We start from the raw sequence: 63436 nt of genomic DNA, 5'->3' as shown, positions 1-63436 counted from the left end.
GTCCCTTTTTAAGCATGTTTTGCATGGTCATCATACTTAGTACATTTTGTGTACTAACCCATATTCTTCATATTTTTACTATAAGTGTAGGTTCCGGCAAGTGATCCCTCCTAGCTAGTTTGAAGTGTTGGATTGCTTTCCTCCAAGACTTGGTATGTCCTCATGGATTCGAGGACAAGACTTTTAAGTTCTTTTGTTCATGTAATAGACTTCTTTTGATTGTAAAGGGCCGTGTCCCTACTTATGTTTTGCGACTGTGTCTAAGATGGCCATGTGAGACTTAGACTTCCGCTGTGTGTTTTTAAAGTTGTTTTAAGAAGTTTAAATGTGTGGATGTAAATAAGTTTTTTTTATTATTCCGCACTATTTTCATTATTGAATGCAATGAATGACTATGTGGCTTGTATAAGACCCCTTCGGGGTCGAGTACGCCTTGTTACGACTTGGGGGTGCTCCCGGGTCGTGACACAAATGTTGCTACAAATGACTCATATGTTGCTACATATGTTCCATCTATCGCAACATATGATACAAATGTTGCTACAGATGACTCATATGTTGCTACAGATGATCCCTCTGTAGCAACATGTGACACAAATGTTGTTATAGATGCCCATATGTGTCAACATATCACCCATCTATAGCGACATATGACACATATGTGGCAACATCTGACCCAAATATTCTAACGGATGACTCATTTTTATAATTTTAGGTTGTGCATCCATGGCTTGTCCCAACAGAAAAGGAATTTCAAATGTCATACCTAATTACTCTAGGGTTGGTTAAAACCTTATTTGATCTTGTTGTGGATAGAATTAAAATGGAATTGGTTGGAGCAAGAACCATCAAAAGAGACAGAGTTGTTAATGAATTAGTTGTTTTTGATGAGGGTGATGGTCGTGGTGCTGGACAAGAACAAGGGGCTACCTCTTGTAGAAAATGCTCTGGCTTTCTCTGTGATAAGTGCAAGAAACAAGATGAAGATTCTATCATGTATCTTCAAACATTGAATCAGGCTGTCAATGAATTTAAAAACAAGAGGGGGGTCAAGGTCATTCCATCAAAGAATGTTCGGCATCCATATACTCCACAGGCCAAGAGGAGCAAAAAATCATTTATCAAGGCAATACAAAATTTGAAGAAGAAGATCTTTGGAGAATTGCCAATGGCCGTAGGAGAGGAAGTGTTGGAGTTCAAGCATGTGAATGTTTATAAGTCTGTGACTATAGCTGAAAAGAACAAACTGGTGGACCTGACGAGAGCAAAGGAACTATGTGCATAATACGGCATGCATTATTTTAGTGGAGAAGATTTCAGGACCATGACAAGCATCGACATTTGGTGGGAAGACTGAGTAATTTTTCTCTAGTAGTACCTTCAATTTATAATATTCGTTTGTTTTATCTTTTCAATGATTACTCTTCTTTACTCTTTAATATTATTTTTTATTTCAGTATGTTGATGAAATCCTTAGCCTCATGCGGGAGAGGCATGTGAGATACCCTTAGTACTATGATTCCACAAATAGAATCCTGGATCTCAACTTCTATTTCAACTTCAAAGTAAAATATGATAAAATGAGCGAGGAGGCAACAACAGTTGATGGCAGAAGTATTACGCAGTTAATTAATGAGTTTGAATGGGATGAAGATATGATTAACTATGTCAGAGGCATTAGACCATATCCTAGAGGCGTGGATTGGATTGGTGCAAAAAGGCTTTTGGCAGTCATGAACTTGAACAAAACTCATTTTGTGACTCTTGAGATCCTCTTGCACGAAGATCGCATGAATATTTATGACTGCCTGCTGATAGGTATGGAACATGCCAAGTTTTTGACATTCATACAACATGTCTTCGAGTTGCTGCCAAAATTGTTGAAGCAAAGTGGAATAATGAAGCATTTGCCAGATAAGTTCCTCAATGAACCATGAGAATTTAAAGATCAATCGGAACCCATGTTAACAAATGATTCCAAAGCCACGTGCGTGTCATATTCGCTTGCATTTATTAAGCATTTGATTACCCGCACAACAATTCAACCTCCCCAAACCCTATTGTGTGACAATGCAATTCGTCGAATGCAATGGATTTGGGCTTCTGGGATAGAATCTAGGAGCTTGGATCATTGATAATGTGTTTTTAATTAAAGACAATGTATTATTTTATCACTTATGTTATTTTATCTTATATTGAGAGCAAGTACTTGATCAAATGTTGTTACATATGTCTTATATGTAGCAACATATGGGTCATCTGTAGCAACATATGGGTCATCTATAGCAACATATGTGTCATATGTAGCAATATATGGGTCATCTGTAGCAACATATGCCTCAAATGGTCAAACATTGCTACATAAGGGTGATATGTCGCAACATTTGAGGCATCTGTAGCAACAAATGAGTCATCTGCAACAACATTTGACTCATATGTTATGTTAAGAACAAGTAAAAATGTTGGAACATGAGTGCAAAACTACGTTTATTTATTTTGTTTCCACAACTATGATAATTTAAATGGTTGTACACAACTACATAAGAATTTTCCATCCTCCACAGTGTTCTTCTTGGTAATGCTTAAAATAGAAAAAAAAACCACAACAAACAACACGAAGATTAGCTTCCGGTTGTTACAACATTTGGTCTTGTTCTTCTCCTTCATCACACATTTGTTACTTCTTTTAATATGATTTTCATCATCAATTTCCAACTCCTTAATTTTGTTCGCCAATCTCAGAATAATGAACTTGGATCGAATATCAACATCTTCACGATCCCTCCATCTAAAGAAGTTGCATGCATTCTCCTAAAATACACACCACAAAGAAATTTAAATTTAAAAAAAAAACAAAATAAAGAGAACTCTCCAGACTAAGATGCAGAAATGTATATACACGATAGCGTGGACAAGACCAAAATCTTCGACATGGATTGTCCTTCGACCATGAAGTTTGCATTGAAAGTAAGTCTCTATGTTTGCAACAGATTTTCCCACCCAACATGGGATCATTTTCATCATTACAAATTTGATTCAATATTGCATTTGACATTATATCAAAAGTAACAAAAACAAACAAAACTCATTCATTAGATCTAGATCTAGAGTATTGATCTATATTTAAAGAACTCATTCTTACCCAACCACTATAATGGAAAATTAATGATTTTATTGATTTGACAATACATGACAATGCTGAGATTTGGTTTAACCAAAGGCCAATCAAATTAGTTGCGTGTTAAAAAACAAAGAACAGAAAAGACTGATGAAATAAAAAGGCATCATTATATCTCATGCACTCCATAGATCTGAGATCCATGCGAAGAGAGAGAAGAGAGAGAGAGAGAAAGCGCGAAGAGGAGAGAAATCGAAGCGGCGAGGAAGAAAATGAAAACCCTATTCTTGAAATGAAAATGAAAACCCTAATTTATATATATATCCCTTCTAGAAATGAAATAATGGGCCGATTGGGCCAGTTTAGAGGTTGGGCTTGCCTATGACTTTTATAAAGTACTTACGTTTTTAAGTTGTTGCAACATATGTCAATTATGTGTACATGCAAGTAGTATCACCATTAATAGAGAGGAATTCAAGCACATAAACTTGGGAAACATTAAACATAAACATGTCATTGATAGTTGATAGTTGAACTAGTGACAAGGTTAGACTAGACTACATATCCATATTTACAAGGCATTAACGCCAACAAAAAAAACAAAATTTACATCTGAAACGCTCTAGCCCATTGATAGTTGATATAGTGACATGCAAGTCTAGGCTAGGCTACATATCCATATTTACAAGGCATTAACGCCAACAAAAATAACAAAATTTACATTTCAAACGCTCTAGCCCTATACTACTACTTCAGCCAGCAAAAAAGGACTTGACTGAAGGATCTGGAGTCAACATTGAGCGATTAAACCTGGATGGGCATCACCATTCTTTCTTGAAGGGTGGTGGATCAGAGCTACCCATGCACTCTGTCAGAAGACCACCTACAGAAAAACAAACAACCATAGTTAGTTACCCCATACACATCGTTACAGTAGACAGGATGTTAAATATAAAGTAAGAAGACTTACCAAATGATGAAGCTACCCTCCATTAGACAAGATCCGACAAAAACAAACAACGAACATCACCCATGCACTAAGAACACATTTGAAGAAGACATCATATTAACTGAGAACAACATAATTACGTTGATCACCCACAACAAGAGCATGCAAAGACTTAAATTTGTCCAAAGGTGATAACATCTTCTCAGGGAAATTTGAGTGTGAGGAGAGGACAAAGAATAAAGGAAAGAAAATATAAAATGAGACCTTATTTTTGTGAATCAAGGGAACCCGAATGAACCCTTTTATAATGAGTGAGAGTGAGTGGAGTGTGTGTTAGTGGAGTATTATAGAATGATCTGTTACATTACATGTTGAATTAAGCCCAAAAAGACCATTTTATGATATACACATGTTGTCACATATTACATGTCTGTTGTGATTTATCAAATAGAACGTGCATATGTTGTCACATATGACACTTCAAGGATCGGTTAATCGATAAATTAAGCGATTTAGGAATGGGAAACTGTCAAATTGGACCAAATTTTAGTACTTTGAACCATAATTAAGCAATAAAAATATGCTATAACACTTGGAATAACGATTTACAAGGGTGTTATATAACTATTATATGGAGTTACTTGGTCATTGTATGATGAACTAGATGATAGTCTTTATAAAAATAATTGATAGAATTGAATGAAGGTTGTTGTATTAGACCATAATTCTATACTTAGACATGTTGTGAGACTATATATTAGTGTTACATGTTGAATTATGTGACAATTTAATTGAATTAACCCCAAAAAGACCCTTTTACGATATACACATGTTGTCACATATTAATGTCTGTTGCGATTTATCAAACAGAACGTGCATATGTTGCCACAGATGACACTTCAAGGATCAGTTAATCGATAAATTGGGCAATTTAGGGATGGGAAAATATCAAATTTTTTTAGATTAAATATTTTATAAAGAACAAATTCAAAAACAGAACGTGCATATGTTGCCACACATGAAAATTTAATTAATACAGAAATTTAACTACTTCATCTATTTCTAAATCACACCTACATAATTCACAACGAAAGTGGAGGCCTTGAACAGTGCAACAAATTGGTCTTTCTCCCAACAAATGAGGTTCTAGCACCCTTCCATATAAAGTATATCGCAACTTCTCTCGACATCTTCTGAGTTTTAGTGGAGTCATGTTGGCAATGAACATTAAGTCTTCTCTCATGGATTCACCGCCGTTGAAGATTGAAATTATAGCAAGCACACAGGATGCACCAATGTGGCCACCGTCTGCTGCTTGACTAAGAATTCCCAATCCATTTGAATCACTACGGTTGAAAAAATCATACTATAGAAAAAATAACACATTTAAAATGCAAAATACATTGATAAAAATGTGAATATATTCGAAAAACATTAAAAATTATCACACCTTTTCTGTATAAGGCTTTTAAATTTCCCAATGCTCTGCACATTTCCAGGAAAGAAGTGCATCTTCGAACAACTGAACACGGCCATATAAATACATGAATGCTGAGCAATATTACCTTTTGATATACAAAAGGTTCATTAGCGACTTGATTGAGGACCCTGTAACTGAGAAATCAAATCAAATCGTTAGGAAATCAAATTAAAGAGCGGAAATTGTTTAATACATACATACCTTAATTTAACCCTCATTAAATCTTTGAGGGAGTAGGAAGCAATTCTTTCAACGATATCAATTAGTAGTTCCCTCAGAAGGGATTCAATGTAGTTTTTTTTACTCATAGTCATTTTTGAAGATTTCTTATTCTTCCTTTCCATCTTGGAGAAAATTAAATGAAAGGACCTTCTATTGTTGTGTTCTTCTTATATAATATAATCCCAATGTAATGAATGTGAAAAGTTGCAACTTTTGAAGACGAAGAGGCACTTCTGACTTTTCAAATGCAAGTACTTAATTTTTTTGAAAAAAAGGGTAAAGTATGAAGAGTTGTAATTAATGAAGGAGGTTGTTGTATTAGCCCGTAATTCAATTGAATTAGCCCCAAAAAACACTTTAGGATATGCACATGTTGTCACATATGACATTCTGTTGCAGTTTAAACTGTTAAATACAACATTTTATACCACAAAACGTACATATGTTGCCACATATGACATTTCAAGGATGGTCAAAATGAGAACACTATGAAAAAAAACAAATATTTTTAGATTAAACATTTTATAAAGAACAAATTCAAAAAATAAGTACAAAACACAAAAAGGCAACCTTTTTCACCATGAATTTGGTTTGCAAGTTATGTACATATGTTGCCACAAATGTCAATTTAATTAATACCACACAGTGGTATAAGGCAGAAATTTAACTGCATAATCTAGTTCTAAATCACAACTACATAAATCACAACGAATATCATCTTCATTGTTGCTTCCCATGGGCCAGCCATTCATGCGACCGATTCGCTCAAATTGATGAACAGTGCAACAAATAGGTCTTCCTCCCAACAAATAAGGTTCTGGCACCCACATTCCACCTAAAATATTTCGCAAATTATGTCGACATCTTCTGACTTTTAGTGGCTTCATTTTTTTCATGTTGGCAATGAACATTAAACCTTTTCTCATGGATTCACCGCCATTGAAGATTGAAATTATGGCAAGCACATAGGATGCACCAATGTGGCCACCGTCTGCTACTTGATTAATCATTCCCAATGCAGTTGGATCATTACGGTTGAAAAAATCATACTACAGAAGAAATAACACATTTAAAAGGCAAACTACATTGATAAAAACGTGAATACATACGAAAAACATAAAAAATTACCACGCCTTTTCTGTATAAGGCTTCTAAATTTCCCGATGCTCTGCACATTTCCAGGAAAGAAATGGCTTCTTGTAATAACGACCATATACGATAAGGAAAGTTGACCAATGTTACCTTTTGATAAACAGAAGGTTCATTAGCGACTTGATTGAGGACCCTGGAACTGAGAAATTAAATCAAATGGTTAGGAAATCAAAATAAAGAGCGAAAATTATTTAATACATACATACCTAATTTAACCCTCATTAAATCTTTGAGGGAGTAGGAAGCAATCCTTTCAACGATATCAATTAGTAGTTCTCTCGGAAGGGATTCAACGTAGTTTTTTTTTACTCATAGACATTTTTGAAGATTTCTTATTCTTCCTTCCCATATTGAAGAAAATTAAATGAAAGGACATTCTATTGTTGTGTTCTTATATAATGCCAGGAAAATGTGTGAAAAGTTGCAACTTCTGAAGACGAACATAAGAGAAGAGAAGAGACACAACTTTTGACTTTGCAAATGAAAGTACTTTTTTTTTTTTAAAAAAAAGGGGTATTTAATATGAAGAGTTGTAATTAATTTTTTTCTTGAAAGTTGTTCCAATGACAATAATGATTGATTGATGGTTCACACACCTTACTCGTAATTATTATTAGAAATATGTTGGAACAGATGCATTTTCTGTGGTACTTGTAACACATAATTGACATATGTTGAAGCATATGCAATATTATATTGTAAGATCTAACACATAATTAATATATGTTGGAACAGATGCGTTATTCTGTAGTACATATAACACATAATATGTTGGAACATATGCAATATTCTGTGGTAAAATCTAACACATATTTGACATATGTTGGAACATATGCAATATTTTGTTGTAAGTAGCAACACATAATTAAATAAATCACACATTTTATATAAATAACATAGTATAAGTTGATTCAAATTAAGATAAGAAGATAGGGAACATCATCCTCAAATAAAAAAGAACATTCATTAAAATTCAACAACACTTATGGAGCATTTCGATTTGGGCATGTAGTTCTTTTGTGGCCAAAATCCCTACATACGGAACACTTATTTTTTCTTGTTGGAAATGATTCACCAACTCCACGCCGTCTCTTATATCTCCTTCTTCCAGGTTTGCTTTGATCAACATATGGAGGAGGTATTTCTCTCTCTATGACATCCGAAGGGGCAATCAAAGAATCTTCAAGTGGCACCGGGTGAATTTCCTCACAATATGCCATTATGTATTTTTCCACTGAATAATATGGAGAGGAGTACTCATAAATCTGATTTCCAAAATCGGCACCATATTGGGCTCGAAGCGCTGCCATGGCATGTGGACAAGGTATTTTGTCCAAGTAAAAAATTTTACAAGTACAAGTTCTTCTTTGTAGATCCACCGTAGCAACATCACCATGACTAGTGACACTGAACTTATAGTTAGCGATTTGATGATCCAACAACTTGTTGCCTGCGTTGACATACTTTGATATGTCCTTTTCAATTGAAGGAACAAATCTATTTGCAGAGTTCACCAGCTCCATACGCCTCTGGTGAAATAAAAGTGCAAATCTCCTATTTATTTCATCAAATAGAGCGACAATGGGAAATTCTCTTTCAACATCAAACATAGAATTAATCGACTCCGCGATGTTTGATGTCATAATGTTATATCTACACAACAAAAAATAATAAATCAATTTACATAAAATTACAATAAACTCAAATGAGATGGTATAGACAATAATGTACCTATTTCCCGGGCAAAATGCCCCGCTCCATGTGTGGAATCCAATATGTTCAAGAGTTTCAGCCGCCTTTGGTACCAAATCTCTTATTTGATTGAAATGGTCATTGAACTCACATCTATCGTACGCCTTTGCTGCTTTATAAAAATGGGTCACTACCTTTGAATTGTGAAAGTTATTTCAAATATTTTTTCCAAGGTGTCTTATGCAACAACCATAATAAGATACAGGGTAGATAGTCGAAACCATCTTTCGAATAGTTGGATGTCTATCAGAAATAGTGCACAACTCATCAGTATCATCTACAAAGCTTCTCATTTGAAAAAAATATTCATATGAGGCATCGCATTTCTTGTCCACAACACAGAAAGCCACTGAAAATATATGATTCTCAGCATCTTGTGCCACCGCCGATAGCAAAACTCCTTCATACTTGCTCCTCAAGAATGTCCCATTAACGGCTATTACTTTTCTCATTTCTTGAAAATCAGTTATCCAAGTGACATATGATACAAAGAAGCACTTGAACCTCCCATTTTCATCGAGCGACAATGTCGTCTTGCTTTCTGGATTTGCAACTTCAAGCATATAACGATACACATTAAGCACTGCATATCCGTGCTCATGTGTTCCCCTAACATTAGACTTAGCATGCTCCATACCCTTATAAATCTTCCAATAGCTTACCTTAATCTAATTTTGTGGGGAGTTGATTTGACATGTCTCTTGTGGATGGGCCTTTACCATTGGGAAGCCTATTTTCAAAGTACTTACCTATGACTTTTGTCGTGGCATGGGGATTATGGCTTGTAAGATGCTCTGAACCACACGTATGGTAATTTTCATAGATTCTAATGACAAACCTGTCGCTACTTGTAAATTTCACAGCCCTCAGCCACCAATTGCACTCCGGACATGAACATTTAAAAGAAAACACATTACGAGAATTAATCACCTTTTTCAGTCTAAAATATTTTTTCAAGCAAGCAATTTTCAATGAATTTGCCATTTCTTCCTTCTTCTTGAATGTCATTCCCTTAAAAAAATCGATTTCATCATCTCGAACATTATTCACACGTGATGATTGAGAAGAACATGGAATGTTGCTGCCAACAATAGGTGTAGGAGGATTGTGGCTCTCAAAGTCCAGCACGTCATCTTTTCCAATTTCAGCATCGTGATTATTCATGTCCACATCATCAAATTCATCATTTAACATATCTTGTTGGTCTTCTTCTAGATTATGATCCTCTTCGATAGGATTTTCATCCACGTAGACTCTTAATATGGGCGATCTCTCTGCTTCTCCCAAATAAACAACCAAACTATGATGATCAGTTATTTTAAAAGGTAAGACCTTCTCATTATGAAAAAAATGGGGAATGTAACTCATGACAAAATCTTTCAGTTGACAATTGTATGCACATTTTTCCATGACTAAATTCACAAAATCATCATACAAAATATTTCTTTCGACAGTCATCCCTACCGACCCTCCCCGTTTCTTACCATCCTTCCAATGCCAAATGTATCGATTTTTCTTCTCGACCCATTCACCACGACAATCAATCCCTACAAATAATTCCTCCATTTATTGTACCTGAAGAAATTAATTAAAAAAACAATTAGTACTAATAAAGAAATGTGTAAGTCATATGTTGCAACATATGACTATTATGTGGCGACATGTAAGTCATATGTTGCTACATATAACTGATATGTTGTGACAAATAAATCACATGTGGCAACATGTGTAAGTTATATGTAGCAACATATATGGCTATCCTGTTGCGAAATGTAAGTGTTGACACCCAATTTTGACCGATCTTTAACCCTTTTTGAAAATGCTATTCGATTAAATATGTATTTTAAAATATATTTCGAGTTTAAAATTTTAGTCGATTTTGTCTAAAATTATACATTTTAAGTATGCATGCTTTATTAAATTATCGTAAATACTATTAAAATATTTCTAAAATTATTAGTAAAAACTCAAAATAATTATTTTATTAAAGTTTAAGTGATTTTTATTATATAAAATGTTATACTATGTGTAGTACTTTAATTGGATAGCATTTATTTAATTTTCCTCAAAATTGTTTAAATTGTAGCCTATTCTTTTCAAATTTCTTTCAATTTTAGCCACCTCAATTCCAATCTTATTTCAATTATATCCATCCTTTTATTTCAATTTTAGTCATTCCAAACACAACCAATTTAAAATTTGATCTAAGACCCTATCTTTAATCCTAACCGTCGATTTCTTTTATTGTAATCTCAGCCTCTCATCTCGCAATCGATCAACGGTTAAGATCAATCTACCTAACCTTCCTATTTTTAATCTAAGAAGACCAACCCTAACATAATTTTTTTCTCTCCTCTCTCCTCTCTCCCTCTCTAGCCGCCGCCTCCATCTTTTCCTCCTCTTTCGTCTCTCCATTTTTCCGGCGAAACAGCCACCAGCAAGGCCGGCAGCCGTTGGCCTCCATCGCTTCTCCCTCCAGCCTTTTCCTTTCTCTCTTTCCCCTCTCCTCATATCTTCTTCTCTGTCTACCTTTTCCCTCATCTGACCAGCAGCCGACGAGGACCACCAGCGAGCCTCCATCGCTGGCAGCAGCTCCAGACGGCGAGCAACAATAACATCGAGCTCCGGCGAGAGCTCCTCCAGTAGCTGTGACCGAGAACAGCAAGCCACCAGTAAACAGCGAAAGCCAGCTCCGACCCCGGTAAATGCTACTCCGACCAGCAAACAAGCGAGCTCCGACAAAGTTTCTGAAAGTTTCAAGCGAGTCAAAAGACGGATCTTTAACAGATCCGTCCGGTTACATTTTCTTTAGAATTATTACCTCATATTTTTGGCAACTTTGTTCTCCTTTTCATTTACAAGTTGACTATGCATGCTCTGTGTATGTGAAAACCATTTCGGTCTCAAATTAACTATTCTCTGTTATTTCCTGATCTTATTCATTGTTGTGCAAATTTTCTTATTTTGTGTGTTGCTAAAATATTATTCATTTTGTTTCAGAGTGTCAATATATCTGTATGTGGCCTGCTTCTCTATAGTTGTTAATATATGTTGGATTGCTAATATTATTGGGATTGTTGGTTCTTGATTTAAGATGATGATTTGGAATGATAGTTGATGCCCGCAATTGATTGTTTTCCTAGCTAAAATTCGGTTTGTTTGACTTGGTGTCTAGGTGGGCCTAATCAGAAGCCTTTATTTATTTCAGTCTAAACCCTTCCTAATAGTAGTTCAATGCCTCTTGGACCTTATGTGGGGACGCTAGACACCTTTTAGAGGAAAAGCATGCGGTGGTGGGGTAGGGGTAGTTTAGGCCCCACGGAGATGATGACATCGACTCGGTCTTAATGACAAACCTTGGTTTTGTCTGTCCCTACGAGTAACCGACCGAAATAAAGAAAAATCGACTGCTGATCCACAAAGTCCTTCAGAGTCTCCCTTTCCTTTTCCCTTTATATGTTAATAATAATTATATTTATTTGGGGTAGTTCAATAAAAAATAAAATTTGTTTATCCTATGTGATTGTGTAATTTCTGTCTCCTTGCTCCTCTCTTTATTAGTTGTTTAAATGTTTATTTATTGTTGTTTTATCATATAGTCCCGTATGCTTAATTAATTAATTAAAATAACTAAAGTGCCTTTAATTGTTTAATATTACGTTATCACATAGTTTTGCATGCTTAATTAATTAAATAAATTAATGAGTCGATCTTAATTGTTTAATATTAGTTATCACCTAATAATCATGCTTAATAAATAACCAAATAATGAAGTGACCTTAATTGCTACTTGTAACCCCCACATAAATTGCATGAGACACAGCCGGGACCCATATTTGTGGACCTCGAGGGATGCCTAACACCTTCCCCTTGAGGTAACTTGAACCCTTACCCTGATCTCTGGTTCGTTGACCTTAGTTAGATTTAGCTAGGTTAGATAGGTTCCCTAACGCGCCTTAATTCGTTAGGTGGCGACTCTTCAATTTCAATCAAAATCTCAAAAGAGTTGTTAGGTCGTGCACCAAAAACTCGTTTTGAGGAAAAAGGGGACGCGACAGAATTGTGACTCTGCTGGGGATATTAGGTTCTAACCATTACGTGTTTCATTTGATTTATGTGGGGTTTACTTATTTCATTACTTGTTTAGTTGATTATCATGTTTACTTATCATTTGTCTCCTTATTTATTGCATATTTTCCATGTTCCACCCCTTTTCGTTTTTCCATTATTGTTTATTTTCATGTTTCACCATTTCCCCTTTTCCCTTATTTGAGTATTTTCATGTTTAATTACATACCCTTTTCCTTATTTGCTTGATTATTCACAATGTTTGTATATTCATTTCCTTTTATTTATGCATGTATTTATTTACTTGCTTATTTACCGCTTTTCGTAAACTGTTTATGTGTTACTGTTTTCCATCTAAGTGTTAAATATTACTACTTTGATAATTGGCATTCCGCTCATACTTCCCCCAATTGAGACTTTTTTTTTTTGTTACTGTGATGTTGTGCCTTTGCACCTCTCACAACTACTCCATTTCTCTTCAAGTACCCTTTATAGAGAGTCGGCATATGCGTGATAGAACGGATAGTTTTACTACCGGAAAACCACGAGCCTTCTCGCATAGAATCCCTTTCAAGTCCGTGTCAAGTCAACTCTTAGAAAATTTGCTTAAGTCATACATGCTGCATAAGCCCTAGGTGGTTTGACCCTTGGTGTCAATCCGCATGATTAGTAGTCACCTTATCGTCTAAAGGCCCCCAACACCCTTTAGACAAATTGCATATTTATGTGTCAATGTGAGCACAATAATTAAATTAAGCCAGACTTTGCCAAAATGGAGTTTAGAAGTCGTTTGTTGTTTTGTTTGCAGAGTCATGGATGCATTCAACTCCCCAAACCCGCAAATGGTCATGGAGGTAAACTACAAGCTAAGGAACTGGTGGATTGATATTTAGAGAAACCGTGAAAGAGAGATTCATCAGTTGTTGGGCAGTCTTACCTACCTCATATTTGTCATACCAAACCCTCACCTGATTAGGGCCTTGCTGGAATTTTGGGACCCTGTGAGGATGGTCTTCAAATTTGTGGATTTTGACTTGGCACCAACGATTGAGGAGATAAGTGGTTTCATCGACATGCCATACCACGAGTGTGAAATGATAGTACCATACAAGCCATCATCAAGGGAGTTCTTACAAAGTCTCGGAATGAAGTCAAATCCAACCTTACCTTCTTCAGACCTTGGGTGGATTCATTTCGACTTTCTATAATCACGCTTTGGCCGAGTGGATAGTTATTACTCTTTTATTGATGAGTTTGAGTGCTCTGTCGAGGAATGGGAAACATATCGCCTAAATGCCTTTGCCATTGCCCTATTAGGATCCCTGGTTTTTCCTAAGATAAGGGAAAGGATTGACACACGCTTGGGTTATGTGGTTCGAGATTTAGCCCAAAGAGAGGGCGAACCTAGGAAAACCCTAGTACCCATGATCTTGGCGGAAATAATGAGGAGTCTGTCAGCACACTACAAAAAAAACAATGTTTAGCGACGGATTTCATCCGTCGCTAAATAGCTTATTCCGTCGCTATTTTGGTTTAGCGACGGAATAGCGACATATTTTCATCCGTCGGTATAATGCGCGTAGCTAACCATTTAGCGACAAAAAAAAACAAATCCGTCGTAAGTTTAGCGACAGATGCGCGACGGATCTCTTCCGTTGTTAAAACTAACGACCAAAAAAGCCGTCGTTATATTTGTACTTTTTGTCGCAAATTCTATAAACTATTTCGTTGTGTCATCGTATTGACGACCGAAATTTTTTCGTTAATTCCGTCGCTATCACTTTTTATACCTTTCTTGTAGTGACGAAAATTCCGTCGCTAATTTTGTCGCCATTACTTCTTATAGCGACGAAAATATTATCACAAATATGTCGCTAATTCCGTCGCCATTACTTTTCATACATTTCTACCTTTTTATAGCGACGAAAATATTGTCACAAAATTTCATTGCCATTACTTTTAAATACATTAGTGACAAAAATATTATCGCAAATCATATTCAAATAGATATTATAAATTTGCAAAATTAACTTAATTCATAGAAACTAATATTCTACCAGATCCAAAACACAAAAAGCTGAAGTGTATAACCAAGTTTAAAACAACCCCAACGATAATTTCCAAACAAAAATTAATATCTAGCCAACAAAACTAACTAAGAGAGATCGGAGAACCACAATCTTCATTAGAAACCGATGCATTTGCCTCATCAATATTAGATGGAGTAGGAATGACGGGTGTCATAGGAGTGTTTGGCTGAGATGAGGTCGAAGAAATCAATTCACGTACCCGCTCAACAAACACAGGAAGCATGTGATCTGTCAGTGAAGGAATCAATCACGTCATAAAGTCATCCAAATTTTCCGGTGTTGTTGTTTGAGCATTCATACATGGTATCAAGGATGAAACATCAAATCCAGAAGCTGGGGCACAAAAATTCTTCCCGTAAAATGATTTTGCTTGCGATCCAAGACCATATATCCTTCTTTTCTTTTCCCCTCCCGCGGCTTGATAATATGCTTGCAATTGATCAACATTAGATTGAGTTTGTGTTTGATTCTGTAATATTTCTAGATACTTTTCCTCTTAAAGAGAATGATAAACAGTTAAATTCATTAATAACAACCACAACAATAACAATAGTCACATCTAGTTTATGCCGATATCTTAGATAACTTTTTATTTGCATATTCAAGTCTATGTTGCCCTTTTTTTAACCCACAGAGAATGCACAACTTGAAGTATTTATTGTGCCATATAAATATGAAGATCAGACTATGTCAAGTTATTTCAGAAACATAAAAACTGTTGGCACCTTCACTGTGCAATTCAACTATTCTGATGTCCAAACAATAACTAGTTGTACATGCTACACATATACCTATAATTCTTTGGGTATAAAAGTGGGGAAAATAGAGAGAGGCTGTTAACTGAAAAAATAAAATGATTTACACAATTTTCCACCAACGAATATATAAAGTGAATGTAATTGTAGAATATTGGACTTACATGTACAACTCGAGCTCGTTCACCAACAAAAGATTTTCCATCATGACCATGTGTATGGACATGCAAATGTAACTCACTTGGTGTTGGATCTCGACCCTTTTCAATAGCCTATACAAGGAAAAAAAATTAAAAACATATGAAAATGTGAAAATACTTGGGATATAAAAACGGTTAATCGCGGGTCTCTTTCAACAACCTCAATATACTTATTCCTAGTATCTTTAGCATCAAACAATCTAAAATACTTGGGAAACTTCAAAATCACAGAAAACTCAAAATCATCAAGTAAACCAAAAAATTTCCTTGGGATGTGCCTACTGTGGCAGCAGTATGTACTACCTCCTATAACTGATGATAGAAAAAAAACAATATGTGCCATTTTCAGCTATACTTGATGAAAATTTGAATGGAAATATCTACACAACTTTAGGTACGAAAAAACTGTGTTCTGATTTTAGACTTTAGCAGCACATGATGCACTTAAACTTCACCCACCACCTAAACCGGCATTGAATATCTTCAAACACGCTAAATTACTACATCAATTTCAACTTTATCAACAACAAAACTCAAAATCAATGAAGAAAACTAAAAAATCAGGCAAAATTGATTTAGAAAACTGGAAATTTTCATTCATGATTAGCAGTTCATTACAAAAGGATAAGCTAAAAGCAAGCTAATTGAACTAACCTTACATCCACAAAATACTAATTCAAACCTTAATAGTAGTACACAAAACCTAAAAATTTAAATTGGGTGTTTAAATACCTTAAAAACATGAGGGAATTTGAGATATACTTCCCTGTTTCATATTGTTTGAACCCAAAACAGTGAGCAAGCATATCAAGGTGAGAAATGACGATCATTCAATTTGATTGAGTAAAAAGTAATTTATATGTTGAGTCTAAAACATTTAGTGTGTGGTAAAACAAACATATCACCACAAGTGTACATAACAACCAAATAAGTAAAAAAGAAGTTCTATACAATTATAGCAACAAAGCCTTATCAATAATAGAGACACTTCACAAGTTATATTTTGCCATCTGTGTGTTGTGGAGTGTCGTGTCTTCAGAAAGCAAGACACTGCCCAGCACACACAACATTATATGGGATGTCCGCTTAATACGTTATTATCTACTACTATTCATATTCATAGTTAGTACTTATTGCCACCATGTATCATGGTTAAGAGCCAGCTGAAGAGCAACCCTCCTTCATAAACAAATCCCCACCAATAACACGTGGATTTTCAAAATCAGTACAGTGTGCAGAAGAGCAGCTCCAAGAATTTAATTCTCAAGATTAAATATCAAAGCAGAAAATTGGTTGAACAATTGTAGGAAATGCACAAATAATATGATGATATGCCTCAATGTTACAATGAGAAGGCTCAAATGCAAGAACAACTGTCAATTCTTTCCCATGAAAGTATTAAGGAGAAAGCATTTTCTAGTCTCGAATTGCGGGATTGCAGACATAATACAAAGGCACTTCAATGTTCTGAAGGGTTAAGATTATGCATATAAAGTAAATTAAGGGTGTGCAAAAATATACTTACAAGTCTCTTGCGATGCTCTCCAATAGTAATAGAGCCTCCCGTGTGAGTCCCCTTTGCAACTGCATTCTGACCACCACATCGATTTTTTGAATTTATTTTTGACTTCTCAACAACCTTGGGATCTTTCCAAAATCTCATCCAACTTTCCCATGTTTCTTCCGGAACATATTTTGGCCGAACTGCTCCTTTTTTTATGCAAGAAATAAAATCACTGTACCTTCTCGCTGCCTTCTTACGCCATAGTATCTTCACTTCACTATCAATGGAAGGATCCCAATAGAATTCCTTCTAAAATAATTTTATAAGTAAACAACATTAGTATCCAACCTTCAAAAGTGATGTAATATTTTTTATTAAAATGGTGAAATATATACCTCGAATTCTCCGAGATAAAAATATCTTATTTCTTGTGAGACACTTTTCCAATTAATTCCATTAGGATCAAGTTCATTCTTGAAAGACTCACATATCCTAGTAGAGCAAATATTTGATGGTTCCAAACTGGAAAAAAAGTTGAAATATATTATATGAAGTCTATCATGAAGAAATTACAGTATATAAATAACAATAGTGCAAGTACAAACTTACCCGGAATGAGAAAGAAAAACAAGTGTCCGCAGTCCAGAATTATTATTACTCTCACCTTCACCTATTGTGTTGTTCTGGCTAGATGTAGACTCCTCCCCTATCACGTTTCTTTGAGTAGATGCACCTTCTCCTATTCCGTTGCTCTGATTAGATATTACATGAGGTGTTTCAAAATGAACAGATGGAGTACTACCATGAGCTGATGTTTGAACAGGAGGCGAATTAGTAGGAGCTAATGTTTGATTTTGGTTAATATGATCTGGTCCAACAGAAGAATTGATACCACCTTGTTGAGAATTAGTTATGGGAATGGGAACAGTAGGCATATAAACTCGACTTGTGCTGCCTCGACCTCTAATTGAGGTCTTGCTTGCACGAGTTGTGTTACCTCGACCTCTGCCTCGCGTCATGTCTACAAGAAAAATAACCTCAAGATTGCATAATCCCATACATTCCCAAACAAGAGAAGGAAAAGAAAAAAAAAATTACCCAACTGGAGTAGCTACATAGCAGATCATTACATTGCAGCTTCTAATCACAATACTTCTTTTAACCCAAGTGGAGTAGCTAAGCAGCAAGCAACTAATAGTCACCCTCTACTTCTCTCTAACTTTCTTTTCTCTCAATGCTTTTAGTTAATGCAGCACTTATTCAGTGTTGATAGTCAAGTACTTAAGTCTAAGAATTTTTTTATGGGAAGTCATATTTTCTAGGGGAAGAAAATTCAAAATTAAAAGCACACTAGAAACTAACAAATAATTGATGGCGACAAGCATTGGATTTCATCAGAACTCAAGAAATTAGACCATCATTCAGTGACAATAAAGCCAACTGATCAGCAACATCACTTCTCCATATCCTACTATACAACTAAAACAAGAATGGATTCATATCTACTATTATATTGAAAATCTCAGGTAATGCAGGTGCATAAAACACAAGGCAGAATACAATCTTCACGCAGGATGTGAATCTGTCTTTGAGAATTAAAAACTGGTTGAAGAATGAAATTCTCAAATACTGTTTCTTAAAAAAAAGTCACTGAAAGCATTAAGTTTAGTATGATTCACTGGGCAAAAATTTGCATCCAAAACATAGTACTATAAACCAAAGTCACTGAAGATACAGTAGCACATTTCTATCAATATACTAGTCTGTATCTATTTCATCTTCAAACTCCTCATCATCCTCCTCTCTAGTTTCATCCTCAGTTTCACCTTCATTTTCTGTAGTTTCTTCTTCTAATTCATGGTGATCTAACAACAAATCCTCATTAATTGGCTCAACCATTTCAATTGTCTCCCCATTTGGATCATGCAGAGGTATATCTTCATCAACAATAATATTCATATCTATCTCATGGACTTCAACTTCTTCAACTTGGAATGGAAGATTTGATTCAACTACTGTGATCCCTCCCTCATCATGTGATTCAATAACATCTCGAGGTTTGACTTTTAATACAGCTAACCAATCATCCTTGTCCCTCTTTGTGCTAGGATAAGACATATAACACACTTGAGTTGCTTGCATTGCAAGAATAAAAGGTTCATATTTTTTAAATCGGCGACGATGATTAACATCGACCAATTTATATTGATTGTGCTCCTTAACACCAACATTTATTGTTGGATCAAACCATTCACACTTGAATAATATAGCTTGCTTTAAAGGTGCTCTACGATATTCCAATTGTATAATTTCTTGTATCCTACCATAGTAATCACCAGCATTTGGATCTGAGATACAAACTCCACTGTTCGTTGTTGATCTTACACTACCGCGATGTATTGTATGAAACTTGTATCCATTGACAAAACACACTGGATAAGCACATGCGCTTATTAATGGTCCATGAGCAAGACTACTCAAGTATTCATTTTCAATATGGTTGGATCGAACCTAGTTAAAAATACTATAAAATTTAGTCTATATTCACAAGATAATTTAAAAACATCACTTTTTTAAAGAATAATCATTGTTTGAGGCTTACATATTCCTTGAACCATATAGAAAAATATGATTCAAGACTCTCATCTATTTGATCTTGAGGTAGATTCGGAAACTCTTCTTGCAAACGTTGTACGTACATGCTTCATTGCAACAAAATAAGTTATATAGAAAGTCATAATGTATAGTCAATTTTTTTTATTTTAAACAGGTATAATCTTAAAATGTTACCTCACAAACCGCTCAACCTCTTGACAGTTTAGTAGAATATAAGTTTGGGCGGCCTTAATTTCTTCAAGGGATAAATCTCTTTTTTTTCCTTCACCCGATAGTCTGCTTGGATGGGTGAATATTGATAAATTTCCTTCAACATTTTTCATAGCACCACCGTCATCATTACGGATCACATTATGATGACGTGTCATAACATGAGGTTCAAAGTAATGAAAAAACAATTGTGTTGACTCTGCCATCAAGTATGCTTCACAAATAGAACCTTCAACACTAGCTTTGTTCCCAATCATATTTTTAAGAGTTCGGAGGTACCTATATAGGTAAACAATTAAATTATAATGTCATGTCTAACATACTTTTCACCATAGAAGCATAAATAATTTACAATTACCTCTCAAAAGGATACATCTATCTATATTGTACAGGTCCAGCAATTCGTGCTTCATGTGGAAGGTGCACTGGTAAATGTTCCATTGAGTTAAAGAATCCAGGAGGAAATATGTGTTCCAACTTACACAAAATTTGTGGAATGTGTACCTCCAATCTTTCCAAGTCCACCACTCGAAGAGTAGTTGAAGTAAGATCTTTAAAAAATAAACTCAACTCTATAAGTGCCTGCCACACATTACTAGGAAGTAACTCACGAAAGGCAATTGGCAATAGTCGTTGCATGAACACATGACAATCATGACTTTTCATCCCAAATAACTTAAATTTCTCTGTGTCAAGGCATCAACTCATATTCGAAACATAACCATCTGGAAACTTCACACCTTCCAACCAATCAAACAAGACCTTTTTTTAATCCTTATTTATTGTATATGCAGCTTTAGGATAACTTCCATCAGGATTCCTTGCCAAATGTGGCCGATTGCAATATTTTACAACATCTAGACATGCTTTTGGATTGTCTTTGGTTTTGCCATCCACCTCAAGAACTGTGTTAAATACATTATCAAAGACATTCTTCTCAATATGCATGACGTCAAGATTATGTCGTATCATATTAGAACTCCAATAAGGCAAATCCCAAAAGATGCTTCGTTTTTTCCATCCACAAGACTTACAAATTCTTTTATTAACTTCTTCTGCATCTAACTCAGTTACTTTCCTTATCCCCAACTCACATATTTGATTCAAAATTTCTTGTCCTGATCTTAAAGGTGGTGGCAATCTTGTGACAATATGACCTTTAAGAAAGTTCTTACGATCACTTCTAAATGGATGATTTTGGTCAATAAACATTCTATGATTGTCAAACCAAGTTGTCTTCACACCATATTGTAATCTAAAGGATTGTGTTTCCTCCATACAATAAGGGCATGCTAAGTTTCCACTGGTACTCCATCCTGATAACATAGAATATGCCGGAAAGTCATTGATAGTCCACATCAAAGCTGCCCGTAATTGAAAATTTTGCTTTTTTGAGATGTCAAATGCTTCTACACCTGTCTCCCACAATAAAGTCAATTCCTTTATTAAAGGTTGTAGATAAACATCAATTTTTTGTTTAGGATTGTGTGGCCCTGGAACAATGACAGTTAAAAACATGTAAGCCTCCTTCATACACATCCCCGGGGGCAAATTATATGGAGTGACAATCACTGGCCATGAAGAGTATTTTCTTCCAGATTGAGCAAATGGTTGAAAACCATCAGTACATAACCCCAACCTCACATTCCTTGGGTCAGAAGCAAAAAAGGGATGAGTTTCATTGAAGTGCTTCCAAGCCTCAGAGTCTGATGGATGTCGCATTACCCCCTCTTCTTGTGTATGCTCTTGATGCCATCTCATGTCGGCAGCTGTGGCATGAGATGCATATAATCTCCGCAATCTAGGAATAAGAGGAAAATAATACATTTTTTTGTAAGGGACCAATTTTCTCTTACGAGAACCAACACGACGTTTAAACCTCTCATAGCCACAAAACTTACAAGATGTTAGGTCTTTATCATCTTCCCAATACAACATACATCCTGAGTTACAACAATCAATCTTTTCAACAGGCAAACCCAAGCTACGCACTAGTTTCTTGGTTTGATAATAACTATCGAGAACTTGGTTATCTTCAGGTAATGCCTCTTTCAATAGTTGCATCACTTGATTATAGCCCCTTTGTGACAAAGTGTTCTCCATTTTAATATTTAGCATCCTAGAAACTAGTGCAAGTTGAGAGATGGAAGAACCAGGATACAATTCTGCATCAGCGGCTTGAAGTAAATCATAAAACCTTTGTGACTCAGGATTAGGTTCCTCCTCCATTGAAGGATTAGGATCTTCCTCCATTGGAGGTTCACAATGATGAGATGACTCAGGTTCGTCATTACTATAAGATTTCAAGCTCGAACCCTGACCAAAGTTTGATCCAACTGCATCCAAAACCATTTGGCGATATGGATTATCATATCCCAATCCAGATTGTGTATCATTCGGTAAATCAATAGACATTTCACCGATCACTTCTTTTTCTCCTTGATATTTCCAAACAAAATAGTTCTCAACAAATCCTAAACGAAAAAGGTGTAGTTTAACAGTTTCAACATTCATGTATTTAATGTTGTGACATTTTTTACATGGACATCTAACTTCCTCACCACTCATGCGATTCGGATGAGAAAATGCAAACTTGAGAAAGTCATTCACACCGGCTATAAAACTAGAATTAAGAGCCCCTCGACCATCTAATCTCTTGTACATCCAACTACGCTTTAGATGTTCCATACTCCTACTTAATGTTAAAAAATACAAAATAATTAGAGTTATTCAAAAAATTAGAACTAAAGAAATTACATAGAAGTACTAAAGTAGAAGTCTTTAATTGAAATGTATATAGAGAACACAAACCATATCCTTTTATTATATGTGGATCAAGAAGCTTTCCAGCAAACAAATTCAAGTATTTTCTACTTGTCTTTTATTTTATCAAATTCAGAAAACCTCTAAGTTCCCAGTTTTTACAGTATCATAAAACAGCAAGCCACCAGAAACTTAAAGAAAATCCACATAGAAAAAGTTGTTGCTTACTTACCACAAAATCAAGTAAACAGAACTAGTGGTGTAATGTTAGAATGAAAAGAAGTACTCCATCCTTTTATTATATGTGGATCAAGAAGCTTTCCAGCGAGCAAATTCATGTACTTTCTGCTTGTGCTTTTATTTTAACAAATTCAGAAAACCTCTAAGTTCCCAGATTTTACAACATCACAAAACAGCAAACCACCAGAAACTTGAAGAAAACCCAGATAGAACAAGTTGTTGATTACTTACCACAAAAACAAGTTACAGAATTAGTGGTGTAATGTTAGAATGAAAATAAGTACTACATTTTTATCTAATATTGTGTCTGATTTACCAGAAAACAACAGAGAGCAGGGGAAGGGTGAAAGTCTAGCTTATGTAGGTTTCACTAAGTTTCAAATATCAAATGGTTAAACAAAAATAAACAAAACAATATGATAGAATGATCTTTGTGCCCAAAGTTTTCTATTTTTAAGCTAATGCTCCTATCTGCCCTAAGTTTGACCCAAATGCAAAAGTTGCTAAATAAGATAAATATAAATGCAAAGATTAGGGTAGATAATAGGCACTTTATTGTTACCCTAACTAAAAAAATTAGAAAAAGATGATGAAGAGTACTGTAGATGAACCAGAGATGAAATAACTATAGAATTTTAGACATTAATAGAAACTATTGTTACCTTTTGATGAACCAACAACAATGAAACAAGCTTTCCCACAGAACAACTCACAATGAAGTTTGCAAGGTTTTCTTCCCACAGAAGGCGCTGTTATGTATGTGTAGCAATGAGCAGCAAAGAGGAAGAGAGTGAGTGATTTAATTTGTGTGAAAGGGATTTGTGCCCTAGGAATTTTTTGGGTAGCAATGAGCAGCAAAGAGGAAGAGAGTGAGTGATTTAATTTGTGTGAGAGGGATTTGTGCCCTGGAAATTTTTTATTATAAGTTTATCGCGAATTTCATAGGCAATTATCTAATTTAGTAGGAAAAATAGAGGCGCCAAATTTTAGCGCCTCAATTCAGCGACGGATTTAAGTTTTTGACGCTATTCTGTCGCTAATTTAGGTCCTAATATATTATCCGATAATTTAGCGACCAATTTATATTTCCGTAGCTAATCCGTCGTTATTTAGCGACGGAATATTGTTTGTCACTATAATCCGTCGCTAAATGCTGTTTTTTTTGTAGTGGCATGCGTCGATGGTCGAATGTTTTTCGAGGGATGCAACCTTTTGCTGCAATTATGGGCTATTGAACACTTCTACCTACGGTCTGACGAGGCAGATAACTTTCTGGGTTATGGCAACAAGATTGATAATCATCCAAGAAGAATGGTAGCTTTCACCGCCTCTGTAGGATTCGTAGACTGGCAGATATTCTTAACAGAGCTCGAGAGCTACCGCATCCAATGGAAGCTCCATTGGTTGTCTACCCCTCATGCAATATTAAGAGGCGATGACCGATACTTCATTGAGATCATTGGCTTAAAAGGCGTTCAACCATACACTCCTCTTCGAGTACTTCGCCAATTTAGGCGAACTCAGGTAATACCACTCCGATCTGACATGGAGCAGTTTAAATATGAATTTGGATTAGATAAACCACAAGTCCACATCATACTTCGAAGATGGGAGCGAGTATTAACCATTCATATGGGTGCACGACAGGCCTTATGCACACGTGAGTATTACATATGGATCCTAAAGGAGGTCAAAGACAGAGAAGTGAGTGGGGAAGGATACTATGGGTTCACTGATGAAAGGGAAAACATATGGGCACACAACGTGTTGAAGATCAAGAATGAAGTCACTCCTTATACAAGAAGTCAATTGGCGCCAAGCTCTTGGAACCGATATCTTCAAGATTTTCAGAATTTAGGATGACTTTTCCATTGTTACCCCTTTTTCCCTTAGTTTATTTCAGTTTTTCGTTTTTCAATTATGATGTATTGTTCGAATTTTATAATAAATAAAGATTGCTTTTATTTCTCTAAATTCCAATTGGCAAATAAGGCTTGAATTAATTATTGTGCATTACTTATATGTCGTCTTAGGCTTACCTCTGGCTCAACGAGAATCCTTGCATTTAGGGCGTTTTTCTTAAAGCAGTGTGCTTGCTATCTCAATTAATGCAACACTCTAACTTGGGTTTTCTTTTGTTTTTACTTTTATTTTTTACCCTTCCCCAACGGTTGATCTGATGACCATGGTTTACCATACACGATCAAAGAAAGCTCTTCCTTCTCTTCCAAATGAGAACCACAAAGGGAAGAGAAAAGTGACTAATGAGAAGGTTATGAGTAAGACTATTGAAAAGAAGCATCCTTCAGACGAGTTGGTCTCAAGCCTGAAAAAGAAAATAAAGGAATTAGAAGAAGAAGTGTCTGCTATGCGCGGGTGGGCCAAGATGTTACTCTCTGTCGATCCCACTTTGGAGACAAACATAGATAAGTCGCCTGTCACAAGTCAAGCCACTCTCCAAGATAACCCTCCACTCACTCACCTTATTTCTCATCCTCCACCAACTTACCCCACTTCTCAAAATCAACCAAGCTCCATTCAAATGCCTCTAAAGAACACTCACATTTCAAATTACCCATATCCTCCTCAACATCATGTTTATGGTTCCAGACCTCCATATCTTACTCCGAGTCTGCCGAGTCCTTCCTTACAAGTTCCTCAATATCAAACACCTCTACACCAAGTCCATTGGTATTGTGCGCCACTTATACCATTTCAAATTCCTCCATATCAAATACCTTCATCCCAAAATCCTCCTCTACCATATCAAAAGCCTACTTATCCTGTTCACAATGTCAAAACCCTCACTCAAAAACATATTCGCAAAAATCTATTCAATGTGGAGAAGAGGCCCATCAAAATTTACACTCCTTTGACTGAGCTTATAGATCAGTTCTATGAAAAGTTGAGGATTGCTGGTCACATCGCTCCTATCAGTGAAATAAAGATGAATATACGTGCAAGGTGGATTGAACCCGCTAAGGTTTGCGCTTATCACTTAGGGATGAAAGGACATACCATAGAAGAATGTCGTGATCTGAAAGACAAGATTCAACAATTGATTGATACAAGATCATATGTTTGGACAACTTCGCGCCAACGGAATCCCAACAATGAGCATGTCGAAGCTCATTTGGAAACAGTTTCCAATAAGAGCCTTGAGCCATTTAAGATTATGTTTTCTACATTCAGGTACCCATATTAGCATATGGGCAATAAAGTTAGTCATAATCTGTCATTTTCAATATTGGTTAAGAATGCTCTGTTTTATGCTCTCTGTATTCGGAACTACGTCAGACCTGATTCCCGTTTAAGAGGGGATACGTAGGCGCTCCTTTGGAGTTCGGTCTTATCATAATAAAAAATCCATTTTCCCCTTTTGACTGTGTAACTGGGGCAGAATTTTTGAAAGGGTCTCAAAAACTCCTTCAGAAGGACATTTTCTTGCAAGTGATGATACTGGGGAAGAATTTTTGAGAGGAACTCAAAAATTCCTTAAAAGAATAAAAAAAAATATTTCTTCTTGCAAATCAGTAATTGGGGCAGAATTTTGAGAGGGTCTCAAAAAATCTTTCAAAAATATTTCTTCGCGCAAATCAGATTGGGGCTGAACTTTTGAGAGGATCTAAAAAATTCAAAGCAATCAAGCTACAATCTACAACAAAAATCATAATAGCAGAAGTTCTACACTAGGGCAGAAATTTTGAGGGGACCTCAAAATTTTTGTCAACGCTTCAAAGGACATTCTATCAGACATCAGAGAAGCATACTGTGTCGAACCATGGATGCAGATCAACCTCCCCTTTTAACTATTTTTCTTTGAATGCAGAAAATACAGGTATCTATACTAGAAGCAGCTCCAATATCGCTTGAAAGATTAGTGTACCACCATATTGAGCCCGACAAATCGCTAATCAATGGCATTCCGTCCTTCCGATAGGAAGAATGATCAAGCCACATTATTCAGAGCTCGAAAAACGCCAGTCAAACGGCATACTATCCTTCCGACATGATGAAGGATCAAGTTATTTTGAGCTCGACAATCGCCAGTCAAATGACATATTATCCTTCCGACATGATGAAGGACCAAATCATCAAGCCCGACAAATCAACTTTCCAACTGCACCTACTCCTTACAATAGGACGAAGGGTCAAAGCTACAATATTCTGAATTCGTCAACAAATGACACTCAATCTATCTAAAGGGCGAAGGTTTATGCCCTCAAACAATTTAGCGCATGAGTCTGAAAACTATATTATGCCCGGAGATTACATTTATGCTCGATACTGCATTGTGCCCGATATTGCATTGTGCCCGATATCGCATTTGAGCCCGAGATTGCATGTGCCCTAGACTGCATTATGCCTGAGAATTACATATGCCTAATATTGCATGAGCCCGAAGATTGCATTGTGCCCGATGACTGCATGTGCCCGAAGACGACACTGAGCCCGAATTGCATGTGCCCGAGAATTACATCATTTGCATTGTGCCCGATATTGCATGTGCCCGAGAATTACATCATTGCATGTGCCCGAGATTGCATTGTGCCCGAGATTTGCATTGAGCCCGAGATTGTATTATGCCCGATATTGCATGTGCCCAAGAATTACATCATTGCATGTGCCCGAGATTGCATTGTACCCGAGATCGCATTGTGCCCGAGATCGCATTGTGCCCGAAGACTGCATGTGCTCGATTTGCATTGTGCCCGAAGATTGCATTGTGCCCGAGATTGCATTGCGCCGGAGAATTGCACGTGCCCGAATAAATTCCAATCAAGCTACAAGTATCAACAGATGCCCGAATTACAGATACACTTTCTTTACTCATTACTCATATTCCTAAGGCGTCATGGTCTAAAGGCATCATTTTTCATGGCCTGCGGACATCATATCATGGCCTAAGGATTTACTTTCTGCTTATCATGATACAAAGGTGTCATAGTCTAAAGGCATCATTTTTCATGGCCCGCAGACAACATTTTCATGACCTGAGGATATAATTTTTGCGTATCATGGCCCTAGACATCATAGCCTAAGACATTATTTTCATAGTCTTATGGCAAACATCATTGTCGATATGGCAAATTGCATCATGTTTACATTTACCATTTATCTGATTTATATTTGCTCTAATCACTTTATTTAGTCATATTACAAGCTACAAATTTGCAGAGACTAACATTTTGCAGATAAGACATCTCCCTCTTGGCTACAATTATCGTGCTTACATCTATCGCAACAAAAACCCTATCAAACTCCTTGCTACTCTTATTACCGTTTTTCCATTTAATCCTTGGCTACTCATATTACCTCCTCTTCATCGGATCCTTCGCTCTTAAACTAAAAATCTCTCTGTCATGTCTTATCCATTCAAGTCGATATCGTTCCCGTTCGAATACCGTACCGCTCTTTCAGTTCTTAGGAGTTTCGTCTACTCTTGAGTCTAGAACTACACACGACCTGATTCTCGTACAACCAGAGATATGTAGGTGGCTTAATACCAAAGTCTCCGTCGTACCACCCTCCAACTATGTCATTTCAATTGATCCCACTGACATCTCTTGTCGGTCGGACAAAATAGGCTACTAAGTCAACGTTGGTTGTCCGACAATTCATCATTCATTCCCAAGCAACCAAAGGGCAGCTGTTGACACCCAATTTTGACCGACCTTTGACCCTTTTTGGAAATGATATTCGATTAAATACGAATTTTAAAATATATTTCGAGTTTAAAATTTTAGTCGATTTTGTCTAAAATTATACATTTTAAGTATGCATGCTTTATAAAATTATCGTAAATATTATTAAAATATTTCTAAAATTATTAGTAAAAACTCAAAATAATTATTTTATTAAAGTTTAAGTGATTTTTATTATAAAAAATGTTATAATATGTGTAGTCCTTTAATTGGATAGCATTTCTTAAATTTTCCTCAAAATTGTTTAAATTGTAGCCTATTCTTTTCTAATTTCTTTCAATTTTAGCCACCTCAATTCCAATCTTATTCCAATTATAGCCATCCTTTTATTTCAATTTTAGCCATTCCAAACACAACCAATTTAAAATCTGATCTAAGACCCTATCTTTAATCCTAACCGTCGATTTCTTTTATTGTAATCTCAGCCTCTCATCTCGCAATCGATCAACGGTTAAGATCAATCTACCTAACCTTCCTATTTTTAACCTAAGAAGACCAACCCTAACATAATTTTTTTCTCTCCTCTTTCCCTTTCTAGCCGCCACCTCCTTCTTCTCTTCCTATTTCGTTCTCTCCATTTTTTCGGCGAAACAACCACTGGCAAGGCCGGCAGTCGCTGGCCTCCATCGCTTCTCCCTCCAGCCTTTTCCTTTCTCTCCTTCCCCTCTCCTCATAGCTGCTTCTCTGTCTCCATTTTCCCTCGTCTGACCAGCAGCCGACGAGGACCACCAGCGAGCCTCTATCGCTGGCAGCAGCTCCAGACGGCGAGCAACAATAACATCGAGCTTCGGCGAGAGCTCCTCCAGTAGCTGCGACCGAGAATAGCAAGCCAACAGCGAAAGCTAGCTCCGACCCCGGTAAATGCTACTCCGGCCAGCAAACAAGCGAGCTCCGACAAAGTTTCCGAAAGTTTCAAGCGGGTCAAAAGACGTATCTTTAACAGATCCGTTCGGGTACATTTTCTTTAAAATTATTACCTCATATTTTGGCAACTTTGTTCTCCTTTTCATTTACAAGTTGACTATGCATGCTCTGTGTATGTGAAAACCATTTCGGTCTCAAATTCATTATTTTCTGTTATTTCCTGATCTTATTCATTGTTCTGCAAATTTTCTTATTTTGTGTGTTGCTAAAATATTATTCATTTTGTTTCAGAGTGTCAATATATCTCTATGCGACCTGCTTCTCTATAGTTGTTAATATATGTTGGATTGCTAATATTATTGGAATTGTTGGTTCTTGATTTAAGATGCTGATGTGGAATGATAGTTGATGCCCGCAATTGATTGTTTTCCTAGCTAAAATTCGGTCCGGCTTCAAAACGTTAAAACTAGATTGCATAATTCGTGACTTGCCCCATAATTTATTCAATGTGGTATTTAGAATTTGTTTAAATTGTTATTTTGTTTGCATATGACAAGTCTTAAGATTAATTAGTAAAGCATGTAAATTGGTCCCAAATTTTATGCCTTTCCTTAGATATTTATTGATTTATGTCAATTCGTAATATTAATATGGTGACTGCCCTTAATTATTTGCTCTTAGCATAGTTAGAATTTAAACTAATTCTTACTTGTTGACTTTTGGAAAAAAATAATCCTTTACCAGTTTGATAAATATTTTGTTGATTCTAAATGTTATTAATTGTAAAATCATGGCTGCCCGTGAATTTGAACTTGATAAAAATAACAACTTCGATTGATTCCTTTTACCTTTAGTTGACAAATTTCTTACTTGTTTATATATGGTAAAAAAAATAATTTAAAATCTGATTTGGCTCCTTTGAAATAAGGAAAAAATATTTAATTGATTCCTTAATTTATCCCTTTCCTTTAATATGCGCCCTCTCCCTAGTATATAAAGTGACCCCCTTTTTCATTTATTGACCACCGGTTCTACACCTAGAGCAATCAAAAGAAAAATGACTCTTTCACACTTGACACACACTACTCACTTCTCACTCACGTTTACACGTTCTAACAAGAGCATAAAATACTCTCTACTCTAAAGATTTAAAATTAGGTGAACATTCTAAGAGCCTCTCTATTTGGTTTTGTTGTGTTCGGGTCTAGTGTCGGAATTAGTTTGGTCTTCATTGCTGAGTAATAAATCTGCATAATTGGTTAGCTCTCTTTTCCATTAGTTTAAATTTCGCTTGCATCATCTATTATGAATATTGTATGTTTGAAATAAATAAAGGAAGCATTCGGGTCAGCTCTCTTCTCCCCTTTTTATGTGTATGATTATATATGTGCAATATGTGGCTTGAAGTAATACGTATGTCCTATTCTGCTTGAGTTCATAAAAAATAATTGTTATTACATGTGTTGTATGTTACTTGGGTTGTATTGTTGCTTTCTTTAACATGGTTTGAACTTAAAGGTTCAAGACATGAAGAGTCGCCATGGGAGGAAAATAGACGAATCGAGTTAATTGATGTTTTGTTTATTATTTAATTTTTTTATTATTTTGTAATAATTTGTAAACTCTAACTCTATATATGTGATATAACTTGGGGATCGTCTAAGGAGAGGGGGATATACGTGCTAATTGTCTATTTCCATTTTTTTTGTTTAGTTTATTTATTTTGTTATGTGTGATTGCTACATATATATTAATTATGTCGGAATTCCTTAAATAATCCAACTTAAAAACAACTGTTTAGTTGTGATTGTATAGTTTTAAATCAACAAAATTCGTAATGAGCGAGCTTTAAGTGTGTCGCATAATAACAATTGATAGTCTCTTAATTAATTAACTTGAATTAATAAGAGTTCGATAACTATAGTATATCCAGATCTCAGTTTCATGTGCTTAACAAACCTTTTTAGCATGTTAATAGATTTAAAAGGATTAAAATCTGAACTTTTGTGCTAATTTGTCATATTTGTTATTTGTTAATATAGGCCTCATTAATAAATTCCAGCATATTCACTTAGAAATTATGCTTATAGGATCTAACTAATAACATCAATAGAACAACTTGTTAAAGTCATTCTTTCAGCATGTTAAATAATTGAAAATGAATTTGTCTTGAATATATTTCGTTCACTTATTAATGACATTTGTTTCTTTGTATATATAAAATATAAGCATAGTGAGATAAAGAAAGAAAGCATGCCTCTAGGATCTAAATAATTTTCAATATGTTTTGGGCTTAGAAATCATGCATATAAGTTCAACCTTTGTTACATATTAAATAAATATCATGCCTACATGGTTAACAATTTGTTTAAATGAAATAGATATCATGCTTATGGGTTTGATAATGTTTTCAGCATATTCACACTTAGAAATCATGCCTATAGGACATAATTAATAAGTTGAGATGTTGATCAGCATATTAATAAATAAAAAGAGTAAAATTCTGTTTTAAAATTATAGTCTGCTTCCTAGATTGAATCTGGCCCAAATCAATTAGGTTCTGATCTGTTTTGGTACTGAAAACGCTAATAACTCATTCTGATCTGCTACATGCTTTGTAAAAATAAATAAATAAATATATATTTCTTGCATTTTTGTGTTCTATTTGCTAATCACCTAAAATTAACTAATAATTATATTATGCGTATCTTTAAAATCTGCTATTTTAAATCTGCTGACCTAATTAAATCATGCCCGAAATTAATTATTTTCTGCATTTGCACAGCCACTTAAAGTGATTTCTGCACTGATAATACCATGTGCTACCGTTCTAGTTTTATTTTTTTTTGTATTTGACCATTGTCCTGCCACTTTTAAAATAATAATAATAATAATAATAATCTTTTGCATACTTTAATCTGTCCAGTTGAGTAATTACCAATTAAAGTTGTCCCTGTTTAATTATGTCTGCCCTTGTTATTGACCAATTTGTGCTAATAATTAAATAAATTTTGCAACATGTTGTATCTCTCTGCCCCTCTAATATTAACAATATTGTTATAATATAGGTTTTGTATGTTCACACACTTAGCATGCAACCTTCACTTTACTTGTGTTTGCTAGCATAATAAATAAAATCTAGAGGCCAATTTGCGACTTACGTGCTAAATGTTCGTCCTATTTGTTTGACTTGGTGTCTAGGTGGGCCTAATCAGAAGCCTTTATTTATTTCAATCTAAACCCTTCCTAATAGTAGTTCAATGCCTCTTGGACCTTACGTGGGGACGCTAGACACCTTTTAGAGGAAAAGCATGTGGTGGTGGGGTAGGGGTAGTTTAGGCCCCATGGAGATGATGACATCGACTCGGTCTTAATGACAAACCTTGATTTTGTCTGTCCCTACGAGTAACCGACCGAAATAAAGAAAAGTCGACTGCTGATCCACAAAGTCCTTCAAAGTCTCCATTTCCTTCTCCCTTTATATGTTAATAGTAATTATATTTATTTGGGGTAGTTCAATAAAAAATAAAATTTGTTTATCCTATGTGGTTGTGTAATTTTTGTCTCCTTGCTCCTCTCTTTATTAATTGTTTAAATGTTTATTTATTGTTGTTATATCATATAGTCCTGCATGCTTAATTAATTAATTAAAATAACTAAAGTGCCTTTAATTGTTTAATATTACGTTATCACATAGTTTTGCATGCTTAATTAATTAAATAAATTAATGAGTCGATCTTAATTGTTTAATATTAGTTATCACCTAATAATCATGTTTAATAAATAACCAAATAATGAAGTGACCTTAATTGCTACTTGTAACCCCCACATAAATTGCATGAGACACGACCGGGACCCACATTTGTGGACCTCGAGGGATGCCTAACACCTTTCCCTTGAGGTAACTTGAACCCTTACCCTGATCTCTGGTTCGTTGACCTTAGTTAGATTTAGCTAGGTTAGATAGGTGCCCTAACGCGCCTTAATTCGTTAGGTGACGACTCTTCAATTTCAATCAAAATCTCAAAAGAGTTGTTAGGTCGTGCACCAAAAACCCGTTTTGAGGAAAAAGGGGCGCGACAGTAAGTCATATGTTGCTACATATAACTATTCTGTTGCGAAACATAAATCACATGTTGTGACAAAATGTATAAGTCATATGTTGCAACATATATATCCATCTGTTGGAAACGCGAATACAACTTATTAAAAAAATTGCGGCTACCCAGATGATGATGAATGATTTCAAAGAACTGTTAATTTTACTTACCAAAACAATGGTGTGTGAACCCAATCACTTATGAAGTAATTTCAATTGATACATAACGAAATCTGGTCCACTGATTAGATTAGCTAAATCTAATTCAAGAAGATGAGAAGAGCTCAAGAAGGACTAACAGCTAAGACCAACAATGTACGAGAAGAAGAAGAAGAAGAAAGGCAAGCAACCAAGCAAGAAGAGAGCAAGAACATAGCAGAAGAATAATAAGAAGAGGAATAGGGGGGGGGGATGTTTTATTTTCCCCCTTTTGGTACAGCTGGTGGTTTCCCTCCAATTTTGATTTCCACCAAAATTGGTTAAATTAGGTTTTAGTCATTTACCCTTTTACCCCTCATTTAATTCAATGGACCAAACTGCCAACTTATAAACTTGAGGGCAACTCCACAATCCTTAATCATTAATCACATAATTATCACCTACACTCAATAATTAAGACTTATGTCACCGCCCCTTTATTTTGACACATTAATGTCACCTTTAATTCAAAGGCCCAGCTCTCTAAGACGGTAGTAACCTCTGCTAAGAACCCAAACTGATTTAATAAAAAAGTTTTTTTTCTAATAAAAGAATATAAATTGAGCAGTCAATTCCCTAAAAGATAAGCCATTTTAAAATAATAACTACTCTATTACATTAGTCAGAAAATAAAATTAATTTAAACTAAAAAAATATTGTTAAAGGCCGACTACAGTGGTCTCCATTTAATAATATTTTAAAAATTATTTAAATAAGTTTCCGACTATTGTAATCGGTAACTGATCAATTATTATTTTGACTTCACAAAACTTTATGACTTTAATAGTCGAAATCATGGTCGAGTAAAATTATTAAAAATTAGAAAAATATAAATCTTAATTTCCCGATTACAGTAGTCGGAAAAAAATCTAACATACCAACTACGCGTTTGTAATCGGTAATTGTAGTTGGAAAATAGCTTCTTTCTAGTAGTGAAATATAAATTGAAATACATTACTTCACTCTTTAAAAATCAATTGTAAATATGGTTTGTTTTTAAAAAAGTGTCAACAAAAAAGGCACATGGACGAAAATTCAAGTTTCAATCAACACTAAAGTGTGTTTCTCAAACTAATTAATGATTGGTAGTATAAATTTATTTCTCACATTTCCAATAGTTTATGTATGAAACTTAAAAAAATAGTTTAGATTTGTTTGTGACACTTATTTAAAAAAAATGTGTTGAAAAAAATAGACTAAAATTTGGGACCAAACTCACCTTAATGAGTTGTATACACATATTTCGTCCAATCAACTTTGAGATATGTTTCTCAAATTAATAAGTGATTGGCTATGTGTGGTTCTTAAACTCTCAATAGTTTAGATATGAAATTAAAAAAGAAGAAGTTTGAATGTATTTTTGACACTTAGCTCTCCTTTAATATAAAATTTATCTCCTTTAAATAGTAAATAAATTGAAGACTTAAAATATTTTTCTTTCTCTCAACTTATTTCTTTCGGTACATTAACCTCTCACTACACACTATAATAATTTGTCAAACTTCTCATATTTATCATTCTTTTACACAGAGATGAAACACCACAATTTATATATAGGTGCAAAATTCTTTATAGATAAGATAGCAAAGATGGAATAATATTACTATAGTATATGGGGTTGGTTCATAATTAGTGATAGGTTCATGACATTAGTCAATATTTTACATGAGTTACCTAAAAAAAATGGGTACCTTTTTGTCAGTTTATACACATTAATATATGCATTTTAATATTAAAATACATAAACATCAATGTTATAGATACCAAATTATCTAAGATTTTGGACTGTGTTCCGATCCTTGGAAAAGACTTGAATGGCTTACTTTGGGGGAAAGGTGATTTGCATAGAAATAAATGGAATTTTTTCATCCTATTTATCGATCTCCCTAGCAGTTGAAAAGATTATTAGATATTTAAGTAACTTTGTGCTTTATATGTGTGAAATCGATATGCAATTTAAAGAGAGGTTAGTAAATTATTTACTCTCTCCATTTTAATTTGTAGGTATAGTTTGACTGGACACAAAATTTAAGAAATATGAGAATACTTTGCAATGTTTTAAAATTATTCTTAAGATAAATACATTTTTAAATAAAAGAGGATATCTTTATTGTTTTTGTCAAATAGATGGGACTCAACACGAGTAAAATATTGATAGTATAATTAAATATTTATCAAATAAAAAATATTTTTTCTGGAATTGACTAAAAAGGGAAAATGTCAAATAAATTAGATTATGCTTTGATAAAAGAAATTACTAATACTCGAAGCGCAATACCTAATTAAAACATACATTAAATTTTGGAGAAGCAAGAAAATCGTGATGATTATATAAAGCAAAAAAATGCAAAGAATTGAACTTACGCAAAAAGGAGGCACAACTTTCATTTTGCAAAATAAAAAAATATTTACCAATATTTTTGTAATAACATTTGTTATGTATAATCAATTCTCATATTAAAAAAATAAAATAATTAAAGTGACGACTCTACTTGCAAAATGGGAATTGATAATATAAAGATTGCGTGTTGTCATGGCACCAATTTTAATATACTATAGGATTAATATATAATAAGCACTCAAATGCAACCGGTGGAGACATAAATTATGTTTCCTTTTTGCATTAAAAACTGTTTTAGCTTTGAAAACTAGTATTCTCCATGCGTGTGTTTGGTACGAAGGAGAATGATTTTTTGTGGAAAATATTTTTCTAGAAAACGTTTTTCTAGAAAATAAATGAATTTTTGATTTATTTTCTCATGTTTAGTTGGTAAGTAGAAAATATTTTTTAGTGTTTAATTGGTGTATGAAAAATATTTTTCAGAAAATATATTTTAGTTTTTACTAGAGAGTAGAAAATACTTTTTCGAAAAATAATTTCTTATCCGGAAACCAACCTTATGTAATCGATATAGGACACAACCCCGATGATCGATCAAAAATATGACACTGAGATCTGACCCAGGACCTTGACTAACAACTTGAAACCACACATTCGAGCTGAAACTGAATATCCGATCCAAGACCTGACCACGACACCCTAACTTGAACACGATCGATAAATTCAGAAAATTCAACTCCGACACTCGAATCAATATCCGACTTCCAAATTAATTAGGCCCCGACCCTAACAACCCACACCCTATGCGAGAACCAACTTTTGTATCGGGACCCGACTGCGACCCAAGATTCGACTTTCAAATCGAGATTCGACCCCAACTTGTGAATCAAGACCCGATCATACCCAAATCGTGTTATAGAATGGAAGAAACTAGAAAGAGAAATTAAAGAGAGAATGGATGATAACTCTTTGTATTGATTCTTGCATTGATTCAAATAGAAGAGTACATCCCTATTTATAAATAATTAAGGAGAATCCTTATTAAAGGAAAATTCTTATAGATACTAAACTAAAATAAAACTAAATATTTTGCAATTAATGTAAACCCTAGACTTGAAAGGAAATTAAATACTATAAAATATTTTTAGACTAAAAAGAAAAAGTAAAAACATTCTACCAAATTTCAACAGTCCCCCTCAAACTCAAGTTGGTATATCTAGCTTAAGTTTGAACACTTAATTATTCTTCAAAAATATTTCTAATAGAATTCATCCTCACATTCTTCTTCTACTAGTAATGCTTGTGATTTATCTTGAGTGTCTTTGAACTTGCACACTTTTGTAACATGACCTATTTGTTTGCAACTTCCGCATACTGCATCAGATCTCCATCAACAGAATTTTTTCAAATGTGTTTTCTTTTTGCAATATTTGCAAGGAGGATAATCAACTTTTCTTTTTTGATAGTTTGCATAAAAGATACCTTCAACAATTTTATCTTGTCTGAAAGCTCTTCTTTGTTCTTGTGCTTGAAGAACACTTATCAATTCAACAAGAGAGATGGTAGAGAGATCTTTAGACTCTTCCAAAGCAGAGATTTTAGACTCAAATCTCTCAGGAACAGTTACAAGAATCTTTATAGCTATTCTATTATCTTTAAAATCCTCACCAAGCAACCTGATTCTATTGACAATCAAGGAAATCCTGTCAGAATAATTAGTGATAGTATCACCCTCTTGCATCCTAAGAGATTCAAAATCTCTTTTCAAATTCAAAATTTGATTTTGTCTGCCTCATTCACTTCCTCGGTACTCCTTCTCAAGTTTTTCCCAAGCTTCTTTTGCTGTTTCACATGCAATGATTTTAGAAAAGATTGAATCTGCAACTGAATTTTGAATTACAATTTTGGTTTTGTGTTTTTTTTTTTATCTTCTCTTCTGAGTAAAGTTTGATTTCAGTATCAGAAGATTTTTCAGTGAGTTGTTGTATGGATTTGTCTTCCATTACAACTTCCCACAAATCATAAGCCTCAAGATAAGACTTCATCTTAACTGCCCAAATTTGATAATTTTCACCATTGAAGGTTTGTGGGGCATTGAAAGAAAGAGCATTGCTTGTCATGGTTTGAAAAATAAGGTTTAAAATAATATAGATTAAAAATTGGTTAAAAGTAGCCCTGCGTTAAAAATAAAAGCACGGGTTAAAATTGGCCCTGCGCTAAAAATAAAAGCTCGGGTTAAAAGTGGGTTGAAAATAGATATGAATTAAAAGTGGTTGAAAGTTCTTCTTCAACGAACTCACAGATCCATTAAGATCAATGTAAGGCTCTGATACCATTGTTATAGAATGGAAGAAACTAGAAAGAGAAATTAAAGAGAGAATGGATGATTACTCTTTGTATTGATTATTGCATTGATTCAAATAGAAAAGTACATTCATATTTATAAATAATTAAGGAGAATCCTTATTAAATGAGAATCATTATAGATACTAAACTAAAATAAAACTAAATATTTTGTAATTAATGTAAACCTTAGACTTGAAATTAAATTAAATACTATAAAATATTTTTAGACTAAAAAGAAAAAGTAAAAAGATTCTACCAAATTTCAACAGAACCTAACTTTTAAACTGTAATTTAATTAATTTATTTATTTAAAAACAAAACTTAATTAATTTATTTTTTTGGAAGGTGGGAGGGGGCTAGTATTGGGGTTCAAATAGTGTCACGTAAAAAACTAATTTCTTTTTAAATTTAAAAATATTTTTATATTTTAAAAACAAACTTTAATTATTTTTATTTTTATTTTTATTTTGGATGGGGGGAAGGTTGGTTGAGGGGGGGGGGGGTCTAGTAGGGGGTTGGGATAGGGGTGGGGTAAGAAAATGATAATTTAAATTTGAAAAGAAAATTCAAAAACAAAATTTTAATTGTTTTGCCGGGGAGAGGGGTTAGAGGTGTTAGGGGTTGGGTGGGGTAAAAAAAAATTAATTTTGTTTTAAAATTTAAACCATTTTTTAAAAATAAAATTTTACTCTAATATATATATAGATATATATTTTTGTTGGGGCTGATTTGGGTGTAGAGGTTTTTTTTTTTTGATGGGGAAGGGTCGAGGTACGGGATGTGGTAAGAAAAAAAGATTAATTTGAAGTTGGAGGAGAGTTTTGGAAAATGTTTTCCTTAATTTTTGAAAGAAAGTCATTTTCCTTAAATTTGAGAAAAATAAGTTGATTTGAAAAGGGAAGCTCGTGCTCTGCACGGGCCCAATTACTAAAATTTGTAATTATTATTTATGATATTTTTAATCCTTTTAATAATAATAATATTTGTTTTCTAATAACACTAACGATCTAATATTAACATTAAATCAAAGGTAATTTATGGATAAAAATATGGAGAAAGAAATAATCAAACGTAGTACTTGGTAAATAACAATAAAATATGTAAAGATTTTGGACAATTAAATCAAAGATTTTAATTTAAAATATTAGGGATATTTGCTAGACCTAATTAAGTAGTACTTATTTAGTATGATTTTTTTGATAATGTAAAATTTAAAAACACTTATAATTAATGTATGTATAAATTATAAAGAATTATATATTATGTTATGTAAGATAGAAAATGGAACAATTATAAGATAAATAACTAAATTTTCATAATTAATATTTACATAAATACATAGTTATTTTATAAGAACTAATGTAGGATTAAAGTGGGGCTCCAAAAAACTTACTAATGAGTAATGTCGGGAACTTAAGAAAAGGTTGTTGCCCAGGTCCAATACCCGCCTTTCACATGAAATAGTAATAATAAATAAAGATCCAACTAAAGTTATTTATATTATTAATAAAAAAATTACTCATGTTAGATTAGTTAGTAATTCCATAAAATCATAATAGAAGAAGCTAGCATCCTCTTAGCATTATTGTAGAATAGGAAAGTCGATCATTTATTCTATGTGCTAAGCTCCTAGGTGTTCAATGGAAAGGCTACCTAGCATAAAGTCCCCCAATACTAAAATACACACTCTTATTAAAAAGGAGAATAAGTAATAAAACTTCTTTGAATAAAAATTAATTGCACCACTCGCTTGAGAAATAAATGATGACTCGTCTTTTCTTTTTTTAAATTTTTATTTTTAAATGTGAATTATTTGGTTCTTTTATATTAAGGAAATGACTATTTTTGAACTAGTTTTGTACGATGTAAAATATATTTTTTACTTTTTCATATTTAATTGGTCAAAGTATTTTAAAAAATTATTTTTCTCTAAAAAAATAACATTTTGTAAGGAATAGGAAAAACAAATTTTACAAGCAGTAATCTAAGTGCCCATTTGATTAGTTTATTTTAACTACTTTTAAGTCAAATTAACTTTTAAACAGTTTTGAAGTGTTTGGATAAAAAATATAGTAATGAAAACCCGCTGCCGGCTAAACCCTAGCAAAAACCTTATTTTTTGTGGTGGCTTGTCACACCCCTATTTTTCCTCAAAATTATGTTTTGAAAAAGAGTTTTTCCAATTAAAGTGACATTTTGAAAATAAATTATTTTATTATTCAGAGTCGCCACTTGGAATTGAGTTTTGGTGTTTCAAGTCACCTTATTTAAATTCCTAATCAAAAGGAAATTTGACTCATTATTTTATTGGTCTATCAACTAGAAATTTGGGTAAGGAATTATGTTGATCGAGGGGAAGGTATTAGGCACCCCTCGAGCCCCATGGTTCTAGCACAGTCGCTTTATTGACTATATATGACTTAAACTAATTTTAAATTAGATTTTTGGATATATTATTATTATGACTTTAAAAAAACATATTACCACTCTTCTTTGATTTATTATAATCATATTTAAAATTGACTGATTTTATTAATGTATGTCCATTAATTAAAAAATATGTATAAGCGCATAAAATCATTCAGACAAAAAAAAATAAAGTTAAGAGATGGACATTTATAAATTTGAATCTTGAAACGTCCGTATTTCTTTTTCTTTTCCTTTTTTTCCCGCATGTATCTGTATTTTTCATGTTATTATGAGTAGAATATGTATAGGTATATCTAATTGTTACAAAATAGGATTGTTTTGTTTTTAGTTAGATTTAAAATAGGAGATAAACTTTTATGAGATTTGGTATTAGTTTTAACAAGAAAATCTAAAAAGATTAGGACTATTTTGTAGGAAGATTTTTCCTTTTATTTTTTAATTTATTTTTTCTTCTTTATTTTGCACGTCTTATTTTATTACTAGATATAGGACCCCGTGCCAGCACGGGGCCCAATATATATATATATTTTTATTTTAATTTATGTCATATTATGTAATTTGAGAAGTTATTGAAATTTTTATATGATTTTAAAAATATTTAAAATTTTTAGCTATTGTGATTTGTAGTACTTTTTTTTAACATAATTTTGAAAAAAAAAATTATTACTCTGTTTGTTCTAATTTATGTGGCACACGCAGAATTTTAAATATTAAGCATTTTTTACATGTCTCTTTAATATATTAAGTTGTTAATTATTGTATTTTATTGTACATTTTGAACCTAATTTTTTAATAATATATGTTATTTACCATGTCCCAATTTATGTGACATTAATTGATAGATTTGTTGGAGTCGAGAGATTTATTTTGTTAATTATTGTAATTTATAGTTTTTTTTCCGTCAATTTCAAACAATATATGTTGTTAATTGATAGAATACTTTTAATGTAATGTTTTTAAAAAAATATGTGTGACTCTCCATGTCCCAATTTATGTGGCACATGTAAAGTTTTGACAATTAACCAAAATTTTAATACATTTAAAAAAATATTTTTAAGTCGTTAAATTTTAAGTAATAAGTAATTTAAATTGTTGTATTATTTATTACAATTTATAATGCTTTTAAAGTAGTTAAAATATTGTACAATTTATTATGATTTATAACACTTTTTTAAAAAATTTATGTCATATTATGGAATTTGAGAAGTTATTGAAATTTTTATATGATTTTAAAAATATTTTAAATTGTTAGCTATTGTGATTTGTAGTACTTTTTTTAACATAATTTTGAAAACAATATTTATTAATCTATTTGTTTTAATTTATGTGGCACATGCAGAATTTCAAATATTAACCATTTTTTATATGTCTCTTTAATATATTAAGTTGTTAATTATTGTATTTTATAGTACATTTTGAACCTAATTTTTTAATAATATATGTTATTTGCCATGTCCCAATAGATGTGGCATTAATTGATAGATTTGTTGGAGTCGAGAGATTTATTTTGTTAATTATTGTAATTTATAATTTGTTTTTCGTCAATTTCGTCGACTATTTTTTTTAATTAATTATTGTAATTTATTGTTTCTTTTTCGTCAATTTCAAACAATATATGTTTATCATATAATCCATTTTATGTGGTACCAATAGAATTTAGAGACTCAATTAAATTTTGTATATAAGTTTTAAATAATTAAGTTGTTAATTATTGTAATGTATAGTATTACTTATAGTATTTTTAAATATATTTAAATATTATATGTTAGGTTTTTTATCCTAATTTATATGGCATTGATAGAATTTAAAGTGTCAAATAATTGTTAATTATTGTAATAGATAATATGGAGTATTTAAGTCATTTATAGTATAGTATAATTAATATATAATATGTAGTATTTAAGTGTTATATTATGGAATTTGAGAAGTTATTGAAATTTTTATATGATTTTAAAAATATTTTAAATTGTTAGCTATTGTGATTTGTAGTACTTTTTTTTTACATAATTTTTAAAATAATATTTATTACTCTATTTGTTCTAATTTATGTGGCACATGCAGAATTTCAAATATTAACCATTTTTTATATGTCTCTTTAATATATTAAGTTGTTAATTATTGTATTTTATAGTACATTTTGAACCTAATTTTTTAATAATATCTGTTATTTGCCATGTCCCAATTTATGTGGCATTAATTGATAGATTTGTTGGAGTCGAAAGATTTATTTTGTTAATTATTGTAATTTATAGTTTCTTTTTCGTCAATTTCAAACAATATATGTTGTTAATTGATAGAATACTTTTAATGTAATTTTTTAAAAAAAATATGTGTGACTGTCCATGTCCCAATTTATGTGGCACATGTAAAGTTTTGATAATCAACCAAAATTTTAATACATTTAAAAAAATATTTTTAAGTCGTTAAATTTTAAGTAATTTAAATTGTTGTATTATTTATTACAATTTATAATGCTTTTAAAGTAGTTTAAATATTGTACTATTTATTATGATTTATAACACTTTTTTTAAAATTTATGTCATATTATGGAATTTGAGAAGTTATTGAAATTTTTATATGATTTTAAAAATATTTTAAATTGTTAGCTATTGTGATTTGTAGTACTTTTTTTTAACATAATTTTGAAAGTAATATTTATTACTCTATTTGTTCTAATTTATGTGGCACATGCAGAATTTTAAATATTAACCCTTTTTTATGTCTCTTTAATATATTAAGTTGTTAATTATTGTATTTTTTAGTACATTTTGAACCTAATTTTTTAATACTATATGTTATTTGCCATGTCCCAATTTATGTGGCATTAATTGATAGATTTGTTGGAGTCGAGAGATTTATTTTGTTAATTATTGTAATTTATAGTTTCTTTTTCGTTAATTTCAAACAATATATGTTGTTAATTGATAGATTTTTTGGAGTGGACTATTTTTTTATTAATTATTGTAATTTATTGTTTTTTTTCCGTCAATTTCAAACAATATATGTTTATTATATAATCTATTTTATGTGGTACCAATAGAATTTAGAGACTCAATTAAATTTTTTATATAAGTTTTAAATAATTAAGTTGTTAATTATTGTAATGTATAGTATTACTTATATTATTTTTAAATATATTTAAATATTATATGTTAGGTTTTTTATCCTAATTTATATGGCATTGATAGACTTTAAAGTGTCAAATAATTGTTAATTATTGTAATAGATAATATGGAGTATTTAAGTCATTTATAGTATAGTAATTAATATATAATATGTAGTATTTAAGTGTTACATTATGGAATTTGAGAAGTTATTGAAATTTTTATATGATTTTAAAAATATTTTAAATTCATAACTATATATTTTAATGTACAAGATTTTGATAAAATAAAATCTTTAAAGTTAAATTATAATGTTTTTGAAATTTAAATTATTAAAACATATATAATGATTTTATAGAAAAAAATAATATCATATAAAATTAAATGAAAAGGATAATAAATTCAACTTTTACCATGATAAGGTTGAAAATTATTATTTAAGTGGAAGGAGGTGGGGCCCACTTATATATTTTATATAGTAAGTATTGGACATTTGTAATGATTTAATTGGGACAATGATAGTAAATCCTAGACTCTTCTAATATATAGTAACTAGTAAGGTTAGCCCGGGCCCAACAATGTAAAGACTATTACAATATTTGTTTCGGATGATCTGCACCAAGTAGAAGCATTGATTGAGTTGAGTATGTCTCGGCTGATATGTACCCAGTAGAAAATAGAGCTATAAGGAGAATCTATGAAAATATTGTTAGGCTATGGTCTATATTCTAGCCAAAGGCCCATGGCCTAATCTTATTTGAAAAATGATTGAAATTATTCTCTTTATTTGGTTTTCAATTCTATTAGGAAAATGATTGGAATAGTAATCTTATTTGGAATTGATTTTGGCTTTGTAAGGAAAAACGCAACTCTATAAATAGAGGATGGTCTTGAGAGAATAATTCAATTGCTCAATTAGTATTGTCTTTGAAAGACATTAAGACATAAGAGAGGTTTTTGAGAGAGCTTTCAACGTGAGAGAAGAGAGAAGAGAGAAGAAAAATGGTTCTTTTGCTGCAGTCTTTAATTCCGACCAACAATCTTCAGATCATGTTTCCCGATTAACTAATCGTTGGATCGGGCTGAAATTTGGACTGAGTGTTCCTGACATCTTGGTGGTTGATTCGGAAGTCAGCAAGATCCTGTTTTAGGTCCCGAACAACAGATGAGTTTGGGTGTTGTTTCTTTCTATTTATCTTTTGTTGGTGTAACTATTGTTTGTTCTCTTTTGGCACTTGTTGTGTAGCCATTAGAAGAATATTTGTAACTCTGTTATTGTTATAGTGAGGCAATTCGGATCTTGTCAATCCCGTGGTGGTTACCTTCGATTTGAAGGATTTTTCCACATTAAACTTGGTGTTCATTATTTTAGATTTTCATTTTCATCTTTTCGTCACAACAAATATGCGTGATAAAGTTCATGAAGGTAAAGTCAATGAAAGACTGTACCTGAAAATAATTTGGTAGAAGTTAGTGTTTCTTAAGTTGTCACATGAAATTTTAAAGCGACAACCAGACGATGGAAATTGGATGAAATTTCGATCAAATTGCAACTTCAATTGCCTTGTCACTGGAGAATCACTATAGAGTAGACAAAATAAAACTTCAATTGCTGCAGCTGTTGATGGGTAAACATGAAGGCAGAAAACAATCATGAAAGACAAAAGCCATGTCATAGATATATCCAATTCATGATACAATGTACACTTTAACAAAAGGATTATAAAAAGTGTGTTACCTCTAGAAGTCTTTTATGTGTGGTCATATCTACAGTAATAGGAGCTGCAAAACTAACTATTGCAGATTGACCAAGTCATAGTCCAAATTACTTATGGAATGTGATGTTGTTCTACTTGACATAGGGACTCACAAATTTGAAATGATCTTTAATGACTCCAAATATACATAACAATATAGCATAACCAAACCATTGACAACCATTAAGCTTTCACAACAAGAATAAACATTACTTGCATTCTTCCCAGTGTACTATTGAGGTGTGACTGAATTAAGGTTTTAATTAATTGGAATGATGTCCTAAAATTCTGTGACCTTTATATTTGTAGATAGAGTTGATTATGTTGGTGTATATGTATTTTATTATTAAAATAAAAATATTAAGTGCATATGTTAGTGGGTATAAATTATGGTGGAAGATGACTATTGATTGTTGTAACTTATATGACCATTAGTTCTTGTATCTCTCATGGTCATTAGTTTCTTGTGACTCATATGACCATTAGTGTCTTGTAACTTATGTAACATATATCACATTTATCTACCTACATAACTATCCCTCATTCTACCTATTGATTATTTGGAAAACTTCTTCACCTATAAATAGTGGTGTTTCTTCCTTTGTGAAGTATCTCAAAAAGATGAGAAGTGTGAAATAATATTGTAGTGTGTAGTAGCGAAAGAGAGAGTTGCGACATAGAAAAATATTCAAAGTTTTCAACTATATTCACTATATACAAAAGAGAGTATTTATATATATGTTGAAGGAAGGTGTTCTTTTTGTGGAGCTTCAAACTCTTCAACTAATCCAGAGTTGCTTGAGTTGTACGACGTTGTTGGGCTGTTGTATCCTGGAGGGGACAAGTCAAGAGTGATACTGTTGAATCGGTGTAGATTATGTTGCAGTGGACTTGAATCTCTTTAAAAAGAGCGAGATATCTGCGCCTCAGCCTAAATATTATTTATTCATTTTTTGTCATTTTATTTTCAACTGTAATTTATATTATTTGTGGTATATTACATCAACAATTTTAAGGAGATTCATGTTGTTGTTACAATTTTAAAAGGTGTGGATATCAAGATAGGGATCTCAACATATTTCCGCTCAACGTTGCTCTCTTCAAGAGATGGAAGAGAAGATGTGTACGGTAAAATATTTTTCTACTTGCTCAATTCAAGTGGAGAAAAGGTAAAGGGAAGAAAAAAAAACTTTTTATCTAATATTTCCTGAAAAATGTGATACTACTTTTCATGGAAAATATGATGTTTAAATTCTTAAAATAGTGGAGGTTTATGAAAGGAGAAAAAAAAAGTCATTGTAAAAAAAAAATGATTTTTGCATCTTTGAGAAATGCTCTAAAAAGAGTATTACATATGCATATATTGATTGTGGAATAAATCACATGTTGTTTGGCTATAATGAAATTATTTTTTGGCTTTAACATGAGAGTTATAAATAAATTATGAAAATCATGTTGAGTAGTCATTTAACATGAAATGTTTTGGGTGAGATAATCCTCATTCTTGAAAAAAAAAATACCATAAAATATGTGATGAAATTTTCCTTGTCAAGTCACATAATGTTGAAAAAATTGTGAACTACAATCTCATTGGTTGTGTGAGTCTTGCAACTCCTTTTGATTCAATTGTGAAAATGGTGAAACAAAGAAAGAAGGAGTTTGCTAGCCTAATAAAATATATGAGCTAGAAATGTGACTAATTGCACTTTATATGATACTGTGTCTAAAGTATAGCATGTACAACCAAATCAAGTAAATTTACTTGGTACAAATTTGGTGGCTTGTTTTATGAAAAATAGATATTATGCTATATTTAAAATTTTTGTTGGTGCAGATGAAAAAACTTGGTGCTATTTGTTGGAGATGAGAAAAGCAAATTGTATTGCTTGCAAACTCTACTATGGAGGTTGAAGTAAAAAATTAAGCTTCAACTAGATGAAAAAATTTGGTGCTATTTGTTGGAGATGAGAAAAGCAAATTGTATTGCCTGCAAACTCTACTATGGAGGTTGAAGTAAAAAATTAAGCTTCAACTAGATGAAAAAAATTGGTGCTATTTGTTGGAGATGAGAAAAGCAAATTGTATTGCTTGCAAACTCTACTATGGAGGTTGAAGTAAAAAATTAAGCTTCAACTAGTGAAAAAAGTGAAATTGTTTTTACTATATCAAACACTTTATTCTTATAGATAATTTTTCTAATTTTGGTTAATTGTGATAGATCCAATATAATGGTTGAATAGAAAATCGTTATTAAATGGTAAATTCAGACTCATGAGAAGAAAACACAATATTGTGAGATCATATTGATCATTGATATATCATCAATATTCGTTGTGTTAAAATTTGTGATAATCTTGCAGATTTATAAACTAAGGCCTTAGCAAGATAAAAAGTCTGAAGCACATCGAGGGAGATTAAATTGATGCTAATTTTTTTTCTAAGTTATATATGAGGAAACCCAACCTGGGGACTAGAGATCCTATAACCAGGTTCAATGGAAAGAACGAATCATATGATGACTTGTTGTGAAATGCACTATTTTTAATTTTATTCAGTCCCTATGATGTAAGTGCATTTATCCTATAATGATTTGTGGAGGTTAAGTCTTTGAACTCTTAATGACAGTCTGTACTCGTATGAGTGGGGTGTCAAATTATAGGAGCACCCTTAACAAATTTCACCTATATGAGTGTGAAAGTAGGTCGCTTTCTATGAGAATGAGCTTGTTCTCAAACACACTCATGAAACCGGGATAGCACAAGACCGTAATGTGCTGGCTATTAAAGTTTATGTCAACACTTTGGTTGTTGTGTGTAAGCAATGATACTTTATTTCCCTTAAGCAGTCATAGTTCAAGTTTGAGACCACTACTGACTCTGGAGTAAAGATTGTTTTACTAAGTGAAGGTTCAATGCAGAGCACACCTTCATTATGCATAATAGTCTCCCTTCAACTAAATTGGTGAACTCTCTTATTTTAATATTAAAATGAGTGGGGGAATGTTGGTGTATATTGTTATACCCCATTTTAACTCGAGGTCAAAACGTGTACAACATATTGGTGATTTTCAAATTAATTAACTTAAGAAGTCGCCACCTAATTAATTATGGTGAATTAGGACACCTAAATATTAACTAAGTAATACTAAAATGACTTCAATTAAATGGTCTACTAAACTTAAGATTCTAAGTAAGGATTCTAATTTATCCGAAAGGGAAGGTGTAAGGCATCCTTTAAAAGCTGTTAAAAACAATTAACCGACCAATCTTAGGTTAATTAATTAAACTAAAAATTAGTGCTAAAGAATTTTTAAAAAAATCACGAGTTGGAAAACATTTTAACATTAAATAAAACTCTTTTACATTTTGAAAGAATTGACTTGCATTTTTTCGTTTTTGAAAACAATAGATAAACACTTGTTTAAAATGACAGTTGTTTGTACAAATTTGGTACCAAAATGTATACTAAAATAAAAGTCTTTGTATATAAAGTTAATATGCATGCCTTTAAAAAGTATTGTTTACACCTTGAAATCAATAACACATTCTACACTTCAAAGACTCTTTAGAATTTAAAATAGAACGACAAATCTTTAGGAAAAGAAAATCATTTGTTTAAAGTAACTTTGTTTGAAACAAAATTTATTGCTAAATATCTGAAAATAGTAAGAAAAAAAAGATTTGTGTTTGTACTAGCATTGTAAGGACTTAAAGCTCCTTTTAAGAAATATGCAATTGAGAAAAGAAAATTCAATGAAAAAGTTTACCAATTTTTAAACAAAGAAAACACTGAAAAGCTTAAAGGATACATTGAAGATCCTTAAACGTTTTAAAAAAAAGCTGGCCGATGTTGAAAACAAAACAAAACAAAAAAAAAGAAGCTAAAATCGCTATCTATTAAGTAATGAAAATTTATTTTTCAACATCTATACAAGCAATCAAAGTATAAGAAATATCACATAACACATATATCCACAAATAACATTAACAACAACATAGCAGCAGGTAACTAAAAAAATTATAAAGGAACATTTTCCAAATTTCCGTGCTACTAGATGAGTCTTGAGGACGCGAGAGACACAAAGTAAAAGAGTGGATGCACATTTTCAAAGTCTAGTGGTGGCATGAGACTATACGGCGGTGAGAGTCTTTGATGAAGACTCCATTTAGCTCCCGAAGTGTTCATGCAAATAAAAAGAAAGTAATGAAGATTAGTAAGACAAATCAATTTTATTCTATACCAAATAAACTAGATATGAAATCGAATTAAATAACACAACAAATGTAACATACAAAAGACAAAATGTGTAAATGCCAAACAAATAAATTTTCGAACCATTTTAAAATAGTTAGATTTTTAACAACTGTCTTCTAAGCACAAATTAATATATACTTTCCAAGCACATTAATTCTTGGGTTCATACAGTAAGCATTATATACATAAAGGAAAAATGCAAACCAATACAAAACTTTTGCTGGAAAAAGAACAAAAACCAAACCAAAGTTAAAATAGTGTAAATCTAGTTGAAGAAAGTTAGGCTGCAAATAATTCAAATAGTCATGGCCTATACTATATCCCTAGCTAAGAAAATTAAATATTTGTTCCTTTTGAAAACATGCTTCTGCTTTTTCTTAAAATAACAAAGCTGAAAATTAAGAGAACACCAAAAAAACCTTGATAGCATGCTTATGCACAAACAAACATAGTTGCATATTAAGAGAACATCAAATGAATAATCATTTGGAACCAAAAAAAAGAAAATTGATTTCATGTCAAAGAAAACACAAAAATACATTTTTAAACTCTACTTTCAGATTTCAGTATAGCTAAAGATTACAAAAATCATTCCTGAATCACACAAACTTCTCAGAGCATTCATAACATTATAATTGCAATGATAAAACAGAGCTAAAAGGGGTGAGTATTACCTGTTGTAGGGCAGTGAACATGGTTGCCTTGATCAAAGGTCTGTGTTCGAACAATGACGGATTCGAGCAAGCTTGAGATTGGAATTTCTGGCGAGACCGAAAGAGAATACCAAAGGCAATTTTTTAGCAAAACACAGTGGTTTAAAGTACTATGGAGGAGGGGCGAAAAAACTTGGGTCAAAGCTGAAAATGAAAATGTGTACTTATAGTTGAAAATAAGATAAGATTTGGGCGGGATTTGAAGCCGTTTGAAATTCGAAATCACTGCTTCAAGCTGATCTCAATATGTGACAAAGAGCCATTGATAAACATGGCTTTTCTTCACGTGATTCGTACAGATCCTCTCTTGAAATAGTAACTCTGCCTTTGCTTTTGATATAGAAAACCTTGAAGCATGAAAGTGGGTAAAGAAGATAGAGACGTGTATTCAATTTTTCAGAACTTGCACGAAAATGACGTATTGAGTGTCTGTCAATGGAAAAACATTTGAAAGTTACGCCTGAAGAGGAAAGAAGCACGAGTGGCGCGTTTAAAGTTTAAAACCTAATTTGTTTGCTAGGGATTGAAGGAAATGGGCTAGCTGAAATGTAAATGGGTTGACTCACTTAGTCTGACTAAAGGCTTTTGGGCCGAATTTCTTAGCCTTTTCCTTTCTTTAATATAAAATATGTTATAAGATGACAACTAATAATTTACGTAATAAAATATCACTAATATAAAGTATATGTACAAAATATTGACTTAAAATTAATTTAACAAATACGAAACCAGAAATAAGATGATGACAATTGATTATATAAGAAAAGATGTATAAAAAGTGATAATAATAATTTCGATAATAAACGTATAAATTTAATAGATAAATAGTCATAATAGGTAAAATAGTTGTGGAAAAGGATTATTTTATATGTTATCAAATTAGAAGCTCGAAAACAATAAATTAGAAGAAAGGAGGGTCAAAATTGGGTGTCAACATATATGCATTTTATTATTAAAATAAAATATTAAGTGCATATGTTAGTGGGTATAAATTGTGGTAGAAGATTACTATTGGTTGTTGTAACTTATATGACCATTAGTTCTAAGTCTTCAACTATATTCACTATATACAAAAGAGAGAATTTATATATATGTTGAAGGAATGTGTTCTTTTTGTGGAGCTTTGAACTCTTCAACTAATCCGGAGTTGCTTGAGTTGTACGACATTGTTGGGTTGTTGTATCCTGGAGGGGACAAATCAAGAGTGATATTGCTGGATCGGTGTAGATTATGCCGCAGTGGGCTTGAATCTCCTTAAAGAGAGTGAGATATCCGCGCCTCAGCCTACAAATTATTTATTCATTTTTTGTCATTTTATTTTCAACTGTAATTTATATTATTTGTGGTATATTACACCAACAATAGAGTTTGCAAAAAATATAAATATTAAGTGCATATGTTAGTGGGTATAAGTTGACAAAAATGTGGTCATTGATTGTTGGTGTGGCATTTTAATATTAATTAAAATAAATAATATGTCACATTATATATCATGTTATGTCTATTGGTGGACATTACATTTGTGCCTCTTTACTCCCATCAATTGTGGAAGAAAGTGGTCATTAGTTGTTAGTAACTTATGTAACCACCACTCTTCATTTTACCCATTATTCCTTCTTGATTTCTTGTAACTTATGTAACATTTGGGCCATTCATTTGGCAAAATTTACTACCCACTATCTTCCTTTTCATTACAAGGAAGAATTCATCACCTATAAATAGTGTGGTCTTCTTTGGATTGAAAAGAAGATGAGATACAAGGGAAAGAGTTTGCTAGTCTAAAAAAAAAAAATGAAATGTGTGACAAATTGCACTTGATATGATATTGTGTATATATAGCATGTACAAGCAAATCAAGTATATTTACTTGGTACAAAATTTGGTGGCTTGTTTTATCAAAAAAAATATCATGCTATACTTAAAAGTTTTGTTGGTGCAGATGAGAAAATTTGGTGCTATTTGATGGAAGTGAGAAAAGCAAATCATATTGCTTGCTAACTCTACTTTGGAGGTTGAAGTAAAAAAATAATTAAATTAAGCTTCAACTAGTGAAAAAGTGAATTGATTTTACTATCACACACTTTATTTTAAGAAATTAAGTTTTCTAATTTATATTAGTTGTGATAACACCAATAAAAGGTTGAATACAAAATTGTTATTAAACGGTAAATTCAGACTCATGAGAAGAAAACACAATATTGTGAGATCATATTGATCACTGGTATACCATCAATATTAATTGTGTTAAAATTTGTGATAATCTTGCAGATTCAATAAGGTAAGGCCTTAGCAAGATAAAGAGTCTGAAGCACATCGAGGGGGATGAAATTGAAGCTAAAATAATTCTGAGTTATATATGAGAAAACCAAACCTGGGGACTAGAGATCCTATAACCAGGTTCAATGGGAAGAACGAATCATATGATGACTTGTTGTGAAATGCACTAATCTTAATTTTATTCAATCCCTATGATGTGAGTGCATTTATCCTATAATGATTTGTGGAGGTTGAGTCTTGAACCCTTAATGAAAGTCTGTATCTCCTATGAGTGGGGTGTCAAATTATAGGAGCACCCTTGATAGATTTCACCTATGTGAGTGTGAAAGTAGGTCGCTTTCTATGAGAATGAGCTTGTTCTAAAAAACATTCATGAAATCGGGATAGCACAAGGCCGTAATGTGCTGGCTATTAAAGCTTATGTCAACACCTTGATTATTGTGTGTAAGTAGTGATACTTTATTTCCCTTAAGCAGTCATAGTTCAAGTTTGAGACCACTACTGACTCTGAAGTAAATGTTGTTGTTTTACTAAGTGAAGGTTCAATGCAGAGCACACCTTCATTATGCATAATAGTCTACCTTCAACTAAGTTGTGAAGAACTCTGTTATCTTACTATTAAAATGAGTAGGGGATTATTGGTGTGATATTTTAATTTTAATAAAAATATTTTATATGTCACATTATATATCATGTTATGTATATTGGTGGATATTACATTTGTGCCTCTTTACTCTCATCAATTGTGGAAGAAAGTGGTCATTAGTTGTTAGTAACTTATGTAACCACCAACTCTTCAATTTACCCATTATTCCTTCTTGATGTCTTGTAACTTATGTAACATTTGAGCCATTCATTTGGCAAATTTACTACCCACTATCTTCCTATTCATTGCAAGGAAGAATTCATCACCAATAAATATTGTGGTCTTCCTTGTGTTGATAGAAGAAACAAGAGAAGTATAAGAAAATATAAAGTGAAAAAGATGACTAGTATTTTATTGTGTTTATATTGAGATTAGTGTAGTAGTGAAAGAGAGAGTTGAGACAAAGAATAATATTCTAAGTCTTCAACTATATTCACTATATACAAAAGAGAATATTTATATGTTGAAGGAAAGTGTTCTTTTTGTGGAGTTGTTGGTGTAATATACCACAAATATAATACATTACAGTTGAAATAAAATGACAAAAATGAATAATAGGCAAATATGCGGATATTTCGCTCTCTTTAAGGAGATTCAAGCCCACTGCGGCATAATCTGCACCGATCCAATAGTAATACTCTTGACTTGTCCCCTCCGGGATACAACAGCCCAACAACGTCGTACAACTCAAGCAACTCCAGATTAGTTGAAGAGTCCAAAGTTCCACAAAAAGAACACCTTCTTCACAATATAACACTTTTCATTTTTTTTCTTACACTCTTTCTCTTGTATCTCATCTTCTTTTCAATCCAAAGGAAGACGTCACTATTTATAGGTGAGAATTCTTCCTTACAATGAATAAGAAGATAATGACTAGTAAATTGGGTAAATGAATAGCCCAAAGGATACATAAGTTAAAAGGTATAATGATGTAGAATAATGGGTGGAATTAGTGGTAGATCATGACAATAGTGGTCACAAGAGTTACATCATAATAATGACCACATTTTTGTCAACTTATACCCACTAACGTATGCACTCAATATTTTAATTTTAATATTAAAATGCATAAACACCAACATTCCCCCACTCATTTCAATATTAAAATAAGAGAGTGTTCCACAATTTAGTTGAATGTAGACTATCATGCATAATGAAGGTGTGCTGTACCACCCCGCAGGGAGCTACATTAAATTTTGGTAGTTCCGAGGGCGAGACAGATTCATGTTGCGCTTCAGCGGGTCTCAAACGGCGTGCCGATTATTTTCCAGCTTTCGGAGGTGAGTTGGAGACCCTTGAAGAACATGTAGGAGCCTTGACTTTCAGCCAAAAATGAGCCTAAACAGAGGGGACAAGGCTGACTTGAGTTAAGGGACACTCCACCTTGTCCCACCTAATCTTTGACTTTGTAAAGACAATCTTGTAGTCCTTTTCTTTTGGGAACTTGTCCCTTTACGTTTTTAGCTTTTGTTTTTACAGCTTTTAGACATATATTGTAGTGGTTCACTTGGATGTAGAACACTTAGAAAAATATCAAGAAAATTGGCACTTGCCTCCCAAAAGCTTGCTTCCCGATTTGCTTTCTTGTTGGCTGTTTGTGTGGACTGTTTTAGATAGATTGCTGCTACACGTTTTGTGTGCTTGTTTGTGTTAGGACTGAGCTTACGAGGAGCTGTACAAGCCCTCCTTCGTTGTCCCACGAGACCTCAGAAATTAGGCCCGTGACAAGTGGTATCAGAGCAACAGTTCAGCATGATGTCGAAGTCTCAACGCAACGAAGAAGGTGGTCTGAAGAGGGAGCAGGAAGTTCGGAGAGACACTGCCAAGAAACGGGATAAAAGTAGGGTAATGGAATCTTCTTCTAACCCTCCTGTTTGTGGTAAAAGCCTTGGGGAAGAAGGAGAAGTTTCTGAAACTAGCCAACTCGACGAGAAGATCATCAGAGTTGATGCTGGTTTGTCGGCCTTGAATAGGTGACTTGTGGTTTTTGAAAACAATTTTAGTTCCCTTGAAACGGTTGCTCTTGAAGTCCTTGATGAGGTGAAGAGTAACTTTGAAGCGCTTGATAAGGTTAACAAGGAAGGGCTGACCAACCTCGAACTCAAGCTCACCGAAGCTCTCTCATCTCTCCTCTCTTTACCAAGAGTTTGAGACCTTGAAAAGGCAGGTTGATGAGATTGACGGTGCGGGAGTTTCTGGTCCCGTTACAGTTCGTGAGACACGTATTGAGGCTCCTAAACCAAAGGAGTTTCGTGGTGAAAGGAATGCCCAAGATGTTGAGAATTTCTTGTAGCAAATGGATGCTTATTTCGAGCATGTTTGCATGACTAGTAAAGCTGCCAAGATCCGGACAGCGGCTATGTATTTGAGCGACACCGCTATGTTGTGGTGGCGGAGGAAAAAGGCGGACATGTAGAGAGGGGTTTGCACCATCGATGACTGGGAGCAATTCAAAGGGGAGCTAAAGCGACAATTTTATCCTCAAAACGTAGTACATGAGGCTTGTCGGAAGTTGAGGGAATTGAAGCAAACGTCCTCCATTTGTGACTATGTGAAAGAATTCACGAGACTCACTCTCCAAATTCCGAGCCTGACCAGCAAGGACTTGCTGTTTTACTTCTTGGATGGCCTCCAAAATTGGGCCAAACAAGAACTTCAAAGGCGACAAGTTTGTGACGTTGATGAAGCGATTGTTGTGGCTGAATCGCTTACTGATTTTCGGGCAGATGCAGCGAAGGGAAGGGACAATCGGAGCAAAAATGTTCCTCCCAAGGGAGATAACAGCCGGAACAAGAACAAACCAGTTCCCAACCGAGGCAGCGATACGCGAGGTAACAATCGTAATCAGCCTTCTAATTTCTGCAAAAACTATGAGGATCGTAAGAAATACGCTCCACATCATGAGGGCTGTAATATTTGTGGTGAGACTACTCACGCTGCCCGTTATTGTCCGTCGTTGAGTAAGTTAAGTGCCATGGTTGCTGCCCAAAAGTAGCAAGAGCAGGCTGCCGCGCAAACCGAAGGACCACCCGGGGAGCAATGTGGATAGGCTGGTGGGGCGGACAAGGGTAAGAACGTTGTTGTTGGTATGTTTAATCATATGGCGTTGTTTAATCACATGACACTTGCTGCGTTGGCTGCCCAGCCGGCTAGTATAAGGCCACGCGAATCACTGTTTGTCAATGCCAAGTTGAATGGCAAAGACGTTAGAATCATGGTAGACACCGGTGCAACTCACAACTTTGTAACGAAGGAAAGGGCCAAGGACCTTTGTTTAAATTATGTTACCAATATACGATGTTGAAAACCATCAATGCTCTCCCCACTACTGTCCATGGCTTCGCTCCTAAAGTCTCCATCGATTTAGGAGGGTGGAAGGGGTTGACGGACTTCACCATTGCGCCCATGGATGTGTTTGACATTATTTTGGGGCTGGACTTTTGGTATGAGGTTAACGCGTTTATTTCGCCGCGCCTCAACCAACTCCACATCAGCGATGCCAGAGGGTTTTGCGTGGTACCCCTTATTCGGGTACCACAACATGGGGTGCACTTGTCCGTCATGCAGTTTGTTAAGGGCTTCAAGAGAGGGGAACCAACCTTTCTTGCTTCCCTTGCTGGAGGCGTCAGAGACTCAATTGAGGCAGTAGATTTTCCTCCTTGCATTGAGCAGGTCCTTTTCGATAATAAGGACGTGATGCCAGAAGAACTTCTCCAACGGTTGCCACCACGAAGGGAAGTTGATCACCAAATTGAGTTGGTTCCCGGGGCAAAGCCACCTGCCATGACACCTTATCGTATGGCGCCCCCGGAGTTGGAGGAACTTAGACAGCAACTCAAGGAGCTGCTAGACGCAGGACATATTAGGCTTTCTAAGGCGCCTTTTGGTGCACCTGTTTTGTTCCAAAAGAAGAAGGAAGGGACGCTGCGTTTGTGTATTGATTACCGGGCCCTCAACAAGGACACGATGAAGAACAAATATCCTATTCCTTTGATCGCTGATTTATTTGATCGTTTGGAGTAGGCCAAAGTGTTCACGAAGATGGACTTGAGGAAGGGTTATTACAAAGTCTGGATTGCTGAAGGTGATGAACCAAAAATGACTTGTGTCACTCGTTATGGTGCTTTCGAGTGGCTAGTCATGCCTTTCGGCTTGACAAACGCTCCAGCTACATTTTGTACGTTAATGAACAAGCTGTTCCATCCCTTTTTGGATCAGTTTGTAGTCATCTATTTAGACGACATTGTCGTTTATAGCAATATCATAGAGGAGCATGTTGGGCACTTGTGCAAAGTGTTCAAGGTATTGCGTGATAATGATTTGTGCGTGAAGCGGGAAAAATATAGTTTCGCTCAGCCCACTGTCCAATTCCTAGGGCACACTATAAGCCATGGGGAAATAAGGATGGACAGTGATAAAGTGGAGGCAATTCGGGATTGGGAGGCTCCAACGAAGGTACCAGAATTGCGGTCCTTCCTTGGCCTCGCCAATTACTATCGGCGCTTCATATTTGGCTATTCCGCTATTGTTGCTCCACTCACCGACTTGTTGAAAAAGAGTCGTGAGTGGGAGTGGACTAATTTGTGTCAAAGTGCCTTTGAAAAGCTTAAAGCGGCCATTACCGATGAGCCGGTCTTGGCGCTGCCAAATTTCACCAAGGTGTTCAAAATTCAGACCGACGCATCTGATTTTGCTATTGGTGGCTTCCTTATGTAAGAGGGCAACCCGATAGCGTTTGAGAGTAGAAAATTGAATGATGCGGAGAGGTGCTATTCTACCCACGAGAGGGAGATGACAACTGTAGTCCATTGTCTAAGGACTTGGCGTCAGCTCACTTTGTTGTTAAGACGGACAACGTCGCGACAACTTATTTTCAGTCCCAAAAGAAGTTGACTGCCAAGCAGGCCCGTTGGCAAGACTTCTTGGATGAATTTGATTTCACGTTTGAGTACAAGCCGGGGAAGACTAATGTTGTGACTAATGCGCTTAGTCGCAAGGCTGCGATTATCAGTTCGACTTGCAGCAGTGTTATTGATGATATTAAAGAAGGGATGCAACATGATCCCGTGGCAAAACAACTTCTCATTTTGGCCCAACAAGGAAAGACGAAGAAGTTTTGGGAGGAGAACGGGTTGCTGTACACTACGGGCAGACGTGTGTACGTGCCGAAGTGGGCTAGTCTTCGGTGTACTTTGATAAAAGAGGGTCATGATACGATGTGGCTGGTCACCCTGGGCAGAAGAGAACGTTAGCGTTGCTGGAATCCTCTTATTATTGGCCTCGAAAACGGGATGACATTGAGGTTTATGTGCGTACTTGCCTTGTTTGTCAACAAGATAAACTTGAAACTAAGGCGCCGGGTGGACTGCTCGAGCTACTGCCTATTGCTGAAAAACCATGGGACAACATCACCATGGATTTCATCACTTGCTTACTGAATTCAGAGGGGTTTGGGACTATTATGCTTATTGTTGATCGCTTCTCAAAATATGCAACCTTTACTGCCACGACGGTCAGCTGCAAAGCCAAAGAGGCAGCCCGTATATTCTTGCGAGATGTCGTAAAGCATTGGGGTATACCCAAGCATATTATTAGTGATCGATATCCTCGATTCACTGGTGCATTTTGGAGAGAGTTATTCAACTTGCTTGGGTCGGAGTTGCACTTTTCGACCAGCTTTCACCCCCAAACGGATGGACAGACGGAGCGAATCAATGCACTCTTGGAGTGCTATTTGCGGCACTATGTTAGTGCCTATCAAAAGGATTGGGCGAAGTTGCTAGATACTGCCCAATTCTCCAATAATTTGCAGCGGAGTGAGGCGACGAGAAGGAGTCCATTTGAGTTGGCTACTGGGCAACAACCCAATACGCCACAATTCTTGCCCGTAGATGCCGTCTTGAAGAGTTCGAGTGCCTATCACATGGTGAAAGCCTGGGAGGAACAAGTGGATCTTGCCCGATCTTATCTTGATAAGGCAGCCCGAAAAATGAAGAAGTTTGCTGATCGAAAGCGACGGCTAGTCGACTATCGAATTGGGGATCGAGTCGTGATAAAACTCAACCCTAGACAATTTAAGTCGCTGCGAAGTGTGAGTCAAATCCTGATTCGTCGCTACGAGGGCCCTGTCAAGATTATTGCTAAGGTGGGTAGAATCTCGTATCGGGTTGACAAAGACCGGGGGCAGACCGATAGAGCTCAAATATTCATTACTCCACCAGCCGTGGACAAACAGATCGAGGCAATTATTGATCATCAACTGGTTCGCGGCAAAGGTTGGAACAATTCGAGCTCGCAGTTCCTTGTCCATTGGAAAGGAACGATACCGGAGGAGGCAACGTGGGAGAAGTACGAGGACTTGTGGCAGTTCCGCGATAAGGTCCATTCTTATTTGCAGGTGTGTGGCGTTGGGGTCGTCGCCAAATCAGGTGGGGGAGCGTGTATCACCCCACAGAGAGCTACATTAAATTTTGGCAGTTTCGAGGGTGAGGCAGATTTATGATGCGCTTCAGCGGGTCTCAAACGGCGTGTCTATTATTTTTCAGCTTTCGGAGGTGACTTGGAGACCTTTGAAGAGCATGTAGGAGCCTTGACTTTCAGCCAAAAATGGGCCCCAACAGAGGGGACAAGTTTGACTTGAGTTAAGGGACACTCCACCTTGTCCCACCTAATCTTTGACTTTGTAAAGACAATCTTGTAGTCCTTTTCTTTTGGGAACTTGTCCCTTTACGTTTTTAGCTTTTGTTTTTACAGCCTTTAGATATATCAAGAAAATTGGCACTTGCCTCCCAAAAGCTTGCTTCCCGATTTGCTTTCTTGTTGGCTGTTTGTGTGGACTGTTTTAGACAAATTGCTGTTGCACGTTTTGTGTGTTTGTTTGTGTTAGTACTGAGCTTACGAGGAGCTATGCAAGCCCTCCTTCGCTGTCCCACGAGGCCTCATAAATTAGGCCCGTGACAAGTGCTCTGCATTGAACCTTCACTTAGTAAAATAATAATATGTACTCCGTAGTCAGTAGTGGTCTCAGACTTGAACTATGACTGCTTAAGAGAAATAAAGTATTACCGCTTACACATAATAATCAAGGTGTTGACATAAGCTTTAATAGCCAGCACGTTACGGCTTTGTGCTATCTCGATTTCATAAGTATTTTTGAGAACAAACTCATTCTCATAGAAAGCGACCTACATTCACACTCACATAGGTGAAATCAGTCAATGATGCTCCTATAATTTGACATCCCACTCATACGAGATACAAACCTTCATTAAGAGTTCAAAGACTCAACCTCCACAAATCATTATAGGATAAACACACTCACATCATAAGGATTGAATAAAATTAAGAATGCATTTCACAACAAGTCATCATATGATTTATTGAACCTGATTATAGGATTTCTAGTCACCAGGTTGGGTTTCCTCATACATGACTCTAACTTTATGAGCTTCAATTTTCACCCCCCTCGATGTGTTTCAGATCCTTCATCTTTCTAAGGCCTTAGTTTATGAATCTGCAAGATTTAACACAATCAACATTGATGGTATACCATTGATCAATATGATCTCACAATATTGTCTTTTTCTCCTCATGAGTCTGAATTTACCGTTATACTAATGATTTTGTATTCAACCATTATATTGGTGCTGTCAAAATCAATCAAAATTAGAAAAATTAATTTCTCAAAAGAAAGTGTTTGATACAGTAAAATCAATTCACTTTTTCACTTGTTGAAGCTTAATTTTTTTACTTCAACCTCCATAGTAGATAAGCAAGCAATATAATTTGCTTTTCTTATTTCCAACAAATAGCACCAAGTTTTCTCATAAGCACCAACAAAACTTTTGAGTATAGCATAATTTTTTTTCCTCATAAAACAAGCCACCAAATTTCGTACCAAGTAAATTTACTTGATTTGTTTGTACATGCTATACTTTATACATAATATCATATAAAGTGCAATTAGTCACATATCTCATATTTTTTATTAGGCCAGCAAACTCCCTCTTTCTTTGTCACACCATTTTCACAATTAAATCAAAAGGAGTTGCAAGACTCACACAATCAACAAAATTGTATTTCACAATTATTTCAATATTATGTGACTCGACAAGAAAAAATCTATCACATGTTTTATGGTATTTATCATTTCAAGAATGAAATTTATCTCACCAAAACATTTTCATAATTTATTTATAACTCTCATGTTAGAGCTAAAAATCATCACATTATATTCAAATAATAACATGTGATTTATTCCACAATTAATATATATGCACTTGTAACGCCCTTTTTAGAACATTTCTCAAAGATGCAAAAACCACAATTTCACAATGATTTTTTTTTTTCTCATTTCATGAACCCCTACTATTTTAAGAATATAAACATCAATATTTCCATAAAAAGTAGTATCACATTTTCATGAAATATTAGGTAAAAAGTTTTTTCTCTTTTACCGTTTCTTCACTTGAATTGAGCAAGTAGAAAAACATTTTAATTTACCATACACCCCTTCTCTTCCATCTCTGTAAGAGAGCAACGTTTGAGCGGAATGATGTTGAGATCTCTATCTTGATATCCGCACTTTTTCAAATTGTAACAAAAACATGAATCTCCTTAAATATAAAGATAGGGATCTCAACATAATTCCGCTCAACGTTGTTCTCTTCAGGAGATGGAAGAGAAGAGGTGTACGGTAAAGTGTTTTTCTACTTGCTCAATTCAAGTGGAGAAAAGGTAAAGAAAAAAACGTTTTACCTAATGTTTCATGAAAAATATGATACTACTTTTCATGGAAAAAATGATATTTAAATTCTTAAAATAGTAGGGGCTCATGAAATGAGGAAAAATGTCATTGTGAATTTTTTTTTTGTATCTTTGAGAAAATTTCATTCTCGAAATGAAAAATACCATAAAACATGTGATGGAATTTTTCTTGTCAAGTCACATAATATTGAAAAGTTTGTGAAATACAATTTTGTTGGTTGTGTGAGTCTTGCAACTCCCTTTGATTCAATTGTGTGAGAAAGTTGTGACAAATAAAAAAAAAAAGGGAGTTTGCTAGCCTAATAAAAATATGAGCCATGTGACTAACATCTTGACTTGATGTTGTGTTTGCAGTAAAAGTACTTTGAAGATACAAGCAAACTAGATGAGAAAAATTTGGTGTTATTTGGTGGGATGAGAAAAGTGAATTATTTTTTGCTAACTCTATTATGAAGGTTGAAGTAAAAAAAAATTAAACTTCAACTAGTGAAAAAATGAATTGAAACACTTTATTTTGAGAAAATAATTTTTCTAATTTTGATTAATTGTGATAGCACCAATATAATGGTTGAATACAAAATTGTTATTATAATGGTAAATTCAGACTCATGAGAAGAAAACACAATATTGTGAGATCGTATTGATCATTGGTATACCATCAATATTAATTGTGTTAAAATTATTTGTGATAATCTTGCAGATTTATAATCTAAGGCCTTAGCAAGATAAAGAGTCTGAAGCACATCGAGGGGATGAAATTGAAGCTAAAAAATTCTAAGTTATATATGAGGAAACCCAACCTGGGGACTAGAGATCC

The 63436-nt window shown here is 33.9% G+C and overlaps 1 protein-coding gene and 1 pseudogene across 1 annotated transcript; both read right to left on the bottom strand.

Annotated features, from left to right (window-relative positions):
- Positions 1 to 10914: 10914 nt before the first annotated feature.
- LOC125812417 (uncharacterized) lies at positions 10915 to 18298 on the bottom strand (annotated as a pseudogene).
- A 2586-nt stretch (positions 18299 to 20884) lies between these two features.
- Positions 20885 to 22804, bottom strand: LOC125812416 (uncharacterized). The gene is made up of 2 exons (XM_049491912.1): positions 22678 to 22804; positions 20885 to 22590 (listed from the first exon to the last, which is right to left on the bottom strand). The coding sequence occupies exons 1-2, from the start codon at positions 22802 to 22804 to the stop codon at positions 20885 to 20887; spliced, it is 1833 nt and encodes a 610-aa protein (XP_049347869.1).
- Positions 22805 to 63436: the final 40632 nt, after the last annotated feature.

The sequence above is a fragment of the Solanum verrucosum genome, unplaced genomic scaffold, assembly GCF_900185275.1.
Source record: "Solanum verrucosum unplaced genomic scaffold, falcon-dt-bn FXZP01000159.1, whole genome shotgun sequence".
Classification (NCBI taxonomy): domain Eukaryota; kingdom Viridiplantae; phylum Streptophyta; class Magnoliopsida; order Solanales; family Solanaceae; genus Solanum; species Solanum verrucosum.
The sequence above is the reverse complement of the archived record's forward strand: the minus strand, read 5'-3'. Positions and strand labels throughout refer to the sequence as shown.

What these genes read in the sequence shown, in the direction of transcription:
- LOC125812416 (XM_049491912.1), bottom strand. Translation starts at nt 22,804, where the DNA reads ATGGAACATCTAAAGCGTAGTTGGATGTACAAGAGATTAGATGGTCGA. An exon ending in TCATCCGAATCGCATGAGTG is followed by an intron (nt 22,591 to 22,677) that starts GTGAGGAAGTTA and finishes TTTTTCGTTTAG; the next exon opens with GATTTGTTGAGAACTATTTT.